The sequence below is a fragment of the Miscanthus floridulus genome, chromosome 7 (genome assembly GCF_019320115.1).
Source record: "Miscanthus floridulus cultivar M001 chromosome 7, ASM1932011v1, whole genome shotgun sequence".
NCBI lineage: Eukaryota > Viridiplantae > Streptophyta > Magnoliopsida > Poales > Poaceae > Miscanthus > Miscanthus floridulus.
In genome coordinates this window covers 25,569,693-25,641,781 of record NC_089586.1, presented here as the reverse complement: position 1 = coordinate 25,641,781, position 72,089 = coordinate 25,569,693, and the positions used below count along the sequence as shown (strand labels likewise).

At 40.3% G+C, this 72,089-nt stretch overlaps 2 protein-coding genes and 1 long non-coding RNA gene across 11 annotated transcripts; 1 reads left to right on the top strand and 2 right to left on the bottom strand.

Moving 5' to 3' along the window:
* Window positions 1-16,883: 16,883 nt before the first annotated feature.
* Window positions 16,884-61,097, bottom strand: LOC136466739 (uncharacterized). 8 transcript variants are annotated; one of them, XR_010761427.1, is made up of 9 exons: window positions 59,794-61,097; window positions 49,564-50,041; window positions 48,862-48,944; window positions 48,602-48,774; window positions 47,512-48,519; window positions 47,235-47,411; window positions 46,951-47,061; window positions 46,784-46,862; window positions 46,521-46,709 (listed from the first exon to the last, which is right to left on the bottom strand). It is a non-coding gene; the product is annotated as an uncharacterized lncRNA (long non-coding RNA). The 8 variants fall into 8 exon arrangements; XR_010761431.1 differs by having other exon boundaries at window positions 49,564-49,702; XR_010761426.1 differs by lacking the exon at window positions 59,794-61,097 and adding an exon at window positions 59,428-59,727.
* A 4,576-nt stretch (window positions 61,098-65,673) lies between these two features.
* Window positions 65,674-67,031, top strand: LOC136466738 (uncharacterized). The gene is made up of 2 exons (XM_066465244.1): window positions 65,674-65,971; window positions 66,110-67,031. Exons 1-2 carry the CDS (start codon window positions 65,674-65,676, stop codon window positions 66,403-66,405), a joined length of 594 nt encoding a protein of 197 aa, XP_066321341.1. The 3' UTR covers window positions 66,406-67,031.
* A 2,572-nt stretch (window positions 67,032-69,603) lies between these two features.
* LOC136462880 (CASP-like protein 2C2) lies at window positions 69,604-71,571 on the bottom strand. Of its 2 annotated transcripts, XM_066461918.1 has the most exons (3): window positions 71,015-71,540; window positions 70,766-70,910; window positions 69,604-70,097 (listed from the first exon to the last, which is right to left on the bottom strand). In XM_066461918.1, exons 1-3 carry the CDS (start codon window positions 71,188-71,190, stop codon window positions 69,879-69,881), a joined length of 540 nt encoding a protein of 179 aa, XP_066318015.1. In that variant the 5' UTR covers window positions 71,191-71,540; the 3' UTR covers window positions 69,604-69,878. The 2 variants fall into 2 exon arrangements, with proteins under 2 accessions (XP_066318015.1, XP_066318014.1); XM_066461917.1 differs by lacking the exon at window positions 69,604-70,097 and having other exon boundaries at window positions 70,380-70,910; window positions 71,015-71,571.
* Window positions 71,572-72,089: the final 518 nt, after the last annotated feature.

Below are 72,089 nucleotides of genomic sequence, written 5' to 3'. Positions count from 1 at the left end.
CATATGATCGACATTAATTATTTAACACTCACTTGAAGTTGTAGGTGAAGAGTATGTCCTTGTTTTGTTGGTTCACTAAGAACCTCATGAGATTTTTCTCGAGTTCAGCTTTCCATTCAGGCGGGGGATTAGGGTGTTTGAATACGACATTTGGATCAACGAAACCAACATCATTATCATTTCTCTTTCTGAGTTCTATCATCTCATATCTGCATATATAAAAATATAGTGTGAGGATATATAATTTATATATATACATGTAGCTTTTTATATATATACTTTAATAGTAGAAAATAATCACACTTACAGACAATATCAGCTAATGAGACTTTTGTCGAGAGTCCGGGTGGCATAGTTGGTGTAATTCTAAAAACTCGACATATATAACATCATCGCCACGAAAGTAATGTTGGTTTCTAACTCTGACAAAAACAAATGGCGTCTCTCCCCGTTCACACGCCGCCATGTACCACTTCTTTAGCAGGTACATTTGCGTACCCAGTTCACCTAAGGCCTCAGGATTGTATAGACTCTTTCCATGTTCAAATTTCTTCCAAGGATCCACTTTCAGAGCAGATGGTCCTTCAGCGAGCACTTGGGCAAGGTCCAAACCAGTATCCTCGTAAAACCGAACGAGGTCCTCAAAATCGACGTCCAGTAAGTCTAAGTTTGAACCATATTCATTACAAATGACGAAAGGGGGGACTGATTGTTGTCTGAGTTGTGCAACACCTTTCCCTGCTCTAGTCTTTTTCTGCGCCGCCTCAAATGACTTGGTGAGAGAGCGGTCGTAGTCCGATTTTGGTAGGGTCTTTTGAGATCCCCGTTTTTTCTGGTCCACCTTCTTTCTTAGAAGATCTGAAGGTAGGTAGAAGTACGGTTTCTCCAAGTTCTCCCTCGCTTCTCGTTGCTTTCTTACTTTTTCGAAGAAACTGTTCACATCTTTTTGTACTGCAGCATTTAATTCCTTTTTAGTTTTCTCGTAAGACAGTTTTTGGGGAATAACTGGATTAGAGGAGGCTTTCTTCTTTGCCGGCTGGTGGGCCAACAGCTTCATTTGCGGGGCGGACCTCTTAGAAGCTGGCTGCTTCTTGGTCATCAAGGGAGGCGGGGCAGCCGTTTGAGACCTCCTTGGAGGCGTTAGAGACCTCCTTGGAGGTGGCGGTGGTGGCGGCGTTGCATAATCATTGCTCGAAGCACTATGATGATCTGGAGATTGAATAATTGGACTTAGGTTGGCGGAGGCCCTGCTGTGTGAGTACAAAAAAGAATAATTAGGTATAAGAAATTGTTATTATTAATCATGCATGTCAATACAAAATTAGTGAAAAAATTATTTCGTTCACTTTTGTTCGCACCTATTGTCTGGCAGTTGAGGAAGCGGCGGTGGACTAGAGACCCTGGAAATAATGATGTAGCGCTTGCGCTATAGTATGAATGTCTTCTCTGCTTCTCCTAGAGTCTTCTTCCCATCACCTCCTGGAATGTCAAGAGCCAGATCACTAAAACCTTTGTTAACTCTATCCACTAAGACGCTGACATATTCAGGTGGTATTATTGCCCCACGGATTCTTGGTGTCTTGGTAGGATCTGGAGAAGAAAAAACACCGAGGGCCACCATGATTGTGGCATTCCCTTTTGAAATGTGTAGCTCACATGATGTAAATGGTGTAGTGATGTCATTCACGGTGAAACGTAGCATTGCGTCATCTTGATTTGGCAACTCCGTAGAAGCGCAGCTACTTTTCAACTGATCAGGGGGCTAATATTAATGTTGATTCCTAGATCTGATGCCTGTCTTTGGGCACTCATTGCTATTTGCACTTGCTTTATGATTTCCTCCCACATTCTAGCTTGCATGTCTTTTTCGCGCTCCTGTGCTTGAAGCAACACCTCCCGTGACTCATGAACATATTCCTCCAACCTACTAATCCGCGCTGCTTCCTCATCCTTCCTTCTCTACCGGCTTCTATAGGTATCTCTATCGTTAGGGAAACCATGCTTCCAAGAAATGTTCCGTCCTAAACCTCTCGTTCGGCCACTGTGTTCAGCAGTCCTTATGGCATACGCCAGTTCATCCTTCTCTCTATTGGACCTAAACGCATCAATAGCTTTAGCTTGTAGAGCATAAGAAAATATTTGTGTTGCTCTTTCGAGTTTTGGGCCATGAACCAGCTTCCCGGTCTCTAGGTCCAGTCTTTCCCCATGAGCAAAAAACCAATTCTTCGCACGTTTAGGCCAATTAAGTGATTCTGGTGTGATACCCATGGCAAGAATGTCCGCTTCCATTTTTCCCACTTGGGAATGGTAGTCGCGTAGCCACCTGATCCCATGCCATGGTGGTATACCTTCTGTTGGGCATTCTCTTGGTTCCTTCTCACCCGTTCCTCACCCTCTTCCGATGTCTTGTACTATACAAAGGGCCTCAACTTCACGAGCGGGCCCCTAGTATTGAAATTGGGCGTTAGGTTCTTCTTGACATATTTCGTATATAGGGATTTCTTCCAAGTCTAGAATTGTGTGGCCATCTTCTTCATAGCCCACTTTTGAACTAGCTCATTCAATTCATCATCGTTGATATCATCATAATCATCCGCTTGCAACGTGAAATGTTGAAGGATATCATTCCAAATTAAATTCTTATCAAGATCAGAGACAAAACTAACATGAGGCTCATTGATCTTTTGCTTCTATTCACGGGCACTGATTGGAAGTCTGTCCCTTACAAGGTACCCACAGTGTTGCACGAATTTCCTTGCATGTGGACCAAGTGGTTCGCCTGTCTCGATATTGAATTCCGATATTATGTAGCGCCCCTCCAATGGCTTTTTCGGGCCTCGAATATTTTTGCTTTTCACCGTTGTGGTCATCGATCCAGAGGGTTACGTATAAAAAATGAATAAATAAATATCATGTGTACACATAATAGATGATAGATATTCAAATATATATATATATATAATATTCAAATATATATATAAATATATATACCTCGCCAGTATTTTCTTGCACAATATTTTCTTGCTTATTTTCAAGAGTCAGGTATTGACTCCCGTCATCTACATCCTGCTAGTCACCATCAGCAAATTGAGTGCCGGTGTTGATAATATCCATCATTTCTTCATCCATGTTGTCTCTCGGGGCAGCCATCTAGCTTTTACACCACTAGATATATCTATAAAAAATAAAAACCATATATCTATAAAATGGATCGAGTCATGTGCTTAAAATTAATTAAATAACTACACTCGAAATTCAAGTCTTCAAAGCATAACTTTGATTTCTTATTTTCTAGAAATATTTATTGATAAGTGATATATATAACAAATTTATATATATAACAATATAAATTTAAAACTCTCTAATATGTATAACAAATATATATATATATATATGTATAACAATACAAATTTATAACTCTCTAATATGTATGTATAACAAATTTATATATATAACAATATAAATTTATAACTCTAATATATATGTATAACAAATTTAGCTATATAACAATATAAATTTATAACTCTCTAATATAGATGTATAACAAATTTATATATATAAAAATATAAATTTATAACTCTCTAATATATATATAAATTTGTCCCCGGAGACGGCGGCGTAGAGGGAGCCGTCCTTAGAAGGAGGCGCAGGGGTTCTGCGGCGGTGGGAGCCGCACGGCATCGAAGAGGTGCACGGAGCCGTCCTCGGAGACGGCGGCGTAGAGGGAGCCATCCTCAGAAGGAGAAGATCGGCGTCGGGTCCGGCGGCAGCGAGGTCAAAGACGATGAGGTGGCCACGGGCGATGGTGACGAGGGCGGCGGTGGCGGTAGTGGCGATGGGCGACGAAGACGAAGAGTGAGGAGGAAGAAGAAACGATCGCCTTATATAGGGGAGGGACCTTTAGTCCCGACTCCTGTAAACGCCCGGGATGAAAAGACCTTTAGTCTTAGCTGGTATTATGAGCCGGGACTAAAGGTGTATTTTGGCGGGCCACAAAAAATGCAGCCCACCTTTAGTCCCGGGTGGTAGATCTACCCAGGACTAAAGTTGGGCTGCAGTTTCACTTCCCGCATGTTTCAAGCTCCATTTATTTTTTATATATTTCTTTCTATAAAATGTTAAAGTCTTATTAATTGTATAGTAAATTAAATACAAGGCATAAAATTGTTTTAAAAGAATATGGATTTAGTTTTTGCTTTATTGCACACAGGAAAATTGTGTGACCTAAAGTTTTTTGTTTTTTCTTATAAATATTGAAACATAATGTCATTAATAATTACTATTTCATTAATGCAAAAATGTAGTGTTTAATTTAAATCATTAAAACTTTTGTTTTCGATTGGAAATTTGTTTTCACATCATTTTAATGTAAATCTTTTCATTTTTTCATCACTCATTGTCCAAAAGCGACATGGAAATCCCACCATCAAACACAAATTTAATCTGAACATAGAAAAAAAGGAAACACCTAATAAACATCTCTGAATTCACAATTATTACATAATACCTCTAATACACACTATTAAACATCAATATATATATTAAGTGGGCACAGTAGTGAACTTCTTCTTAATGTATATCCCTTGGTTATGATCGCGCCATAACCATAGAGTGTCCTCATCATTTAGCTGGATGCTTGGGTCTTTGTTCACTGTGAAGGGTGGAATTTGGTCATCCTTTTCATAATCTTCTGATATGTCTGACTTGTCTTCAATTCCAACGATGTTTCTTTTTCCTAAAAGAACTATGTTGTGCTTTAGCTCATTGATTGGGTCGTTGTTATTTTTCCTTCTCTTCAGTTTTGTAGACATGTCCTTGACATAGAACACCTGATTCACATCTTTGGCAAGGACGAACGGTTCGTCTTTGTACCCAATATTGTTGAGGTCCACGATTGTCATTCCATACTGGTTGTCGACTGCTACCCCGCCTCCAGATGCCTTTACCCATTGGCACTTGAACAAAGGTACCTTAAAAGTAGGTGCATAGTTTAGTTCCCATATCTCCTCTATGCGGCCATAATATGTTTGCTTATTTCCATTAGGGTCGGTGGCATCTATGCGGACACCACTGTTTTGGTTGGTGCTCCTTTTATCTTGGGCTACTGTGTAAAATGTATTCCCATTTATCTCGTACCCTTTGTATGTGAGGATATGCCACGATGGCTGCCTAGCCAACAAATACAGTTGCTCATCAATACTCTCATCACCCTGACATTCTTTTCACAACCAGTCGCATAAAGTTTCCATGTGCTGACACGTAATCCAAGCTTTAGACTTCCCTGGAAACTCGGATCAGAGCAACTCTTTATGTGTCTCGATATACGGATCCACCAAGGAGGAGTTTTGCAGAACTATGTAGTGTGCTTTATTAAAATAATTGTCCTACGCACCAATATATGGTTTCTTCCCTAGTGTCCCCTTTCCACTTAGTCTCCCCTCATGTCGTGATTCAGGAACACCAATCGGGTCAAGGTCGGGAATAAAGTCAACACAAAACTCAATGACCTCCTCTGTTCTATAGCCTTGGCGATGCTTCCTTCTGGCCGAGCATGGTTGTGAACATATTTCTTTAGGACTCCCATGAATCTCTCAAAGGGGAACATGTTGTGCAGGAACACAGGACCGAGAATGCTAATCTCCTTGACCAGGTGAACTAGGAGGTGTGTCATGATATTAAAGAAGGAAGGAGGGAACACCAACTCAAAGCTGATAAGATATAGAACCACATCATTCTGTAGTTTAGCTAGATCCATTGGATCAATTGCCTTATGAGAAATTGCATTGAGGAATGCACATAGCTTCACAGTGGCTAGACGTGCATTGAGAAATATGGACTTCTTCTTCCACATGGGTGTGTGACCGTCGGCGTCGTTCGAAACAGGTTCGCTATCATGTGCCTTTCCAAATACTACTTTCACATCCTTGACCATATTGAGTACATCCTCACCAGATCGGTTGCCCGGCTTGGTCTGGTGGTCACTGGTCTGCCTTACCTTTAAAATGCTTGCCTTTCTTTCTTAGGGGGTGATTCACAGGAAGAAATAGACGATGGCCAAGGTACACGACCTTTTGTCATTTTTCAAGAATATACCTTTAATGTCATCGAAACAGTGCGTGCATGCATTATATCCCTTGTTTGATTGTCCTGAAAGATTACTTAGAGCAGGCCAATCATTGATTGTTACGAACAACAATGCTTGCAGGTCAAAGTGCTCCTGTTTGTGCTCATCCCACACACGTACACCTGGTCTGTTCCACAAAAATAGAAGTTTTTCAACTAGTGGCCTCAGGTATACATGGATGTTGTTGCCAGGTTGCCTTGGGCCTTGGATGAGCACTAGCATCATAATAAACTTACGCTTCATGCATAACCAGGGAGGAAGGTTGTAGATACATAGAGTAACAGGCCAAGTGCTATGACTACTGCTCTACTCTCCAAAAGGATTCATACCATCCGTACTTAAAGCAAACCTTAAGTTTCTTGCGTCATTTACAAACTCCGGGAATTCTCTATCGATTGCTCTCCACTAGGACCCATCAGCAGGGTGTCTCAATATATTATCTACCTTACGGTCTTCTTTGTGCCATCGCAACAACTTTGTATGGTCTTTGTTTCTGAATAGATGTTTCAAGCGTGGTATTATAGGAGCATACCACATAATCTTGGCAGGGATTTTCTTCATGGGACGTTCGCCCTCAACATCACCAGGGTCATCTCGTCTGATCTTATACCGTGATGCATGACATATCAGGCATGCATCTAACTTCTCGTACTCCTCTCCACGGTAGAGGATGCAATCATTAGGACATGCATGTATATTCTGGATTTCTAATCCCAAAGGACAGACTACCTATTTTGCTTCGAATGTAGTGGCGGGCAATTCGTTATCCTTCGGAAGCATCTTCTTTTGGATTTTCAGTAACTCCCCAAATCCCTTATCAGATACACCATTCTTTGCCTTCCATTGCAGCAATTCCAGTGTGGTGCCCAACTTTTTCTGCCCCGCATCACAAGTTGGGTATAGCAATTTCTTGTGGTCCTCTAGCATGCGCTCGAGCTTGATCTTCTCCTTTTCACTTTCGCATTCTCTTTGTGCGTCACGAATAGCCTGACCAAGATCATCAGCGGGCTCATCTTTTGCCCCTACCTCTTCTTTGGCTTCCCCCATTGCAGTATCATTGAAGGCACCATATTCAGCAATAATGTCATCATCGTCCCATTGTTCTTCTTCACCTTCTTCCATTATAACCCCGGTTTCTCCGTGCTTCGTCCAACAAATATAGTTTGGCATGAAACTCGACTTCAACAAGTGTGAATGAAGACTCCTTGAGCTAGCATATTCCTTTAAATTCTTACATATGGCACATGGGCAACACATGAAACCATCGCATTTGTTTGCCTCGGCCACACGTAAGAAAGAATGCACGCCCTCAATGAACTCTTGGGAGCAGCGATCAACATTGTACATCCAATGCAGGCTCATCTGCATTACATGGCATACATACCATATTAAAACCTAGAACATAATTAGTTAATTATACGACATGCATGCCACCACATAAGGTATTAATTTATGAAAGTCTCGCTACAATGTAGACAATCCCAACTACCACTAAAAAAACAAAAGCTAAAATGCACTTCAGCAGCATAAGGATTTCGCGACCAATCCCAACTAAAACAGATAGATCATGCGTTTATTCAACTTCTATGGGCTTCTTCCGCAGGATCACTGCCTCATCAGCCGCCGTAGCTGCCTGTGCAAGAGAGTTTTGCACATGTTCAATATACTCTTTATCCCAGTATCAGCCTGAACATCCAGTGCCATCCCACTGAAATTAAAACAAAAAATTAGAACTTTAATCACAATCATCATAAAAATAAGTATAAATTAACCATAATCATCAAATGCGACAAAATAACTCACATTGCGATCCGGACACTTGTAGAAGATACGGCCCTTGTTGGGACACTCCTTCCTCACCCGGTACTCCATCACAATCTTCTCCTCACACTTGCCGCATGCAATGAGAGGGAGGTCTGGCCTCAGTCGCTTTGGAACCGATGAGAGGTCGAGGACCCGGAAGCAGTTGCCATCTACTCTCTATACTCATTTTTAATATAATATAAATTTCTTATTTTATAAACAAATAAAATTAAAAAAACTCTAAAATTCTCTATATCTCTAAACCATGAAGTGTGCTATGCATGCTAGAAATAAAAGCTGAATACTAGTTTTGAATAACTACTTTAACCTTCCTTCATCCAAATACGTAAACTTTAAAGTGATTTTGAGCTTAAATGGCTTACAAATAAAAAAATTCGCCATAAAAAGCCACATATATCTAGTCCACAAAATGAGATATTCTACTGATGAAACATGAGAGTATAAAGTTGAAACCATTAGAACCGAAGAATCGATGGAGGAATCGAAGAAATCTTGTGATTACCGGCGATGAGGAAGAAGAGAGGCCGGTGATGAAGCAAGAACACTGAGCTCGAAGTGGCTCGGGCTCGGGGAGGAAGAATGGGTATATAGGAGGGGATCTTTAGTCCCGGTTGAAGACAGCAACCGGGATTAAAGGTCCCTTTCTAGTCCCGGACGGAGCCTCCAGCCGGGAGTAGACTTTTACTCCCGGTTGGAGGGACCAACCGGGAGTAAAAGTTAACCTTTAGTCCCAGTTGGTAGCTCCAACCGGGACTAAAGGTCCCCTGCAGTAAAAGCCTGCCCCAGTAGCCGTTGGGCAGGGACCTTTAGTCCCGGTTGAAGCTACCAATCAGGACTAAAGGTTTCTCTAGTCCCGGGTGCGAAAAATACCGGGACTAAAACCAAATGTCGAAGTGGATCAAAAGTCGTTTCTCTACTAGTGCATTCAGGTTACCTGAACGACCCCGAGTCGATAAAGAACACCATCGACAAGGACGGCTAGCTGCACACCGGCGACATCGGCTACATCGTCGACGACGACGAGATCTTCATCGTCGACAGGCTCAAGGAGATCAAGTACAAGGGGTTCTAGGTGCCGCCGGCGGAGCTCGAGGCGCTCCTCATCACGCACCCGGAGATCAAGGACGCCGCCGTCGTGTCGTAAGTTGCTCATCGATGCCTTCACATGGAACCACAGCGCAGCCTGCACTGCCAGTTTCTTGGATTGAATTTTCAAAAACCTCTCCATCTCTTCCCACAGAATGAAGGATGATCTTGCTGGTGAAATCCCTGTCGCCTTCATCGTGCGGACCGAAGGCTCTGAAGTCACCGAGGATGAGATCAAGCAATTTGTCGCCAGGAGGTAAAAACAACACCATGTTTCTTATGCTTCCGTTGAACCAAACCAATACAAGAAATTATCCGCATTTGCTCAGGAACAATTATTTAGTAGTAAGACCAGAACACCGTTGCAGAAGTTTCTGCAAATAAAGAGCTGGGTCTTGAGACTGAAATCTCAAATAAATGTAATGCTGCAGGTGGTTTTCTACAAGAAGGTCCACAAGGTTTTCTTCACCGAATCCATCCCCAAGAACCCGTCCGGCAAGATCTTAAGGAAGGACTTGAGAGCCAGGCTCGCCGCCGGCGTTCACTGAGGCCGTATACAGCTTTTCAGACGGTCACACTACTGCGAAAAAGCAATGTAATAGCGGTAACATTATTCATGGAACGGCAACAGAAGGGGCACGTATTAATCCTGTGGAAATATGTTGCCAAAAGAGATTTTAGTTTGTTTGTTTGTTGGCCCTGTTTGTGTAATGTTCATAAACGATATATATAGATGTATAATCTATATTGTTTTTGACCCAAAGAACAAGGCTGATTACGGCAATACAGTTATGGAGTACCATGTTTCAGTTGACTGGATGTTTGTTTGTCACAAGTTATTGTAGCTCAATCACGCACCTATAGAACAGCTTAAGACGACAGTCAAAAAGAAAAAAACAGCTTAAGACAGCGATACCATGTAAGTTGTTAGATGCTAATCTAGTGCCGGTCTGCAAGTAAAACAACTGGATAATCAGATAAGCCACTGTAGCCATCTTATTATTATTATTATTAGTACTTATTACTAATTGAAGGGACAAGATGCACTACTCCCTCCGTTATAAATTATAAGCCACTTTGACTTTTTGGTACACCGAATTTGCTATGTATACAAAAAAAAAAGTCAAAGCGACTTATAATTTAGAGCACAAGGAGTAGAAAAAATTCCTAAAGTATTTCTCAAAAATCATAAAGATATGGCGACCACTCTGTTTTCTAAAAAATGCCCAAATCTACCATTATGAACAATGGTATAAAATAAATCTTTGCTTTTACTTCTAAATTACCGACCTCACTATTATAAAATATAATAATCTAAGGTAACCTCATGAATTTTATACCCTCAAAATTTTCATTCAAATTACCCTGTCATTGTTTATAAAAACTAAATTGCTAACAATTTGTCTCAAATACTCATCCCATGGTTATTATAACCCTCAAATTTTCATTCAAATCACATCATGCATAATAATTAGAAAAATAACCATAAATTGAGTCTATGTATGCTTGTAAATTACCTAGTTTTATCACTAATGGTGCATATAATACTAAGATAAATAATACATACATACTATGCTATCATGCAGGTATACATACATGCTTACATGAGATGTAAATATAGCACTTCCATATTCATCAATCATGAAAAGTTCCTAACTACAAATATAACAAGATTTCATTTAAAACTATATTAATATCCATAGAAATAATTCATTTAGGTATTTCTTAGAGAAATATATGCATTTTCACAAATCATTCTATCATATCTATATTGATAGTGTAGTTGTAAGCATTCTATTTATTAAGCAGTGAATGACATTAGTGGAGAATAAAGTTAACCATGACCACTAGTTTTTTGAAATTCATTTCATGTAAATAATGATTTTAGGCTTAAAATTAATCTCTCTTGATGTTAGCATGTTGTCCCTCCTAAATCTCACTTCAAGCTGCACCATTAACCTTGAGCAATTTAGATCATGGCACCCTCAGACAAAACGAGCCTATGCTAGTTTCTAAAATAGACCCAGGCTGGTTTTTCCGGAGTCTTTGTGCGAGGCTCAAAACACCAACCCTAGCTAGTTTTGAAACCGGTCTGAGCCGGTTTTGGCAGTACAAGTTCAATTCAAATCTAATTTGATGGGAACTTGTCTAATCCCGTGAGAAATCCTTCGTGTGGAATAGGTTTACTAATGTGATAAGACCACCCCCTCCACACACAATCAGTCAAAAAAAACCAATCTACTACCCTCTTCTTCTACCACAAACTTTCCCAACCCCTTTTGTCTAGCACCTCTCTCAATGAGATGTAGGAAGGTGTTTTGGGCGACAAACGAGTGTCTAAACTACATAACCGACTTCGCTATTTGGGCCTCCTTCTACTGCATGTTTTGGCCTATGTGCGGCCTCGGACGATCTAACCTCCATAGATTATCTATCTTGTTTTATAAAATACCCAGGAGCTATTCCGTAAATCTCGTTTGCCAAAGATAGACGACGCCGCTGGCTCGCCAAATCGCTTGGCATATGCATCATCCTCTCCCACGCCTTCTTTTCGCCTGAGCGCCTGCCCTCAGCGCGTCCTCTCTCGACGTGCAATGCCGCACGACACGACCTGTCGATCCTATCGAGTAGTCGAACAGGAACAGATGGGGCTGCCCGTCCTTGCCTGCCTTGGCCAACGGCCGGCTCCAGGCCCCAAGCTGGTCCAAAGCGCAAACGCTTCGTCCCTGCCAGGTGACCACGGGTGGTCAGGACGTGGCCTCGGTGACCAGCGACGGACTCTAGCTGCCGATGGGCGCCATGCGATGGATTTTGACGAGACTCAGTGCTGTGGGACTAGACGAAACCTGACTGTAGACGGGCAACGCTACCAATCCGATATTGAAGAAAACGAGATGACATGGCAGTTTTAATTATAGAAAACAAAAAAATTACAGCCTGTTCATTTTGGCTGAAACGATCGTGGATATTCCTGTTGGCTAGTTTGGTGTGAGAGAAAAATACTGTTCTGGCTTATAATCCACGATCGTTTACGACCAAGCGAACAGACGATTAGATAGCCTGTTGAGTATTTCACTTTTTAAGTGAGTTTTCTATTTTAGATAATGATTAAATCATATAATTTGGCAATCTTTTTAGATAGGCTCTTGGAGTTGCTCTTTGGTAGCAATTGTTAAATCTTTCATAACTAAAAAGAACAAAGTGTGGATACTTTTTGATGCGATATTCCAACGTGGGTCCATAGTCCTATCCGTGCGATCCCATGAGTCGACGCTCGTACGCCCGTCCCCTCGTGACAAAAGGAAAGAGCTCAAAAGGAACCTCGCTCCCATGATTCGTCCGCCCAGCGTCAGTTTCGCGATACCACCGATATCGCACAGCCATCATCGCCATCGCGCGGGCGCCCTTATCCTCGCTCGTGCCCTCGCTCCACACGCGGCCGGCCACAGTCGTCCGCATCCGCCGCGCCCCCCATCGTCGCCCCCAGCTCGCCGTGTCCGCCATTCCATGGCATGCCCTTCCCCCACCCCATGGATAGGGCGGTGCCCCCAACCACGCGACCTTCCCCCACCCCGACGCGCGGCCATGGTGGCCCTCCCCCACCCCGACGATGGCAGCGGTGGCCTTCCCTCACTATGACAGACGAGGCAGTAGGAGTCGACGGGTCGGCGGCGAGCGTCGTCGAGGCCGGTCGTCGGGGTACAAGAACAAGCCCAAGCCACCGCCGGTGGTCATGTGGGACGTGGATCCTGCGGCGCCCATGCGGCCGCACATGCTCGAGATACACAGCGGCGGAGCGCGCGCCGCCGCAGCATCGGGATCTATGTGCTCGCGGGGACGGCCGTCGTCGCCGACGTCTCACTCCGCCACCCGGGACAAACAGGAGCCCTTCCGCTTCCTCTTTGCCACATTAGAAGGTGAGGCATGGGTGGTTGTATTTTCAATTTGTGCTTAGTGTACGATTAGTCACCGATTTAATATCCTTCGGTCCTCAAGTGAATCTCTCAATATATGAGTGTCGAGTTTCATTCATTTTTAGTGTTTTCAATTTCAGAGATTCAGTTATTGTGAATAGTGTTTTCATTTTGTGCCTTTTCAATTTTAGAAATTACCTCAAACTGAAGCTCTATGCTTTTTTATAAAAAATCATGGTATCCTGATCCTTAATTGTTAGAGTCGGATTACATTTTTGTTCTGCATTTCACGTATTGTAATTCAACAATGCATATGTTTACTTCCACATGCCATTTGTAGTTGGTTGATTTTGTTAGTTATGAAGAACTCATATTCATTTTTAAATTCTTGGGTTAACAAAGACAACTACTTGATACTTTACACATTGCCTTAAGAGTATGACTCGCGGGTCATGGCATTGGAAGTAGCTGAGAAACCTACTGAGGAATACAATGACATTGGAGGACTTGGGAAACATATAATTTGTTTTGTACAATTGATGATGAGGACATGACACCCATGCATATGATCATGTTTGACGCATGGTATGAAGGGGTAGGAGGCCAGCAAGGGTGTCCAAGTCAAGAAGGAGGCCCGAGGCTAATTCGATTCGAGTCCCCGAAGTGGAGGCCCAAAGCAACTTAAGTTCGAGACTCAGTGCTGTGGGACTAGACGAAACCTGACTGTAGACGGCAACGCTATCAATCCGATATTGAAGAAATCAAGATGACATGGCAGTTTTAATTATAGAAAACAAAAAATTTACAGCGTGTTTATTTCGGCTGAAACGATCGTGGATTATTACTGCTGGCTAGTTTGGTGTGAGAGAAATACTGTTCTGACTTATAATCCACGATGGTTTACGACCAAGCAAATAGGCTGTTAGATAGCCTGTTGGAGTATTTCACTTTTTAAGTGAGTTTTCTATTTTAGATAATGACTAAATCATATAATTTGGCAAATCTTTTTAGATAGGCTCTTGGAGTTGCTCTTTGGTAGCAATTGTTAAATCTCCCACAACTAAAAAGAACAAAGAGTGGACATTTTTTGGTGCGATATTCCAACGTGGGCTCATAGTCTTGCCCGTGCGATCCCACGAGTCGACGCTCGTACGCCCGTCTCCTCGGGACAAAAGAAAAGAGCTCAAAAGGAAACCTCGCTCCCGTGATTCGTCCGCCCAGCGGCAGTTTCACAACCGAGAGCACGAATCCGGTACTAAAGGGCCCCTCCTTTAGTCCCAGTTTCTCGCCCGGCACTAAAGGTCCCTTTAGTTCCGATTGGTAGAGGCCTCCTGGTCTGGCCATGTGGGCCGACCCTTTAGTCCCGGTTGGTATTACCAACCGGGACTAAAGGTTTTCTTTTTTTTTCTATTTTTAATTGATGATTCGTTTTGGTTTTCGAATAGGTTTTCGAATACGCATTCTACGCTGCTAATAATATACGTATTCTACACGCTTATAATGTTCGAATATTTTGTACAAACTAAAGTATGAAACTAACGTATATATTACATGCATATACATATATTGTACGTTATTTTATGTAATATAATATGTATATATATATATTACAAATAAAGTTTGCATTGTATATTCTATCATATCCTTGGGATAACAAATTTACTACATCTGGTTTGGCTTCCATGTTTCGTTCATGTCATTGTAGAACTCGCCGACGGGGTTTAAGAGCTGGTCATTAAGAAATCCTGCTATGGTCTCTTGAATTGCTTTCAGTTGGTCACGTCGTATGATTTTTTCCTTCAACCATAGAGTCTTCAATAAAAGTTAAAGGAAAAGTATATATATATATATATATATATATATATATATATATATATATATATATATATATATATATATATATATATATATATATACCGCTAAACCGCTGGAACGGACTCGGATTCGAAATTCAAATTTTAAGTTCACGAGTTACTATTCACAGCACTATTCAAATTCAGCGTTCACTATTCAAATTCAGGGCACTATTCAAATTACTCGCTACTATTCAAATTCGGAATATGAACAGTGCTCGAGCACTCACCAGAGAGTGGCTCAGGCACTAGACTTCTTCACTATTCGAGCACTATGCACGTGACTATTTGGAGCACTTCGTATTTCTTTATGGATGCAGGATGCGTGCGATTAGTGAGTATGAGTGCGATTATTGAATATGCGTGCGATATGCTGACTAATATTTCTCAGGATCTTTTGCAGGCTGGCGAGACCAATATTTCAGCCGGTCGTGCGACTATGCTTGTGACAGTCCTACTCGGTACTCACCGTATGCATCACTAGCTCGCTTCAGAACCAGGCTAACCCGGTCTACTCCCTCGCTATCCCCAGCCACGAACACATAGGAATCAGGCTCTATCGTCTCCCCAGGCAGTTCCACCCGAAGGGAACACTTCTCTGCGCACACAGGGTTCTCTACAAACGCCGCTACCAGGGCTAACACGAGAACAACAAACGCAGAGGCTTCTCCTCTAGGGTCCCTAGCATAGAGACATCGCCCCATATGAACGAGCTTAAAGGAAGGCAGGGATTAAAACAGGAAAGCTTAATTCATTTCCACAGAGCAAGCTTACATACGGCTTTCCCTTTCGGGAAACCCCAAGCACTTAGCACAAACCTGAGGGATTACCTTACAAGCTCAGGAGGAACACGGGGACCTCCCTTATTCTAATTTACAGCTAATGGTGGAGTAATACAACGGTGGTGGAGGATTACTATTCGTGGTGGATGATTCTCAGAGAGCTTCTGAGATCATGTCTTCATGGAGTATGGGTGAGTGGAGAGTGAGTGGAGTGTGTGGTGGATGAGAGTGGGTGTCTGAGGCTTCGGTGTGTGTCTTCTTCGGCTTGAGCATTCGATGATCAATGAATGCGCCCGGTGTCCCTCTTTATAGCGTGAAGGAAGTGTCCTTCATTCTTATCGTCTGAAGGAGCGAGCCTCATCTTGTGAAGGAGCCTTCGAGGCTAAGTCTTCGTCTGAGGTGCCTTCGTCGCGAAGTCTTCAATTATCATCCTTTACTGTTGCCTGGACAGCTGGATGGAGAATGATTGTCCTGGCTACAGTAGTGTGTCACAGTAGTGTGACTGTATCTTTCTGGATATTCTTTAGTATGGTCTTCCACGCCCGAATGATTGATGTTGCAAACATCAAATCAAAGGATAGGCATGCGGTATTATCTCCATGGCATGTAATATTATTCTTATCTTCCCCCGGGCAAATTGTTGATAAACCTTATCAACATAAGGAGTATATTTCTTGTATGAATATATTGATATTGAACTGTGTCTATATTGACTCTTCAATATTTTCTTCGTTGTCCACTTCTTCAGGTTGCCCTATTTCATACCAGGACAACAATTCACGATATTTTTTTCATTATATTGAGATCTAATATTCTGGTCTTTGTCCATGACCACGAATATCCAACATCTCATCATTATTATCATCATCAGATATCTGTATATTCATTTTTGAGTCATAGTCTTTCTTAATATTTTCTTCATAGTCTTTCCATATATTTTCAAATTTTTCATCTATTTCATGTCTTACTTCTTGTAAGACTTCTTCTTTTATATCTTTCTTCAATAAAGAAATTCTTGCTTCAAGTCTTTCTTTTATTTTTTTCTCAAGAACTTCTTCATTCAATGATTCTGTGTCTCTTTTCACAATATCTTTATATGTGGATACCCTTGAGGGTCCTTCTTCTCTTATATTAACACATGGCAAATTTATCTTCACATCTTTTGCCCTTTTATATTTTTGAATATAATCTTTTGCTGCTGGTTCTATGAAATAATTTACTCCCAAAATACTTCTTGCATATGAGAGAGCTTGATCAATATCTGAATATTTTTTCCATGATACACCTCCATCATTTTCTCTTTCTACCTGTTGAGCTATAATTGATTCGAATGTTACATATATTCCTGGTGTCTTTCCCCTATATATAACATATATAGATCTTTTCTCTATATTGACAGATGATTCTTTCGGTTGTATCTTTCCATTGATCATATGAAAATATTCAGCCAAACTATTTAATATTGCTAGCATATATCCTTTATCTTCCCTTTTATTATTATATTGGAACCAAAAATTGTCTAGAATGCATTCTTGTATGTCATCTAGAACAATATGGTCTCTAGGTTTGAATTTATAAGTATTAGGCGGAAATATTCTTAACTTATTTTCAGTTCCGAAATTGAAACATTTACCCCCAATAGGGCTTGTTCCTCTCTTCATTCCTGCAAAATAGAAGATCGTGAAAATATATCAGGCAATGTATTATCTTTGCCTTTTATATGCTCAAATATTACTTTATATCCGTTTCCAGTAATAATATCTTCAAATAAAACCCATCGCCTAGTTGAACTTTTCTTACTAGTAATTTTATTGTAATATCTACATATAGCTTCACAGTCTGTCCTAACTGTGAACTCTTTAAATCCTAGATATAATCTAAAAGCATTTATTGCATTAATAACAGCTAAAATTTCCCTATCAGTATTGTTTATTGCTTTTAACTTATATTTTCCTGAAGCATACCTACATATTTGTTCTTCTAATTTTGGAGAATATTTGTGTGGTTTTTGCTTTAATATTGCACCACATCCTAACTTAGATGCATCAGTCTCTATAATGAAATAATTATCATCTAAGGGTAACTCTAGAGGTTTTAAATCTTTGACCTTTTCTTTAATAGTTCTTACTAACTTTATATCTTCAGAATTAAAATATTTTTGTCCATTTTTTCTTAATTTTGCATACAATGGCCCAGCTAGCTTAGCTAAATTTTCAATATAATTTCTTGCATAATTTACTATTCCTAAGAATTGCTGTAAGGTTTTCTTATCATTCATAACATCTGGAAATTCTAAGATTTTCTTTGTAATATGATCTTGTAAATAAATTTTTCCCTCTCCTATTTCATGACCTAAAAAGTTTATCTTTTCCTTATATATCTCCATTTTCCTTTTAGACAATATTAACCCATGCTGTTCTACCTTTCTAAAGAAGGTTTCCAGATGAGCTATATGTTCTTTATAGGATTTTGAGAATACTAATAAGTCATCAATATAAACCAATATGAATTCTTGATTTTCATTAAAAATATTTTGCATTTTTCTTTGAAATAAAGCAGGGGCATTTTTTAATCCTAAGGGCATTACTAACCATTCAAAATGACCTTGAGGACATGTGAAAGCAGTCCATTCTATTGATTCTTCTGCCATTTTTACTTGCCAAAATCCAGCTTTTAAATCAAATTTTGAGAAATATTTACTACCTTGTATTCTATTTATCCATTCTTGCTTATTTGGAATATTATAAGCATCATCTATGGTATTATCATTTAGTCTTTTATAATTGATAACCATTCTTGACTTTCCTCTGGCTATTTCAGCATGATTTCTAACTATAAATGAAGCTGATCTATGAGGACTTCGGCTATCTCTTATAGCTCCTAATTTTAGTAATTCTTCAATATGCATCTTAAATTCTTCTATATCTTTAGGTGTTGCTTCTATAGGACTTGTCTTAATTATATGGTCAGGATTTATTATGTTAATTTTACATAATATACCATTCTTATCCCAATGCTTCATTGGTATTTCTCCTATTATCTGAATATCTTCTAATCTTGTTATAATTTTATCTATATCCTTTTTAGATTTTATATCTCTATACCAATTTGGTGCTAATGATTGCAAACTGATACATTCTATGCATGAGTTTGCTATATGAAACTCTTCTATACATTCACCTAACTCTTCATCTATATAATTATTAAGGACATTTTTATCAGATCCTTGGAGTTCTAAATTGGTCTTTCCTGAAGTAGAATTTATAGTCTTTCGTACTTCGGTTATATATGGAATATTGTCTTGGTAAAGAATAAATGTTATTCCTTGCTCATGTATGATAGTTGTTTGTAATGAGAACTGTAGAAATCTTAATCCTAATATCATATCATCATGTATCATAGATAGATCTCTTATTGTAATTTCATCCATTATATATTTTGTGTTATTTATTTGTACTTCAACATCATAAGCTAATTGATTATGAACCTTTTTTATTCCTGACATATCAGTAGATATTTCTGTTTTATCTTGATCTATTGTATGAACTATTTCTGGACACTTTACAAAATATTTATCATGTATAATATTTTTTGTACAACCGGTGTCTACTAGTGCTAATATTTTATAAGAGATATTAGGCGTTAATTTTACTTTTACAGGTATTCTTATTCCTATAATTTCTTTAAATGGTAATCTTACTATATATTTGCTACCATAGTTTATTATGGCTTCTTTTAATTGTAATGCTTTATTATTATTTTTGTTTACCATTGCTTCATCTTTTAACTCAGTAAGACCTTTATAATTATCTTCTATCTTATTAGCTTCGTTGAGTTCTATTTTACTCTTTAGCTCTTCTAATTCTGCTTCTAAGCTATTTATTCTATTCTCCAAATTTCTGACTCTACTTGCTAGCAGTTTATCTTCTGGTTCTAGCTCTACTTCTTGTCTCCATTTTTGGTTATTTGTTCTTAGACATGAAGCACATGCTTGCTTTAAACATTTACTACATATAAGTCTATTTTCTTGACTAGGGTAAAATATACAGAAAGTACATTTTATATTATAATCACCTCTTCCTTTTATCCAATCATGCTCACAGTCTTCTTGATTCATTAATTCAATTTTTGTTTCTAATGAAATATTTTCAGATATTATATCTAACCCTTCCATAGCATTATCTAGATTGCGTAACTCTTCATCATCTAAAGAGTCTATAAAATCTTGGTAATTCTCAGCATTATTTTCTTCTTCTTCATAACTTTCTAATAGAAACTTATTATTAATCTCCCATTGCTCATCTTCACTGGTAATGTATTCAATATTATTTGTCTGCACAACTTCTTTAACTTCATGAGTCTCTTTGTCATTAGTTTTTAACTCATCATCCTGTTTCTTTATCACAACGGGTGTTGTAAAATATTTATTCTTTAGTTCTATGTCTTTCTTGATATTATCAAGTCTACATATTTCTCGTCTAAAGAATAATTCTTTTTCTCTTATGGCAGACCATTTGTATGTCATAGAGGTTTTATATTCATCATGAATCATACTTAATTTTTTCTCATAATATTGAATCTGTCTGTCTAAATCTTCCATTATAAGTAAAGTATTTGACTAAGGATGTACTGACAAACTTGATAATATAAGTAAATCCCTTAAATTCAAATTTTAATAACCAGGCTCTGATACCACTGCGTAGGGGGTACCGCTAAACCGCTGGAACGGACTCGGATTCAAAATTCAAATTTTAAGTTCATGAGTTACTATTCACAGCACTATTCAAATTCAGCGTTCACTATTCAAATTCAGGGCACTATTCAAATTACTCGCTACTATTCAAATTCGGAATATGAACAGTGCTCGAGCACTCACCAGAGAGTGGCTCAGGCACTAGACTTCTTCACTATTCGAGCACTATGCGCATGACTATTTGGAGCACTTCGTATTTCTTTATGGATGCAGGATGCGTGCGATTAGTGAGTATGAGTGCGATTATTGAATATGCGTGCGATATGCTGACTAATATTTCTCAGGATCTTTTGCAGGCTGGCGAGACCAATATTTCAGCCGGTCGTGCGACTATGCTTGTGACAGTCCTACTCGGTACTCACCGTATGCATCACTAGCTCGCTTCAGAACCAGGCTAACCCGGTCTACTCCCTCGCTATCCCCAGCCACGAACACATAGGAATCAGGCTCTATCGTCTCCCCAGGCAGTTCCACCCGAAGGGAACACTTCTCTGCGCACACAGGGTTCTCTACAAACGCCGCTACCAGGGCTAACACGAGAACAACAAACGCAGAGGCTTCTCCTCTAGGGTCCCTAGCATAGAGACATCGCCCCATATGAACGAGCTTAAAGGAAGGCAGGGATTAAAACAGGAAAGCTTAATTCATTTCCACAGAGCAAGCTTACATACGGCTTTCCCTTTCGGGAAACCCCAAGCACTTAGCACAAACCTGAGGGATTACCTTACAAGCTCAGGAGGAACACGGGGACCTCCCTTATTCTAATTTACAGCTAATGGTGGAGTAATACAACGGTGGTAGGATACTATTCGTGGTGGATGATTCTCAGAGAGCTTCTGAGATCATGTCTTCATGGAGTATGGGTGAGTGGAGAGTGAGTGGAGTGTGTGGTGGTGATGAGAGTGGGTGTCTGAGGCTTCGGTGTGTGTCTTCTTCGGCTTGAGCATTCGATGATCAATGAATGCGCCCGGCGTCCCTCTTTATAGCGTGAAGGAAGTGTCCTTCATTCTTATCGTCTGAAGGAGCGAGCCTCATCTTGTGAAGGAGCCTTCGAGGCTAAGTCTTCGTCTGAGGTGCCTTCGTCGCGAAGTCTTCAATTATCATCCTTTACTGTTGCCTGGACAGCTGGATGGAGAATGATTGTCCTGGCTACAGGTAGTGTGTCACAGTAGTGTGACTGTATCTTTCTGGATATTCTTTAGTCTGGTCTTCCACGCCCGAATGATTGTGATTGTTGCAAACATCAAATCAAAGGATAGGCATGCGGTATTATCTCCATGGCCATGTAATATTATTCCTTCCATCTTCCCCCGGGCAAAATTGGTTGATAAACCCTTATCAACATAAGGAGTATATATTTCTTGGTATGGAATATATTGATATTGACAAACTGTGTCTATATGTGACTCTTCAATATTTCGTTTCGTTGTCCACTTCTTCAAGGTTTGCCCCTATTTCATACCAGGACAACAATTCACGATATTCTTTTCATTATATTGAGATCTAATATTCTGGTCTTTGTCCATGACCACGAATATCCAACAACTCATCATCATTATATCACATCAGATATCTGTATATTCATTTTGAGTCATAGTCTTTCTTAATATTTTCTTCATAGTCTTTTCCCTATATTTTCAAATTTTTCATCTATTTCATGTCTTACTTCTTGTAAGACTTCTTCTTTTATATCTTTCTTTCAATAAAGAAATTCTTGCTTCAAGTCTTTCTTTATTTTTTTTCTCAAGAACTTCTTCATTCAATGATTCTGTGTCTCTTTTCACAACATCTTTATATGTGGATACCCTTGAGGGTCCTTCTTCTCTTATATTAACACATGGCAAATTTATCTTCATATCTTTTGCCCTTTTATATTTTTGAATATAATCTTTTGCTGCTGGTTCTATGAAATAATTTACTCCCAAAATACTTCTTGCATATGAGAGAGCTTGATCAATATCTGAATATTTTTTCCATGATACACCTCCATCATTTTCTCTTTCTACCTGTTGAGCTATAATTGATTCGAATGTTACATATATTCCTGGTGTCTTTCCCCTATATATAACATATATAGGTCTTTTCTCTATATTGACAGATGATTCTTTCGGTTGTATCTTTCCATTGATCATATGAAAATATTCAGCCAAACTATTTAATATTGCTAGCATATATCCTTTATCTTCCCTTTTATTATTATATTGGAACCAAAAATTGTCTAGAATGCATTCTTGTATTGTCATCTAGAACAATATGGTCTCTAGGTTTGAATTTATAAGTATTAGGCGGAAATATTCTTAACTTATTTTCAGTTCCGAAATTGAAACATTCACCCCCAATAGGGCTTGTTCCTCTCTTCATTCCTGCAAAAATAGAAGATCGTGAAAATATATCAGGCAATGTATTATCTTTGCCTTTTATATGCTCAAATATTACTTTATATCCGTTTCCAGTAATAATATCTTCAAATAAAACCCATCGCCTAGTTGAACTTTTCTTACTATTAATTTTATTGTAATATCTACATATAGCTTCACAGTCTGTCCTAACTGTGAACTCTTTAAATCCTAGATATAATCTAAAAGCATTTATTGCATTAATAACAGCTAAAATTTCCCTATCAGTATTGTTTATTGCTTTTAACTTATATTTTCCTGAAGCATACCTACATATTTGTTCTTCTAATTTTGGAGAATATTTGTGTGGTTTTTGCTTTAATATTGCACCACATCCTAACTTAGATGCATCAGTCTCTATAATGAAATAATTATCATCTAAGGGTAACTCTAGAGGTTTTAAATCTTTGACCTTTTCTTTAATAGTTCTTACTAACTTTATATCTTCAGAATTAAAATATTTTTGTCCATTTTTTCTTAATTTTGCATACAATGGCCCAGCTAGCTTAGCTAAATTTTCAATATAATTTCTTGCATAATTTACTATTCCTAAGAATTGCTGTAAGGTTTTCTTATCATTCATAACATCTGGAAATTCTAAGATTTTCTTTGCAATATGATCTTGTAAATAAATTTTTCCCTCTCCTATTTCATGACCTAAAAAGTTTATCTTTTCCTTACATATCTCCATTTTCCTTTTAGACAATATTAACCCATGCTGTTCTACCTTTCTAAAGAAGGTTTCCAGATGAGCTATATGTTCTTTATAGGATTTTGAGAATACTAATAAGTCATCAATATAAACCAATATGAATTCTTGATTTTCATTAAAAATATTTTGCATTTTTCTTTGAAATAAAGCAGGGGCATTTTTTAATCCTAAGGGCATTACTAACCATTCAAAATGACCTTGAGGACATGTGAAAGCAGTCCATTCTATTGATTCTTCTGCCATTTTTACTTGCCAAAATCCAGCTTTTAAATCAAATTTTGAGAAATATTTACTACCTTGTATTCTATTTATCCATTCTTGCTTATTTGGAATATTATAAGCATCATCTATGGTATTATCATTTAGTCTTTTATAATTGATAACCATTCTTGACTTTCCTCTGGCTATTTCAGCATGATTTCTAACTATAAATGAAGCTGATCTATGAGGACTTCGGCTATCTCTTATAGCTCCTAATTTTAGTAATTCTTCAATATGCATCTTAAATTCTTCTATATCTTTAGGTGTTGCTTCTATAGGACTTGTCTTAATTATATGGTCAGGATTTATTATGTTAATTTTACATAATATACCATTCTTATCCCAATGCTTCATTGGTATTTCTCCTATTATCTGAATATCTTCTAATCTTGTTATAATTTTATCTATATCCTTTTTAGATTTTATATCTCTATACCAATTTGGTGCTAATGATTGCAAACTGATACATTCTATGCATGAGTTTGCTATATGAAACTCTTCTATACATTCACCTAACTCTATCTATATAATTATTAAGGATATTTTTATCAGATCCTTGGAGTTCTAAATTGGTCTTTCCTGAAGTAGAATTTATAGTCTTTCGTACTTCGGTTATATATGGAATATTGTCTTGGTAAGGAATAAATGTTATTCCTTGCTCATGTATGATAGTTGTTTGTAATGAGAACTGTAGAAATCTTAATCCTAATATCATATCATCATGTATCATAGATAGATCTCTTATTGTAATTTCATCCATTATATATTTTGTGTTATTTATTTGTACTTCAACATCATAAGCTAATTGATTATGAACCTTTTTTATTCCTGACATATCAGTAGATATTTCTGCTTTATCTTGATCTATTGTATGAACTATTTCTGGACACTTTACAAAATATTTATCATGTATAATATTTTTTGTACAACCGGTGTCTACTAGTACTAATATTTTATAAGAGATATTAGGCGTTAATTTTACTTTTACAGGTATTCTTATTCCTATAATTTCTTTAAATGGTAATCTTACTATATATTTGCTACCATAGTTTATTATGGCTTCTTTTAATTGTAATGCTTTATTATTATTTTTGTTTACCATTGCTTCATCTTTTAACTCAGTAAGACCTTTATAATTATCTTCTATCTTATTAGCTTCGTTGAGTTCTATTTTACTCTTTAGCTCTTCTAATTCTGCTTCTAAGCTATTTATTCTATTCTCCAAATTTCTGACTCTACTTGCTAGCAGTTTATCTTCTGGTTCTAGCTCTACTTCTTGTCTCCATTTTTGGTTATTTGTTCTTAGACATGAAGCACATGCTTGCTTTAAACATTTACTACATGTAAGTCTATTTTCTTGACTAGGGTAAAATATACAGAAAGTACATTTTATATTATAATCACCTCTTCCTTTTATCCAATCATGCTCACAGTCTTCTTGATTCATTAATTCAATTTTTGTTTCTAATGAAATATTTTCAGATATTATATCTAACCCTTCCATAGCATTATCTAGATTGCGTAACTCTTCATCATCTAAAGAGTCTATAAAATCTTGGTAATTCTCAGCATTATTTTCTTCTTCTTCATAACTTTCTAATAGAAACTTATTATTAATCTCCCATTGCTCATCTTCACTGGTAATGTATTCAATATTATTTGTCTGCACAACTTCTTTAACTTCATGAGTCTCTTTGTCATTAGTTTTTAACTCATCATCCTGTTTCTTTATCACAACGGGTGTTGTAAAATATTTATTCTTTAGTTCTATGTCTTTCTTGATATTATCAAGTCTACATATTTCTCGTCTAAAGAATAATTCTTTTTCTCTTATGGCAGACCATTTGTATGTCATAGAGGTTTTATATTCATCATGAATCATACTTAATTTTTCTCATAATATTGAATCTGTCTGTCTAAATCTTCCATTATAAGTAAAGTATTTGACTAAGGATGTACTGACAAACTTGATAATATAAGTAAATCCCTTAAATTCAAATTTTAATAACCAGGCTCTGATACCACTGCGTAGGGGGGTACCGCTAAACCGCTGGAACGGACTCGGATTCAAAATTCAAATTTTAAGTTCATGAGTTACTATTCACAGCACTATTCAAATTCAGCGTTCACTATTCAAATTCAGGGCACTATTCAAATTACTCGCTACTATTCAAATTCGGAATATGAACAGTGCTCGAGCACTCACCAGAGAGTGGCTCAGGCACTAGACTTCTTCACTATTCGAGCACTATGCGCATGACTATTTGGAGCACTTCGTATTTCTTTATGGATGCAGGATGCGTGCGATTAGTGAGTATGAGTGCGATTATTGAATATGCGTGCGATATGCTGACTAATATTTCTCAGGATCTTTTGCAGGCTGGCGAGACCAATATTTCAGCCGGTCGTGCGACTATGCTTGTGACAGTCCTACTCGGTACTCACCGTATGCATCACTAGCTCGCTTCAGAACCAGGCTAACCCGGTCTACTCCCTCGCTATCCCCAGCCACGAACACATAGGAATCAGGCTCTATCGTCTCCCCAGGCAGTTCCACCCGAAGGGAACACTTCTCTGCGCACACAGGGTTCTCTACAAACGCCGCTACCAGGGCTAACACGAGAACAACAAACGCAGAGGCTTCTCCTCTAGGGTCCCTAGCATAGAGACATCGCCCCATATGAACGAGCTTAAAGGAAGGCAGGGATTAAAACAGGAAAGCTTAATTCATTTCCACAGAGCAAGCTTACATACGGCTTTCCCTTTCGGGAAACCCCAAGCACTTAGCACAAACCTGAGGGATTACCTTACAAGCTCAGGAGGAACACGGGGACCTCCCTTATTCTAATTTACAGCTAATGGTGGAGTAATACAACGGTGGTGGAGGATTACTATTCGTGGTGGATGATTCTCAGAGAGCTTCTGAGATCATGTCTTCATGGAGTATGGGTGAGTGGAGAGTGAGTGGAGTGTGTGGTGGATGAGAGTGGGTGTCTGAGGCTTCGGTGTGTGTCTTCTTCGGCTTGAGCATTCGATGATCAATGAATGCGCCCGGCGTCCCTCTTTATAGCGTGAAGGAAGTGTCCTTCATTCTTATCGTCTGAAGGAGCGAGCCTCATCTTGTGAAGGAGCCTTCGAGGCTAAGTCTTCGTCTGAGGTGCCTTCGTCGCGAAGTCTTCAATTATCATCCTTTACTGTTGCCTGGACAGCTGGATGGAGAATGATTGTCCTGGCTACAGTAGTGTGTCACAGTAGTGTGACTGTATCTTTCTGGATATTCTTTAGTATGGTCTTCCACGCCCGAATGATTGATGTTGCAAACATCAAATCAAAGGATAGGCATGCGGTATTATCTCCATGGCATGTAATATTATTCTTATCTTCCCCCGGGTAAATTGTTGATAAACCTTATCAACATAAGGAGTATATTTCTTGTATGAATATATTGATATTGAACTGTGTCTATATTGACTCTTCAATATTTTCTTCGTTGTCCACTTCTTCAGGTTGCCCTATTTCATACCAGGACAACAATTCACGATATTCTTTTCATTATATTGAGATCTAATATTCTGGTCTTTGTCCATGACCACGAATATCCAACATCTCATCATCATTATGATCATCAGATATCTGTATATTCATTTTTGAGTCATAGTCTTTCTTAATATTTTCTTCATAGTCTTTCCTTATATTTTCAAATTTTTCATCTATTTCATGTCTTACTTCTTGTAAGACTTCTTCTTTTATATCTTTCTTCAATAAAGAAATTCTTGCTTCAAGTCTTTCTTTTATTTTTTTCTCAAGAACTTCTTCATTCAATGATTCTGTGTCTCTTTTCACAACATCTTTATATGTGGATACCCTTGAGGGTCCTTCTTCTCTTATATTAACACATGGCAAATTTATCTTCACATCTTTTGCCCTTTTATATTTTTGAATATAATCTTTTGCTGCTGGTTCTATGAAATAATTTACTCCCAAAATACTTCTTGCATATGAGAGAGCTTGATCAATATCTGAATATTTTTTCCATGATACACCTCCATCATTTTCTCTTTCTACCTGTTGAGCTATAATTGATTCGAATGTTACATATATTCCTGGTGTCTTTCCCCTATATATAACATATATAGGTCTTTTCTCTATATTGACAGATGATTCTTTCGGTTGTATCTTTCCATTGATCATATGAAAATATTCAGCCAAACTATTTAATATTGCTAGCATATATCCTTTATCTTCCCTTTTATTATTATATTGGAACCAAAAATTGTCTAGAATGCATTCTTGTTTGTCATCTAGAACAATATGGTCTCTAGGTTTGAATTTATAAGTATTAGGCGGAAATATTCTTAACTTATTTTTAGTTCCGAAATTGAAACATTCACCCCCAATAGGGCTTGTTCCTCTCTTCATTCCTGCAAAATAGAAGATCGTGAAAATATATCAGGCAATGTATTATCTTTGCCTTTTATATGCTCAAATATTACTTTATATCCGTTTCCAGTAATAATATCTTCAAATAAAACCCATCGCCTAGTTGAACTTTTCTTACTATTAATTTTATTGTAATATCTACATATAGCTTCACAGTCTGTCCTAACTGTGAACTCTTTAAATCCTAGATATAATCTAAAAGCATTTATTGCATTAATAACAGCTAAAATTTCCCTATCAGTATTGTTTATTGCTTTTAACTTATATTTTCCTGAAGCATACCTACATATTTGTTCTTCTAATTTTGGAGAATATTTGTGTGGTTTTTGCTTTAATATTGCACCCCATCCTAACTTAGATGCATCAGTCTCTATAATGAAATAATTATCATCTAAGGGTAACTCTAGAGGTTTTAAATCTTTGACCTTTTCTTTAATAGTTCTTACTAACTTTATATCTTCAGAATTAAAATATTTTTGTCCATTTTTTCTTAATTTTGCATACAATGGCCCAGCTAGCTTAGCTAAATTTTCAATATAATTTCTTGCATAATTTACTATTCCTAAGAATTGCTGTAAGGTTTTCTTATCATTCATAACATCTGGAAATTCTAAGATTTTCTTTGCAATATGATCTTGTAAATAAATTTTTCCCTCTCCTATTTCATGACCTAAAAAATTTATCTTTTCCTTACATATCTCCATTTTCCTTTTAGACAATATTAACCCATGCTGTTCTACCTTTCTAAAGAAGGTTTCCAGATGAGCTATATGTTCTTTATAGGATTTTGAGAATACTAATAAGTCATCAATATAAACCAATATGAATTCTTGATTTTCATTAAAAATATTTTGCATTTTTCTTTGAAATAAAGCAGGGGCATTTTTTAATCCTAAGGGCATTACTAACCATTCAAAATGACCTTGAGGACATGTGAAAGCAGTCCATTCTATTGATTCTTCTGCCATTTTTACTTGCCAAAATCCAGCTTTTAAATCAAATTTTGAGAAATATTTACTACCTTGTATTCTATTTATCCATTCTTGCTTATTTGGAATATTATAAGCATCATCTATGGTATTATCATTTAGTCTTTTATAATTGATAACCATTCTTGACTTTCCTCTGGCTATTTCAGCATGATTTCTAACTATAAATGAAGCTGATCTATGAGGACTTCGGCTATCTCTTATAGCTCCTAATTTTAGTAATTCTTCAATATGCATCTTAAATTCTTCTATATCTTTAGGTGTTGCTTCTATAGGACTTGTCTTAATTATATGGTCAGGATTTATTATGTTAATTTTACATAATATACCATTCTTGTCCCAATGCTTCATTGGTATTTCTCCTATTATCTGAATATCTTCTAATCTTGTTATAATTTTATCTATATCCTTTTTAGATTTTATATCTCTATACCAATTTGGTGCTAATGATTGCAAACTGATACATTCTATGCATGAGTTTGCTATATGAAACTCTTCTATACATTCACCTAACTCTATATCTATATAATTATTAAGGATATTTTTATCAGATCCTTGGAGTTCTAAATTGGTCTTTCCTGAAGTAGAATTTATAGTCTTTCGTACTTCGGTTATATATGGAATATTGTCTTGGTAAGGAATAAATGTTATTCCTTGCTCATGTATGATAGTTGTTTGTAATGAGAACTGTAGAAATCTTAATCCTAATATCATATCATCATGTATCATAGATAGATCTCTTATTGTAATTTCATCCATTATATATTTTGTGTTATTTATTTGTACTTCAACATCATAAGCTAATTGATTATGAACCTTTTTTATTCCTGACATATCAGTAGATATTTCTGCTTTATCTTGATCTATTGTATGAACTATTTCTGGACACTTTACAAAATATTTATCATGTATAATATTTTTTGTACAACCGGTGTCTACTAGTACTAATATTTTATAAGAGATATTAGGCGTTAATTTTACTTTTACAGGTATTCTTATTCCTATAATTTCTTTAAATGGTAATCTTACTATATATTTGCTACCATAGTTTATTATGGCTTCTTTTAATTGTAATGCTTTATTATTATTTTTGTTTACCATTGCTTCATCTTTTAACTCAGTAAGACCTTTATAATTATCTTCTATCTTATTAGCTTCGTTGAGTTCTATTTTACTCTTTAGCTCTTCTAATTCTGCTTCTAAGCTATTTATTCTATTCTCCAAATTTCTGACTCTACTTGCTAGCAGTTTATCTTCTGGTTCTAGCTCTACTTCTTGTCTCCATTTTTGGTTATTTGTTCTTAGACATGAAGCACATGCTTGCTTTAAACATTTACTACATGTAAGTCTATTTTCTTGACTAGGGTAAAATATACAGAAAGTACATTTTATATTATAATCACATCTTCCTTTTATCCAATCATGCTCACAGTCTTCTTGATTCATTAATTCAATTTTTGTTTCTAATGAAATATTTTCAGATATTATATCTAACCCTTCCATAGCATTATCTAGATTGCGTAACTCTTCATCATCTAAAGAGTCTATAAAATCTTGGTAATTCTCAGCATTATTTTCTTCTTCTTCATAACTTTCTAATAGAAACTTATTATTAATCTCCCATTGCTCATCTTCACTGGTAATGTATTCAATATTATTTGTCTGCACAACTTCTTTAACTTCATGAGTCTCTTTGTCATTAGTTTTTAACTCATCATCCTGTTTCTTTATCACAACGGGTGTTGTAAAATATTTATTCTTTAGTTCTATGTCTTTCTTGATATTATCAAGTCTACATATTTCTCGTCTAAAGAATAATTCTTTTTCTCTTATGGCAGACCATTTGTATGTCATAGAGGTTTTATATTCATCATGAATCATACTTAATTTTTTCTCATAATATTGAATCTGTCTGTCTAAATCTTCCATTATAAGTAAAGTATTTGACTAAGGATGTACTGACAAACTTGATAATATAAGTAAATCCCTTAAATTCAAATTTTAATAACCAGGCTCTGATACCACTGCGTAGGGGGTACCGCTAAACCGCTGGAACGGACTCGGATTCAAAATTCAAATTTTAAGTTCATGAGTTACTATTCACAGCACTATTCAAATTCAGCGTTCACTATTCAAATTTAGGGCACTATTCAAATTACTCGCTACTATTCAAATTCGGAATATGAACAGTGCTCGAGCACTCACCAGAGAGTGGCTCAGGCACTAGACTTCTTCACTATTCGAGCACTATGCGCATGACTATTTGGAGCACTTCGTATTTCTTTATGGATGCAGGATGAATGCGATTAGTGAGTATGAGTGCGATTATTGAATATGCGTGCGATATGCTGACTAATATTTCTCAGGATCTTTTGCAGGCTGGCGAGACCAATATTTCAGCCGGTCGTGCGACTATGCTTGTGACAGTCCTACTCGGTACTCACCGTATGCATCACTAGCTCGCTTCAGAACCAGGCTAACCCGGTCTACTCCCTCGCTATCCCCAGCCACGAACACATAGGAATCAGGCTCTATCGTCTCCCCAGGCAGTTCCACCCGAAGGGAACACTTCTCTGCGCACACAGGGTTCTCTACAAACGCCGCTACCAGGGCTAACACGAGAACAACAAACGCAGAGGCTTCTCCTCTAGGGTCCCTAGCATAGAGACATCGCCCCATATGAACGAGCTTAAAGGAAGGCAGGGATTAAAACAGGAAAGCTTAATTCATTTCCACAGAGCAAGCTTACATACGGCTTTCCCTTTCGGGAAACCCCAAGCACTTAGCACAAACCTGAGGGATTACCTTACAAGCTCAGGAGGAACACGGGGACCTCCCTTATTCTAATTTACAGCTAATGGTGGAGTAATACAACGGTGGTGGAGGATTACTATTCGTGGTGGATGATTCTCAGAGAGCTTCTGAGATCATGTCTTCATGGAGTATGGGTGAGTGGAGAGTGAGTGGAGTGTGTGGTGGATGAGAGTGGGTGTCTGAGGCTTCGGTGTGTGTCTTCTTCGGCTTGAGCATTCGATGATCAATGAATGCGCCCGGCGTCCCTCTTTATAGCGTGAAGGAAGTGTCCTTCATTCTTATCGTCTGAAGGAGCGAGCCTCATCTTGTGAAGGAGCCTTCGAGCTAAGTCTTCGTCTGAGGTGCCTTCGTCGCGAAGTCTTCAATTATCATCCTTTACTGTTGCCTGGACAGCTGGATGGAGAATGATTGTCCTGGCTACAGTAGTGTGTCACAGTAGTGTGACTGTATCTTTCTGGATATTCTTTAGTATGGTCTTCCACGCCCGAATGATTGATGTTGCAAACATCAAATCAAAGGATAGGCATGCGGTATTATCTCCATGGCATGTAATATTATTCTTATCTTCCCCCGGGCAAATTGTTGATAAACCTTATCAACATAAGGAGTATATTTCTTGTATGAATATATTGATATTGAACTGTAGTCTATATTGACTCTTCAATATTTTCTTCGTTGTCCACTTCTTCAGGTTGCCCTATTTCATACCAGGACAACAATTCACGATATTCTTTTCATTATATTGAGATCTAATATTCTGGTCTTTGTCCATGACCACGAATATCCAACATCTCATCATCATTATCGATCATCAGATATCTGTATATTCATTTTTGAGTCATAGTCTTTCTTAATATTTTCTTCATAGTCTTTCCTTATATTTTCAAATTTTTCATCTATTTCATGTCTTACTTCTTGTAAGACTTCTTCTTTTATATCTTTCTTCAATAAAGAAATTCTTGCTTCAAGTCTTTCTTTTATTTTTTTCTCAAGAACTTCTTCATTCAATGATTCTGTGTCTCTTTTCACAACATCTTTATATGTGGATACCCTTGAGGGTCCTTCTTCTCTTATATTAACACATGGCAAATTTATCTTCACATCTTTTGCCCTTTTATATTTTTGAATATAATCTTTTGCTGCTGGTTCTATGAAATAATTTACTCCCAAAATACTTCTTGCATATGAGAGAGCTTGATCAATATCTGAATATTTTTTCCATGATACACCTCCATCATTTTCTCTTTCTACCTGTTGAGCTATAATTGATTCGAATGTTACATATATTCCTGGTGTCTTTCCCCTATATATAACATATATAGGTCTTTTCTCTATATTGACAGATGATTCTTTCGGTTGTATCTTTCCATTGATCATATGAAAATATTCAGCCAAACTATTTAATATTGCTAGCATATATCCTTTATCTTCCCTTTTATTATTATATTGGAACCAAAAATTGTCTAGAATGCATTCTTGTATGTCATCTAGAACAATATGGTCTCTAGGTTTGAATTTATAAGTATTAGGCGGAAATATTCTTAACTTATTTTCAGTTCCGAAATTGAAACATTCACCCCCAATAGGGCTTGTTCCTCTCTTCATTCCTGCAAAATAGAAGATCGTGAAAATATATCAGGCAATGTATTATCTTTGCCTTTTATATGCTCAAATATTACTTTATATCCGTTTCCAGTAATAATATCTTCAAATAAAACCCATCTCCTAGTTGAACTTTTCTTACTATTAATTTATTGTAAGTATCTACATATAGCTTCACAGTCTGTCCTAACTGTGAACTCTTTAAATCCTAGATATAGTCTAAAAGCATTTATTGCATTATAACAGCTAAAATTTCCTCTATCAGTATTGTTTATTGCTTTTAACTTATATTTTCCTGAAGCATACCTACATATTTGTTCTTCTAACTTTGGAGAATATTTGTGTGGTTTTTGCTTTAATATTGCACCCCATCCTAACTTAGATGCATCAGTCTCTATAATGAAATAATTATCATCTAAGGTAACTCTAGAGGTTTTAAATCTTTGACCTTTTCTTTAATAGTTCTTACTAACTTTATATCTTCAGAATTAAAATATTTTTGTCCATTTTTTCTTAATTTTGCATACAATGGCCCAGCTAGCTTAGCTAAATTTTCAATATAATTTCTAGCATAATTTACTATTCCTAAGAATTGCTGTAAGGTTTTCTTATCATTCATGACATCTGGAAATTCTAAGATTTTCTTTGCAATATGATCTTGTAAATAAATTTTTCCCTCTCCTATTTCATGACCTAAAAAAGTTTATCTTTTCCTTACATATCTCCATTTTCCTTTTAGACAATATTAACCCATGCTGTTCTACCTTTCTAAAGAAGGTTTCCAGATGAGCTATATGTTCTTTATAGGATTTTGAGAATACTAATAAGTCATCAATATAAACCAATATGAATTCTTGATTTTCATTAAAAATATTTTGCATTTTTCTTTGAAATAAAGCAGGGGCATTTTTTAATCCTAAGGGCATTACTAGCCATTCAAAATGACCTTGAGGACATGTGAAAGCAGTCCATTCTATTGATTCTTCTGCCATTTTTACTTGCCAAAATCCAGCTTTTAAATCAAATTTTGAGAAATATTTACTACCTTGTATTCTATTTATCCATTCTTGCTTATTTGGAATATTATAAGCATCATCTATGGTATTATCATTTAGTCTTTTATAATTGATAACCATTCTTGACTTTCCTCTGGCTATTTCAGCATGATTTCTAACTATAAATGAAGCTGATCTATGAGGACTTCGGCTATCTCTTATAGCTCCTAATTTTAGTAATTCTTCAATATGCATCTTAAATTCTTCTATATCTTTAGGTGTTGCTTCTATAGGACTTGTCTTAATTATATGGTCAGGATTTATTATGTTAATTTTACATAATATACCATTCTTGTCCCAATGCTTCATTGGTATTTCTCCTATTATCTGAATATCTTCTAATCTTGTTATAATTTTATCTATATCCTTTTTAGATTTTATATCTCTATACCAATTTGGTGCTAATGATTGCAAACTGATACATTCTATGCATGAGTTTGCTATATGAAACTCTTCTATACATTCACCTAACTCTTCATCTATATAATTATCAGGACATTTTTATCAGATCCTTGGAGTTCTAAATTGGTCTTTCCTGAAGTAGAATTTATAGTCTTTCGTACTTCTGTTATATATGGAATATTGTCTTGGTAAGGAATAAATGTTATTCCTTGCTCATGTATGATAGTTGTTTGTAATGAGAACTGTAGAAATCTTAATCCTAATATCATATCATCATGTATCATAGATAGATCTCTTATTGTAATTTCATCCATTATATATTTTGTGTTATTTATTTGTACTTCAACATCATAAGCTAGTTGATTATGAACCTTTTTTATTCCTAGACATATCAGTAGATATTTCTGCTTTATCTTGATCTATTGTATGAACTATTTCTGGACACTTTACAAAATATTTATCATGTATAATATTTTTTGTACAACCGGTGTCTACTAGTAGCTAATATTTTATAAGAGATATTAGGCGTTAATTTTACTTTTACAGGTATTCTTATTCCTATAATTTCTTTAAATGGTAATCTTACTATATATTTGCTACCATAGTTTATTATGGCTTCTTTTAATTGTAATGCTTTATTATTATTTTTGTTTACCATTGCTTCATCTTTTAACTCAGTAAGACCTTTATAATTATCTTCTATCTTATTAGCTTCGTTGAGTTCTATTTTACTCTTTAGCTCTTCTAATTCTGCTTCTAAGCTATTTATTCTATTCTCCAAATTTCTGACTCTACTTGCTAGCAGTTTATCTTCTGGTTCTAGCTCTACTTCTTGTCTCCATTTTTGGTTATTTGTTCTTAGACATGAAGCACATGCTTGCTTTAAACATTTACTACATGTAAGTCTATTTTCTTGACTAGGGGTAAAATATACAGAAAGTACATTTTATATTATAATCACCTCTTCCTTTTATCCAATCATGCTCACAGTCTTCTTGATTCATTAATTTAATTTTTGTTTCTAATGAAATATTTTCAGATATTATATCTAACCCTTCCATAGCATTATCTAGATTGCGTAACTCTTCATCATCTAAAGAGTCTATAAAATCTTGGTAATTCTCAGCATTATTTTCTTCTTCTTCATAACTTTCTAATAGAAAACTTATTATTAATCTCCCATTGCTCATCTTCACTGGTAATGTATTCAATATTATTTGTCTGCACAACTTCTTTAACTTCATGAGTCTCTTTGTCATTAGTTTTTAACTCATCATTCCTGTTTCTTTATCACAACAGGTGTTGTAAAATATTTATTCTTTAGTTCTATGTCTTTCTTGATATTATCAAGTCTACATATTTCTCGTCTAAAGAATAATTCTTTTTCTCTTATGGCAGACCATTTGTATGTCATAGAGGTTTTATATTCATCATGAATCATACTTAATTTTTTCTCATAATATTGAATCTATCTGTCTAAATCTTCCATTATAAGTAAAGTATTTGACTAAGGATGTACTGACAAACTTGACAATATAAGTAAATCCCTTAAATTCAAATTTTAATAACCATGGCTCTGATACCACTGCGTAGGGGGTACCGCTAAACCGCTGGAACGGACTCGGATTCAAAATTCAAATTTTAAGTTTACGAGTTACTATTCACAGCACTATTCAAATTCAGCGTTCGCTATTCAAATTCAGGGCACTTTTCAAATTACTCGCTACTATTCAAATTTGGAATATGAACAGTGCTCGAGCACTCACCAGAGAGTGGCTCAGGCACTAGACTTCTTCACTATTCGAGCACTATGCGCGTGACTATTTGGAGCACTTCGTATTTCTTTATGGATGCAGGATGCGTGCGATTAGTGAGTATGAGTGCGATTATTGAATATGCGTGCGATATGCTGACTAATATTTCTCAGGATCTTTTGCAGGCTGACGAGACCAATATTTCAGCCGGTCGTGCGACTATGCTTGTTACAGTCCTACTCGGTACTCACCGTATGCATCACTAGCTCGCTTTAGAACCAGGCTAACCCGGTCTACTCCCTCGCTATCCCCAGCCACGAACACATAGGAATCAGGCTCTATCGTCTCCCCAGGCAGTTCCACCCGAAGGGAACACTTCTCTGCGCACACAGGGTTCTCTACAAACGCCGCTACCAGGGCTAACACGAGAACAACAAACGCAGAGGCTTCTCCTCTAGGGTCCCTAGCATAGAGACATCGCCCCATATGAACGAGCTTAAAGGAAGGCAGGGATTAAAACAGGAAAGCTTAATTCATTTCCACAGAGCAAGCTTACATACGGCTTTCCCTTTCGGGAAACCCCAAGCACTTAGCACAAACCTGAGGGATTACCTTACAAGCTCAGGAGGAACACGGGGACCTCCCTTATTCTAATTTACAGCTAATGGTGGAGTAATACAACGATGGTGGAGTATTACTATTCGTGGTGGATGATTCTCAGAGAGCTTCTGAGATCATGTCTTCATGGAGTATGTGTGAGTGGAGAGTGAGTGGAGTGTGTGGTGGATGAGAGTGGGTGTCTGAGGCTTCGGTGTGTGTCTTCTTCGGCTTGAGCATTCGATGATCAATGAATGTGCCCGGCGTCCCTCTTTATAGCGTGAAGGAAGTGTCCTTCATTCTTATCGTCTGAAGGAGCGAGCCTCATCTTGTGAAGGAGCCTTCGAGGCTAAGTCTTCGTCTGAGGTGCCTTCGTCGCGAAGTCTTCAATTATCATCCTTTACTGTTGCCTGGACAGCTGGATGGAGAATGATTGTCCTGGCTACAGTAGTGTGTCACAGTAGTATGACTGTATCTTTCTGGATATTCTTTAGTATGGTCTTCCACGCCCGAATGATTGATGTTGCAAACATCAAATCAAAGGATAGGCATGCGGTATACCACTGCGTAGGGGGATACCGCTAAACCGCTGGAACGGACTCGGATTCGAAATTCAGGTTTTAAGTTCACGAGTTACTATTCACAGCACTATTCAAATTCAGCGTTCACTATTCAAATTTAGGGCACTATTCAAATTACTCGCTACTATGCAAATTCGGAATATGAACAGTGCTCGAGCACTCACCAGAGAGTGGCTCAGGCACTAGACTTCTTCACTATTCGAGCACTATGCGCGTGACTATTTGGAGCACTTCGTATTTCTTTATGGATGCAGGATACGTGCGATTAGTGAGTATGAGTGCGATTATTGAATATGCGTGCGATTAGTGAGTATGCTGACTTAATATTTCTCAGGATCTTTTGTAGGCTGGCGAGACCAATATTTCAGCCGGTCGTGCGACTATGCTTGTGACAGTCCTACTCGGTACTCACCGTATGCATCACTAGCTCGCTTCAGAACCAGGCTAACCCGATCTACTCCCTCGCTATCCCCAGCCACGAACACATAGGAATCAGGCTCTATCGTCTCCCCAGGCAGTTCCACCCGAAGGGAACACTTCTCTGCGCACACAGGGTTCTCTACAAACGCCGCTTACTAGGGCTAACACGAGAACAACAAACGCAGAGGCTTCTCCTCTAGGGTCCCTAGCATAGAGACATCGCCCCATATGAACGAGCTTAAAGGAAGGCAGGGATTAAAACAGGAAAGCTTAATTCATTTCCACAGAGCAAGCTTACATACGGCTTTCCCTTTCGGGAAATCCCTAAGCACTTAGCACAAACCTGAGGGATTACCTTACAAGCTCAGGAGGAACACGGGGACCTCCCTTATTCTAATTTACAGCTAATGGTGGAGTAATACAACGGTGGTGGAGTATTACTATTCGTGGTGGATGATTCTCAGAGAGCTTCTGAGATCATGTCTTCATGGAGTATGGGTAAGTGGAGAGTGAGTGGAGTGGAGTGGAGAGTGGAGTGTCTAGTGTTATGATGTCTTCTGGTGTGGTGGTGGTGGTCTTGTGATCCGTGTCTTCGTCGATGCTGAATGAGTGCGCCCGGCGTCCTGCTTTATAGCACGGAGGGAGCGTCCTTCATTCTTATCGTCTGAAGGAGCGAGCCTTATCTTCTGAAGAAGCCTTCGAGGCTAAGTCTTCAATTTCTAATTGAGGAGCCTTCGTGCTTAAGGAAGCGGCCGACGTCTTCAATTATCATCCTTTACTGTTGCCTGGACAGCTGGACTGAGAATAATTGTCCTGGCTACAGTAGTGTGTCACAGTAGTGTGACTGTATCATTCTGGATATTCTTTGGTATTTTTCTTCCACGCCCGAATGATTGATGTTGCAAACATCAAATCAAGGATAGGCATGCGGTATTATCTCCATGGCGTATTATCTCCATGGCATGTATTATTATCTCTTCCCCCGGACAAATTGTTGATAAACCTTATCAACATAAGGGGTATATTTCCTGTATAAATATATTGATATTGAACTGAGTCTATATTGACTCTTCAATATTTTCTTCGTTGTCCACTTCTTCAGGTTGCCATATTTCAAACCAGGACAACAATTCACGATATTCTTTTCGTAATTGACATTCTTTGCCATAACTTGGCTTTATTAGTCTGCCAACTTCTCTTTGTATTAAGCTATATCTTCCATAGTATTCTCTCAGGAATACTTTTATTATTTTATTTTGGTACATCATATAATATTCAGGAGCAAATTTGGTATTCCCTTCTAATTCTTTTGCTTCACTGAAAATTCTCCAATTATCATGGTTCGTGTCTTTTATGAACAACTCTTCATAATTTTGCCATGAGTCTGAATTCCATGTAGTAGGAAATTTGTATGATCCCTTTGTAATATATATATCATGGCATGCTGGTCTTATTGGTTGTGTAAACTTTTGGTGGATTAGAACAAAACTTAATTTTGTATCTACCTTGAATGCATGCTAATTTCTTACAAGCTTCTTTGATAGCTATTCCAAGGTCTGATTGGAGTATCTCTTCAAGTGTACCATATATATCATGAACTAATCCATGATCAATAATAGTCTGTAAAGATATATCATCTCCAATATTTCTTTGTATACTTCTGAAATATTTTAAATTTATATCAGCCTTCAATATTAAGAATCTTTGATGAGGCTTAACAATTAACTTATCATCAAGATGAAGTAAAGGAAAAGTATTTGCATTCACAATTATTCCTAGATGTCTTTCTTTACCTTGGTATAATTTCATAAAGTATTTTTGTATATCATGAAAGGTTTTGTACTGCCTTTCAGCATATTTCTTCCAAATTAGATCTTATAATATCACTAGTAAAGTATGACAAAGTTTGTTCAGTCTTAAAACTTAATCTAGGAATGAGAAACTTCTTGTGGAATATTGTTTAAATATTTGTTTCCTTTTTTCCTCTAGAATTACTTCTTTTTCTGATTGCACTTTATTTTCTCATCATAAGTATTTTAGCTTCTAGAGTCTTTTTTCATATCTCTTTGCTGTTTTAACATGACATGCATGCTTGTCTTAAGCATAGCCTACATGTTGCTCTTTCTGCTGGATCTTGATAATATATGCAAAATACACATTTTATATTAGAATCACCTTTATTATGATCCCACTTGTGTTCAAAGTTTATTTGATCCATCATTTCTATCTTTAATCCTGCTAACTCATCAATTAAGTCTAACTCTTCATCACTTGATTCTTTTTCTTCATCATATTCTATTTCATCTGTCTCTATAATTGAATATATTGATTCATCATCCATTATATCATCATCACAGACTAAGATATTTTCATTCACACTATCTATTATTTGAACCTTTTCTTGTTCTTCTTGCTTATTGGAATACCTTTTCTTATCTTTGTTAGGACATGTTTTGCTTAAGTGATCTGGCGAAGTTGCAGATAAAGCATCTACATGAACTATCATAATTTTTTCTAGGATTATATCTTCTTACATTCTCTTATGGAGGAATGGAGCTCTATTATCTGACCTTCTAAGAAAATAACGTCTCTTTGTCTTTACATTTCCTTTCTTATAATTCTTAGGATATTTCTTATTTCTAGATCTCTCTTCTCCATATGTCAAGGGTATTTGAACTATTTTATTGCAAAAATTATAATCTGATTGCTTCATTGATCTTTGGGCTTGTATGTTGGTGCATATTTTTCTCAACTGTTTGAAAACGAATGTTATAGCCTGAGAGATATTATATTCTTTACCAATAGTTTCCTTTTTATATTCTTCTAATATCATAGAACCTAAAGGCTCTGGTAATTTATTAAAATATTTTTCTACTATACCTTGGTTATAGCCTTGCTTGGCAGTCGTAGCATTATACAAATAGTGTTGAGAAAATTCTTTTATTCCTTTCCAACTTGTCAGTGACAATTTTTCTATTTCTTTTAATCTTTCATTTTGTAATACAGTAAAACCTAATTCAGGATCTTCACCTATTACAATGCTTGATATAATATTTGCAAAATTATATGGATTACTACCAGCCATTTTTAATTGGGCATAATGGTTAGGGAAAGCTTCTACCCATTGTTCCCATAATACTTTGACTGATTCTACCTAAAAATGTTTCTAAATATGTAATCATATCTTCTACTCTATTTCCAATATTATGCTGATTTTGTATATACTTTTGGACTATCAATCCTTTCCATATGCTAATTATATTTGACCAATCTATAGGATCATGTGCTGCTAAATTTAGTATAGCACCATCACTTTTATAATTCTGGAATTGCACCTTCTTTTCAAATTCTCTTCTTTTTGAACCCATATGCTTATATTGTCCAGGTATATATCTATATGCAGGTTCTTCTTTTTCTGGTGGCCAAGTTCCTGGTTTTCTAGTTGGTCTCTCACTTTCACCTTCTATCTTTATTTCAGGACCTCGTCTTCTTTTTGATGAACTTGGATCTATTTCCATTGCTTCTATGGCATTATTTTTAGGCAACTCTTTATTTTCTAAGGGGTTTATGAGAGTTATTGAGTTATTACTGCATATCTCAATTGTATCTTCATCCTCTTCTTCATAGCTTTCTAGTAAGAGCTTATTATTAATTTCCCATTGCTCATCTTCGCTTATATCATTATCTTCTATGTCATTTATCTTATCCTTGCTATGTTCTAATTCTTTTTGGACTTCCCTTACCCTGTTATCTATTTGTTTTGACACAAAGTCATTTTTCTTTATTGGAATGCTGAATTTCTTAGCATTTAATTCTCTATCTTTCTTGATATTTTAAGTCTACATATTTCTCGTCTAAAGTAGAGTTCCCTTTCTCTTATAGCAGCCCATTTGCATATCATGGAGGTTTTATATTCATCATGAATTTTGCTTAGCTTTTGCTTATAATGTTCTATTTCATTATCTATATCTAATTTTTCCATAAATTCACATATGCTATGCCTTCTATTTTCTTCTACTTTTGACTCTGAACTGGATGCTTCTAAATCATCTAAACTTTGTTCTTTATAATCTACAAACCTAATACTAGTCAACCCTCTATTATTTTCATAGGTTATGTAGTCTTTAGGTTGTTTTAAAATTTTTGGCTCTATTAACGAGCTTATATTCCATTTTTCTCCTGCTCTTTCTTCAGAACTTATTTTCAGAGGACTCATAAATTTTATTCCTTTAGATTGCATACTTTCTACAACATTGTTCACATTTACCTTATATCTAGTTCCACTTCTGTTGGTTAACCTTCCTATAAATTCTATGCTTACTAATAGATTCGTTCCTTTAAATTCTTCATATCCTTTAGGTTTGAAATCCGAATGCCATCTTATCTATAAATTCTTTAACATGGCATTATTAAGTCTGGAGCTATATATGTTATCAACATATTTTCATTCATATCACCTTCTAAAAATCCTAATGCTGCTTTATTTATTGAGTCCCATCTTTTATCTAATAATGTTATTAGAACCTTGGTTCCTAATTTCTTCCTTGTCATTCCTTTAATTCCAATGATATACATTCCCTGATGTATATATTTATACCCTGAATATTTTAAAGCATTCTCAAATTGTTTACTAACAATTCTTAGTAGAACTGGTTCTGTCACTACACTTAATTCTACTTCTCTAGATATTCTATATAATCCATTTTTATTTTCAAACCAACCCATTTGATATATTTGTTGAGGCCTTATTTTCCTCAAAGTATCTTTCTGATATCTTTCAAGATCTCTTTCTAAGTCTATTACTTCTTCTAAGGTTTCAATATCCTCACATCCTCCTTTTAGTTTATCTTTAAAACTTAGAGGTCTTATGTCTTTATTTACTAGCTGGAGTGACTTGTCTCTTCTAGAGAGGACTCTCAGATACTTCCATCTTTCTGAATTTAAAGATCTAGTGGACTCAACTATTCCTGCTGATGATAACACAATTTCTTTGTTATGCTCAACAATATTAATATTATCAGACTTCTTATATAGGAAGTTATATCTTTTAATATAATCACTATTCTGACTATTCTTCCTAGAGAAACTTTACTTTCTTCTAACCTTTGTAAAGCTAATTCTAATTTATTATTAGTAGCTGAATATTGCTCTTCAAGGTGCTTATGTTCTTTTTGCAGTCTATCAAATTTTAGTTCTAGATCGTCTTGCCTCTTTCCCCAAGATATGTAAAAGTTATGTATCAAATCAACTATTAAATTTATCTGTCCGTGCGAGGTATGCCAAGTATGTTCTTCAGAACTATTTAGTCTGCACCTTATATTTATATTCTCTTTAGTGTTTACAGTCTTTCATGTATTCACTTCTAAATTTAAGTAATGCAACTTTTCAATCTTCAACAGATTATAGTAAATCCCTTAAGTTCAAAATATAATAACCAGGCTCTGATACCACTGCGTAGGGGGATACCGCTAAACCGCTGGAACGGACTCGGATTCGAAATTCAGATTTTAAGTTCACGAGTTACTATTCATAGCACTATTCAAATTCAGCGTTCACTATTCAAATTCAGGGCACTATTCAAATTACTCGCTACTATTTAAATTCGGAATATGAACAGTGCTCGAGCACTCACCAGAGAGTGGCTCAGGCACTAGACTTCTTCACTATTCGAGCACTATGCGCGTGACTATTTGGAGCACTTCGTATTTCTTTATGGATGCAGGATGCGTGCGATTAGTGAGTATGAGTGCGATTATTGAATATGCGTGCGATTAGTGAGTATGCTGACTAATATTTCTCAGGATCTTTTGCAGGCTGGCGAGACCAATATTTCAGCCGGTCGTGCGACTATGCTTGTGACAGTCCTACTCGGTACTCACCGTATGCATCACTAGCTCGCTTCAGAACCAGGCTAACCCGATCTACTCCCTCGCTATCCCCAGCCACGAACACATAGGAATCAGGCTCTATCGTCTCCCCAGGCAGTTCCACCCGAAGGGAACACTTCTCTGCGCACACAGGGTTCTCTACAAACGCCGCTACCAGGGCTAACACGAGAACAACAAACGCAGAGGCTTCTCCTCTAGGGTCCCTAGCATAGAGACATCGCCCCATATGAATGAGCTTAAAGGAAGGCAGGGATTAAAACAGAAAAGCTTAATTCATTTCCACAGAGCAAACTTACATACGGCTTTCCCTTTCGGGAAACCCCAAGCACTTAGCACAAACCTGAGGGATTACCTTACAAGCTCAGGAGGAACACGGGGACCTCCCTTATTCTAATTTACAGCTAATGGTGGAGTAATACAACGGTGGTGGAGTATTACTATTCGTGGTGGATGATTCTCAGAGAGCTTCTGAGATCATGTCTTCATGGAGTATGGGTAAGTGGAGAGTGAGTGGAGTGGAGTGGAGAGTGGAGTGTCTAGTGTTCTGATGTCTTCTGGTGTGGTGGTGGTGGTCTTGTTGATCCGTGTCTTCGTCGATGCTGAATGAGTGCGCCCGGCGTCCTGCTTTATAGCATGGAGGGAGCGTCCTTCATTCTTATCGTCTGAAGGAGCGAGCCTTATCTTCTGAAGAAGCCTTCGAGGCTAAGTCTTCAATTTTTTAATTGAGGAGCCTTCGTGCTTAAGGAAGCGGCCGACGTCTTCAATTATCATCCTTTACTGTTGCCTGGACAGCTGGACTGAGAATAATTGTCCTGGCTACAGTAGTGTGTCACAGTAGTGTGACTGTATCCTTCTGGATATTCTTTGGTATGGTCACTGCGTAGGGGATACCGCTAAACCGCTGGAACGGACTCGGATTCGAAATTCAAATTTTAAGTTCGCGAGTTACTATTCACAGCACTATTCAAATTCAGCGTTCACTATTCAAATTCAGGGCACTATTCAAATTACTCGCTACTATTCAAATTCGAAATATGAACAGTGCTCGAGCACTCACCAGAGAGTGACTCAGGCACTAGACTTCTTCACTATTCGAGCACTATGCGCGTGACTATTTGGAGCACTTCGTATTTCTTTATGGATGCAGGATGCGTGCGATTAGTGAGTATGAGTGCGATTATTGAATATGCGTGCGATATGCTGACTAATATTTCTCAGGATCTTTTGCAGGCTGGCGAGACCAATATTTCAGCCGGTCGTGCGACTATGCTTGTGACAGTTCTACTCGGTACTCACCGTATGCATCACTAGCTCGCTTCAGAACCAGGCTAACCCGGTCTACTCCCTCGCTATCCCCAGCCACGAACACATAGGAATCAGGCTCTATCGTCTCCCCAGACAGTTCCACCCGAAGGGAACACTTCTCTGCGCACACAGGGTTCTCTACAAACGCCGCTACCAGGGCTAACACGAGAACAACAAACGCAGAGGCTTCTCCTCTAGGGTCCCTAGCATAGAGACATCGCCCCATATGAACGAGCTTAAAGGAAGGCAGGGATTAAAACAGGAAAGCTTAATTCATTTCCACAGAGCAAGCTTACATACGGCTTTCCCTTTCGGGAAACCCCAAGCACTTAGCACAAACCTGAGGGATTACCTTACAAGCTCAGGAGGAACACGGGGACCTCCCTTATTCTAATTTATAGCTAATGGTGGAGTAATACAACGGTGGTGGAGGATTACTATTCGTGGTGGATGATTCTCAGAGAGCTTCTGAGATCATGTCTTCATGGAGTATGGGTGAGTGGAGAGTGAGTGGAGTGTGTGGTGGATGAGAGTGGGTGTCTGAGGCTTCGGTGTGTGTCTTCTTCGACTTGAGCATTCGATGATCAATGAATGCGCCCGGCGTCCCTCTTTATAGCGTGAAGGAAGTGTCCTTCATTCTTATCGTCTGAAGGAGCGAGCCTCATCTTGTGAAGGAGCCTTCGAGGCTAAGTCTTCGTCTGAGGTGCCTTCGTCGCGAAGTCTTCAATTATCATCCTTTACTGTTGCCTGGACAGCTGGATGGAGAATGATTGTCCTGGCTACAGTAGTGTGTCACAGTAGTGTGACTGTATCTTTCTGGATATTCTTTAGTATGGTCTTCCACGCCCGAATGATTGATGTTGCAAACATCAAATCAAAGGATAGGCATGCGGTATTATCTCCATGGCTTATTATCTCCATGGCATGTATTTTATATATATATATATATATATATATATATATATATATATATATATATATATATATATATATATGTGTGTGTGTGTGTGTGTGTGTGTTGGTCACATGATTACTTATATATATGAGCAATAAAAAAATTATGAATATATGAAAGCATGATGAACTTGCAAACATAGTATCCACAGTAATTGATCCCCTGTTCTTGCCTCTGAACCCACTTTTACGAGAAAAAAGATCTGGTGAATTGAAAGCATGCATGGTGTTAATTGAATTATATATATATATATATATAAATGTAGCTAGTACTTACTTTATGTACGATTACATCCAGTGGCGCTTTGTAATATTTCATGTGGTGTTCCTCAATGAAACTTTTCCAAACACCGCGTCTAATAAAATAAAAAATTAATTTGACCTTTAATAATTGTTGCATTTAAGAGATCGGGGTATATATAGTTGCTAGAGAAACCAAATTACCCTTAGATAATATCTATCATGTCTTGGTACTCCATTTGCTCTTTTCTTAACGAGTCTAAGATGCTCAACCGACTATTGGCCATATCGATGACCATCAATATCCAGTGATTGCTGCATATATTTTTATACACAAATATGATCGACATTAACTAGAGTCAACATATATATATATATATATATATATATATATATATATATATATATATATATGGGAGATAGCTTAGCTAGTAAACAAATAATTGAACAAATGTCCATATAATCGACATTAATTATTTAACACTCACTTGAAGTTGTAGGTGAAGAGTATGTCCTTGTTTTGTTGGTTCACTAAGAACCTCATGAGATTTTTCTCGAGTTCAGCTTTCCATTCAGGTGGGGGATTAGGGTGTTTGAATACGACATTTGAATCAACGAAACCAACATCACTATCCTTTCTCTTTCTGAGTTCTATCATCTCATATCTGCATATATAAAAATATAGTGTGAGGATATATAATTTATATATATATACATGTAGCTTTATATATATATACTTTAATAGTAGAAAATAATCACACTTACAGACAATAGCAGCTAATGAGACTTTTGTCGAGAGAGTCCAGATGGCATAGTTGGTGTAATTCTAAAAACTCGACATATATAACATCATCGCCACGGAAGTAATGTTGGTTTCTAACTCTGACAGAAACAAATGTCATCTCTCCCCGTTCATATGCCGCCATGTACCATTTCTTTAGCAGGTACATTTGCGTACTCAGTTCACCTAAGGCCTCAGGATTGTATAGACTCTTTCCATATTCAAATTTCTTCTAAGGATCCACTTTCAAAGCAGATGGTCCTTCAGTGAGCACTTGGGCAAGGTCCAAACCAGTATCCTCGTAAAACCGAACCAGATCATCAAAATCGACGTCCAGTAAGTCTAAGTTTGAACCAATTCATTACAAATGACAAAAGGGGAGACTGATTGTTGCGATTGTTGTCCGAGTTGTGCAACACCTTTCCCTGCTCTGGTCTTTTTCTGCGCCGCCTCAAATGACTTGATGAGAGAGCGGTCGTAGTCCGATTTTGGCAGGGTCTTTTGAGATCCCCGTTTTTTCTGGTCCACCTTCTTTCTTAGAAGATCTGGAGGTAGGTAGAAGTACGGTTTGTCCGGGTTCTCCCTCGCTTCTCGTTGCTTTCTTACTTTTTCGAAGAAACTGTTCACATCTTTTTGTACTGCAGCATTTAATTCATGAAGATAGCCCTGGACCTCATCTTCAACTTTGTTGCCACCATTTATCCAATTTTCAATCTTTACAATTTGCATTCGCTTAGAGCTAGAACTGAGAAGCTAAGACTTACTCAACTTTGCAGAACTAATACTGACGCCACCATAGCCTGCTGCAGCCATCTAATTTAAGAAATGACAGAGATTGTTTCTCTGAAACAAACCTAATAGGTCATCCTATAGAATAATCAATTGCATCGACAGCGACCACGTACCCCACCGAGATGGCGCCAAGGTGGAATATACTGCTTCTGTCATTTTAACATCTGTGCAACCGGATATAGGTTCTACATCACATGGTTCTGGGTGTATAAAAATTAAGCGTGTTACTCATTTCGATGCATAAACAAAGAAGAATAGTATACATGATCAGATTGCGGATACCATGATCAGGAGTCGACGAGTCGTTAGTATTGCCGGTGTTTTTTTCCTTGCACAGTATTCACGTTGCTTTCTATTCCGCTCTTCTCTTTGTTCGGTGGTTTCCTCGGCCCTTTTCCGTGTGCGGTATTCACGTTGTTTTCTATTCCTTTCTTCCCTCTTTTCTCTCTCTTCATCTGCAGGTTCACCATCACGTATATAATGTGTCACAGTTTCGCAAAAAAATCTGAGAAACTGACCAGAAACCATGGCAGCTAACATACCCCGTCCAATGATGTTTGATATGTCGCTAAATGCAGGGCGGGTTGGTCGTCTATCCCCCATGACAGACCACCTAATAATTTGACTTTAATAAACAAATAATAATGTAAGGATCAGAATTGTTACAAATCATATATTAGAAGGAATAATGAACAAATATTGTCTTGGTTGCATAATAATCTAAGGATCGGAATTGCTACAAAATACTGTGTATCTCAGATATAACATGCTGTCACCCATACAGAACATTATTTGGGTCATACATTGCTGATGGTATAACTAATTAGCTAGATAACAGAGCATCAATCCTTAATTAATTCAGCACACTCAATGCTGATTTCTGTTGGAAGGTAGAACATTGGCGATCTGGAAATTGTAATGACAGTGGAAGTTGGAAAGTGTAACAAAAAAATACGTTGGCAGTGCAGCTCTCTCCATCATAGCGGCAATGTTGGACAACAGGTTCAGCTAGAAAGCCCTCAAACATAAGTGTTCAAAGCAAAGCATAGCTATAGAAGATGCCATCAGATTTTGGACGTTCATACTTCAGAAAAAATACTGAAACTTAAGCCGCAGAAGACAAGTCTCAGAATGGACTATGCCTACTCCCAGCCTTGGGCAGTCGGCTGGGTTGCTTGGTCCCAACCAATAGGAGCAAGCAAGAAGATGAGGAAATTCTAAAATGAGCAGGTAACAGTATATACCAGGAGCAACACCCCAATCAGCACCAGTAGGAGCAACAGGCGGCACAGCAACATCAGAGGTCCACTGGTCACCACCCCACTGATCAGCTCCTTGGTAATCAGTGATTGCGGCAAACTCAGGGGCCGCGGCAGCTTCCTCCTGCAAACAACATTATCATATAAGAATGCAAAGGTTACAAAAAAATCTGGACTCATGACATCTCCAATGTCATTTTGAGCAGAAGTGGGAGGTCATGGCCGTAGCAAATAATAAGAAACAATGTGCTCCAAATCGATAACATAACAACAACATTAAATCAGCCAGTAGCAGTAGTACAGACCAGATATTCAGATTATCAGAAGTGTAGAAAAGCACTGAAGCACCCCAAAAGAAACAAGCCTTGTCCTTTGCCTACAACGTGAGATAACATTGCATCCATATATTTGCTACCAGTAAAGCAGATAATCATCCTCTGATCTGAGACTATACCTCTAATTCCTGTTAAAAATAGGATAGAAAATTAAAAATCAAATGATTTAAACTGTCAGAAAACAACATGTTGCCCAGCTACGAGCAAAGGACAACGCCCCTTTTGTGATATGATTTTCTTACTGTATTTTGTTGATCAAGTGGTGTGATTGCACACACTTGACACTTGTTAATTTTTTTTTAGGCCACCGTGCGTACTAAGGGCCGTAGAAAAGTAAGATAGGCCTATAAACCAAGATACAAGGCTCACTTGTTTATTTGTTTATTAGGTGAGACATTTCATCAAACGACATGTGGGCGAGTAAACACAAATGGTGCCCACCACATCTCAGAACCTACTAAAACCTAAAGCAACCCATCCGTTCTCAACACCAGTGAATTAGATTGCAAACCAGGAGAGATTACCAAGCTAATAAGAAGAAATAGCAAGAAAATGATACGATGGTCATACGGCAGTTGAGCAGGCTTCCGTCCCAGGAAAGGAAGAGGGCAAATAGCGTGGATAACCTCAGTTGAGTAGCAGCATCTTGAGCTTGCTGCCGTCGTCGGAGGCGAGGCCGGTGTGCCTGGCCGTGCCCCAACCTAGCCTGGAGGCCCCCACCCCGCCTGGAGGCCTCGGGCCTGGCCGCGCGCCCCTGCCTGGAGGCCGCGAGCCTGGCCGCGCCCCTGGCAGCTTCGGAACATGGTCGCAAAGGGCTCGAACCCTAACCTGCTTGGGTTGCTCCTGTTTGAGCTCGTGGGCGGTGGAGGCAGGGACGACGGGGGTGGTGACGACAATTATGGTGGCTCGGGGTTACATCGATCCCGACGAACGCGCAGCGGGGACAGCGTCCCGGACAGCCACGCAGCAGGGATGGGGGCTCGGGGGTACGGCGACCCTGACGAGCGCGCAGCAGGGATGGGGCCGCGACGGCGGGGATGGCGAGGATGGCGGCCGCGGCGGCGGGGATGGCGAGGATGGCGGCCGCGGCGGCGGGGATGGCGACCACCGCGCTCCGATCCCCCACACTGCGCTGCCTGTCCCGGCGTCGAGCGCGAGCGGGGCGAGGCCCTGGATCTGCCCCCCACACCGCGCTCCCCGTCCCAGCTTCGAGCGCGAGCGGGGCGAGCCCCTGGATCTGGCTAGAGCCCCTCGACGGGGGCGCGGAAGGGGTGACATAGCTGCTTCCGACGGCGGAGGCGTTGGTGGTCGTCGCCACTCGTCCTAGCGGATCTTTCCGTCGCCGGGGATGGGGCGGGAGAGGAGGAGTCGCGCATGGGGGTTTTGAGTCGCCGACCGCCGCGCTCTCGGTCGTGCCGAGCGCCGGGAGGGTCGTCGCCCCTTCCGTGCCCTACTCCTGCGTCGTCTGCAGCCCACTCACAACCATGTGTGTTATGCAGAACGCATCAATTTTTTTACTATAGGCCAACAGTCTCTATCCTTCTTCTACCTCCAGCCTCCACAGATTACATATCATAATTTTTTTTTATGGAAGGATAAATCACAGATCCGCCGTCGCCGCCGCCGCGGGCGCCGAGGCGAGCTCGCCGGTCGCCGTCGCTGGTGCCGGTGGTCACCGGTGAGAAAGAGAGAGGGAGAGAGATAAAAAAAATCAATGTGTTTTTTTGCTAAAACACATGTGTGTTGTATAGCATTTCTGTTTGTTTTTTCCAGGAGAAGAAAATGGGGAGAAGGTGCGCGGGGATGCAATCGAACCCTGGCCAAGCGTTGCGCGCTGCGGGGGTGGGTGCGGGATGAGGGTGGGACGGGATGAGGGTGAGGTTTGGTTCTAGCAATCTCGTCCGTTGAATGTGAGTGAGCAAGAGAAAGAAGAGTCCAGAATAAATCTTGTCCTTTTATTTGAAAGGTTAGTTGGTGTAATTATTTTGGTGTACTTAGCTGAGTTCATAACTGTGATGTTGGGGTGGCTTAAGTTCACAAGCGGTGCATTAAATAGTGGTAGAGATTACCAAGGCGACAATATAATGGATTTATTATCCTTCTGCTACTTATATTAGGGGGTGTTTGGTTCCATGGACTAAATTTTAGTCCATGTCACATCGGACGTTCGGATGCTATTTAGGAGAATTAAATATGAGTTAATTATAAAACTAATTATATAGATGGAGACTAATTTATGAGACGAATTTATTAAGCCTAATTAATCCACCATTAGCATATATTTACTGTAGCACCACATTGTCAAATCATGGACTAATTAGGCTTAAAAAATTCGTCTCGCAAATTAGCCACAATCTGTGCAATTAGTTATTTTTTTCGTCTATATTTAATACTTCATGCATGTGTCAAACATCCGATGGGACAGGGACTAAAATTTTCCTGTAGGAACCAAACACCCCCTATTATGTTACTGAGTTCCCTTTAAATCTATTAGGAATTGCACATGGCACTGGGTTTATGACTATTCTTGTATGGGCAGACTTGACCGCCTCCTTCTACTGCATGTTTTGGCCTATGTGCGGCCTCGGACGATCTAACCTCCATAGATTATCTATCTTGTTTTATAAAAATACCCAGGAGCTATTCCGTAAATCTCGTTTGCCAAAGATAGACGACGCCGCTGGCTCGCCAAATCGCTTGGCATATGCATCATCCTCTCCCACGCCTTCTTTTCGCCTGAGCGCCTGCCCTCAGCGCGTCCTCTCTCGACGTGCAACGCCACACGACACGACCTGTCGATACAGGAACAGATGGGGCTGCCCGTCCTTGCCTGCCTTGGCCAACGGCCGGCTCCAGGCCCCAAGCTGGTCCAAAGCGCAAACGCTTCGTCCCTGCCAGGTGACCACGGGTGGTCAGGACGTGGCCTCGGTGACCAGCGACGGACTCTAGCTGCCGATGGGCGCCATGCGATGGATTTTGACGAGACTCAGTGCTGTGGAACTAGACGAAACCTGACTGTAGACGGCAACGCTACCAATCCGATATTGAAGAAAACGAGATGACATGGCAGTTTTAATTATAGAAAACAAAAAATTCACAGCCTGTTCGTTTCGGCTGAAACGATCGTGGATTATTTCTGTTGGCTAGTTTGGTGTGAGAGAAAAATACTGTTCTGGCTTATAATCCACGATCGTTTACGACCAAGCGAATAGGCGGTTAGATAGCTGTTGAGTATTTCACTTTTTCAGTGAGTTTTCTATTTTAGATCATGACTAAATCATATAATTTGGCAAATCTTTTTAGATAGGCTCTTGGAGTTGCTCTTTGGTAGCAATTGTTAAATCTTTCATAACTAAAAAGAACAAAGTGTGGATACTTTTTGATGCGATATTCCAACGTGGGTCCATAGTCCTGTCCGTGCGATCCCACGAGTCGACGCTCGTACGCCCGTCCCCTCGTGACAAAAGGAAAGAGCTCAAAAGGAAACCTCGCTCCCGTGATTCGTCCGCCCAGCGGCAGTTTCGCGATACCACCGATATCGCACGGCCATCATCGCCATCGCGCGGGCGCCCTTATCCTCGCTCGCGCCCTCGCTCCACGCGCGGCCGGCCACAGTCGTCCGCATCCGCCTCGCCCCCATCGTCGCCCTCAGCTCGCCGTGTCGCCATTCCATGGCATGCCCTTCCCCCACCCCATGGATAGGGCAGCGCCCCCAACCACGCGACCTTCCCCCACCCCGACGCGCGGCCATGGTGGTCCTCCCCCACCCCGACGATGGCAGCGGTGGCCTTCCCTCACTGTGACAGACGAGGCAGTAGGAGTCGACGGGCCGGCGGCGAGCGTCGTCAAGGCCGGTCGTCGGGGTACAAGAACAAGCCCAAGCCACCGCCGGTGGTCATGCGGGACATGGATCCTGCGGCGCCCATGCGGCCGCACATGCTCGAGATACACAGCGGCGGAGCGCGCGCCGCCGCAGCATCAGGATCTATGTGCTCACGGGGACGGCCGTCGTCGCCGACGTCTCACTCCGCCACCCGGGACAAACAGGAGCGCTTCTGCTTCCTCTTTGACACATTAGAAGGTGAGGCATGGGTGGTTGTATTTTCAATTTGTGCTTAGTGTACGATTAGTCACCGATTTAATATCCTTCGGTCCTCAAGTGAATCTCTCAATATATGAGTGTCGAGCTTCATTCATTTTTAGTGTTTTCAATTTCAGAGATTCAGTTATTGTGAATAGTGTTTTCATTTTGTGCCTTTTCAATTTCAGAAATTACCTAAACTGAAGCTCTATGCTTTTTTTATAAAAAATCATGGTATCCTGATCCCTAATTGTTAGAGTCGGAATACATTTTTGTTCTACATTTCACGTATTGTAATTCAACAATGCATATGTTTACTTCCACATGCCATTTGTAGTTGGTTGATTTTGTTAGTTATGAAGAACTCATATTCATTTTTAAATTCTTGGGTTAACAAAGACAACTACTTGATACTTTACACATTGCCTTAAGAGTATGACTCACGGGTCATGGCATTGGAAGTAGCTGAGAAACCTACTGAGGAATACAATGACAGTGGAGGACTTGGGAAACATATAATTTGTTTTGTACAATTGATGATGAGGACATGACACCCATGCATATGATCATGTTTGACGCATGGTATGGAGGGGTAGGAGGCCAGCAAGGGTGTCCAAGTCAAGAAGGAGGCCCGAGGCTAATTCGGTTCGAGTCCCCGAGGTGGAGGCCCAAAGCAACTTAAGTTCGAGTCTGCCTCGGCGTCCAGGACCAGTCTGCCTTAAACTGGTCACCCAGGACACATCCGGACTCCGTTTTCAACGATCCACATATGGTTGGAAAGCTAATTTGATAAGGAAGCTAATCCAAGTGGTCTCACGTCAAAAGGCCTTCAGAATCAATAGGAATCGTCGAAACAAGTCAGCGTCTAGAATCTGTCAGGTGCTACGACACCGTCTTTTGACCCGTTGGACCGTGTATCGTGTTTGGGCCCATTAGGGGGCGTGTCCAGGGCAGGCGATGACCCTAAGACCTTTATAATCATGCACCGCCGCCATCATTAGGTTTTGGGGTTTTGCTTAGATTAATCTGGCAAGAACAGTTTCGCCGTTCATCGGTTTGTGAGACCCCAACTTCGTGAGATTAATCAATTATCTGTAATTTGGTTGCTTTCTTTCTTGTTCTTGCTTGTGTTCTTCGTTGCGCAGGCAGGGATTAGCCTTCTTGGTGAGGTCAACCAGATCCGTGTCTCAGTTGATAACCAGAGGAGTTATGGTGCTAAGATTGCAGGGTTCGATCTTTCGATCTGAAGCGGATCGGTGTGTCATTCTCCGCCACAACGATAGTTATCACTACCTGACGGAAGATCGGGATCCCCGTTCCCATTAATTGATGCATAGACTGTTAAAGCGACACTATGGTTGAGTTTATATATTGCAAGCAGTAAAATGATGTTCTGTTGTGACACGGATTCAAGAGCTTATGGAAGCAATAGTGTTGCCAATGACACACAAAGATTGATTTCTGAAATTGGGTATTCATCCCCCAAAGGCGTTCTTTTGTATGGACCACCACAAACTAATGCCACAGTTATGAAAACTGGCTGTCCACAACTTGTCCCGATAGGTAATTAAATTTATGAAATCAATATTTGTATCATCCCATTATTTTAATTTGAAATATACTAAAATATCATACAAATGCTAGGGCTCCTAAAACTAATCATTTTAGCATTTCACTTTTTTCAGTTGGCCTGATAAACAACTTGCAATTTACAAAATTCATGCAGTGTGATTCTACACTGCAAACTCACTCTTTTATTTTTGGTGATGTATTCCTTTAGACATATTTAGTATCTCCATGCTGGGTGGTAATTGATATTATATAGGATGATTATTAGCATCAGATTAGGATATATATTATTTGTCTGCAGTTAATTAATTTGTATTTTTTCATTCTACAGTGAAGTTAGCGGCGATAGAGAAGTGCAAAGGACAATGTTGGAATTGCTGATCCAGCTTGATGTATTTAGCAGCGATGAGAGGATAAAAGTCAGCATTGAACCTTCAACTTAATAGTTATTAATGTCTTGATGCTTTGGCTCAGGTTCTGTTCAATTGTGGTCAAAATACCTCTATTGATCGTGATATGAATGAAAGGTCTGAGCTCTGATCAGAAAGTAGGTCGGTTAATATGAATTGATGCGAATTTCCATGTCATATGACTGCATAAAAAACACAGCAAAACTGATTACTCAACCTTTGCAAAAATAAATGTATTTTGTAGCTGTAATTGTTTTTTGTTTCATACAATATTTAGTACTACAAGTCAAGTTATTAACTAATCACTATAATATATTTTTTAATTTAGGTTGTACACAATATTTTTTAATCTTATTCAATTTAGGTTGTGACTTCAGTGGGCAAATGTCTTCATATAATGTTCAAAACAATTGTTCTTGATTGGAGCAACAGAGCTACAAGCTACGGTGAGAAAGTCAGTCATGAAATGCCAAAGGGCAAAATCCTTAGTACCGCCTACGGGAGAAATCAAATATTTGATTTGTTGTATATGTGTTGTGCAGCGTTTGGTCTTGTAAATCAAGATATCAATCCAATTTGGTTTGACGTAGCGTGAGGAAGATTTAGGTATTGGCAGATCCATGTTATGCAAGATCATTTAGACAGATCGTGTGGCAAGTTATGTTCACCTTTGCATACTGTACCGGTGGCTTAGGTAATATATTCAGCAGTAGTGGTCCATAATTACTGTAGTCAACCCTAACTCCGTTTCTGTTGTACCAGGCCTTTTGGTTGTGGTGTTATTGTTGGAGATTATGATAGAACCCTCAGGAGTTTCCTATGTAAGTTACTGTATTTCATAGTTGTAACAATGAGTGCATAGGCTCTTTGTGTTAGTTTTTATATGAATTTGGTTTTCTATCAGTTGCGCGCTCATTTTCAGTATGGATGGCATTGTTTTTAAGTAGCATTGCACTTTAGGAGTCTTGTGAATTTGAAATACATAATGTTTATTGACTTTACAAACTTGAACAGAAATATTTCGGTGCTGCATTGGGGAAGGGAAGACAGGCTGCAAAGACGCTTACAATTTTTTTATTTTGTTCTTAATGCTCTCTTTGTTTCTTGTTCTTCTATTGCGAATGCATAAAACACAATCAAATAAACATTTATTGCTTATTGTAACACAGCTATTTGCTCAGCAACATTGGCTAGAGCGGGGGCGCGTCGTGAGGAGCCACGTAGCGCTAGAGCGGGAGGAATCCATGAGGTGGTCATAGATGCTTATATTAAATAGCTGAAGGCCCATGAGGGTTTAAAAAAGAGGCCATGAGGTACAGTCTATCCTGAAACTACGTGCTTAGTTGCAATCATGAAGCGGGATGGAGAAAAGGATGATCCCATTGAAGCTAATTACCCTAATCGTGGCACTTCACAACGTCTTGTTTTAGTTCAAAGGATGCTAGCTTACTTGAACCATGACATGGTAGCAATTTTTTAAAACGGCCTATTGGTCTTTCATTATCAATTTTTTATGTCTGGCAAAATGTTTATTGTTTGATTTGATAGGTGTTCCTTTCAATAAATGTTACAAATACATATTGGTACCTTGCTGCTATAAACGCTGAAAAACGTGAGGTCCAGGTGCTAGACTCTTTGGGCGAGATGTTTAGATGTGCTGACCTCAATAAAATTGTGGGTATTTCCTAACACAACTATTTGTAAACATTTTATATTTTAGAAATGCTGATTGATTCATTCTTCAATGAACAAATAGCGAGGTGGATTGCGGAAACAAATAGATTTCATATTGGAGGAGACAGGCCCGAAAGAGCACTAATAGCCCGAAAAGACACACCAGCGTTGATGTATGCCAGGTACACTCTTGGATTTACCTTGCAGTACACGGACGCAGTGAATGTACATATTTCTGGATAGAATGAGGATGTCTTCAAATAAAAATTCAGATGGGAAGAAAACATTACCGATGACATAGATGGGTAACTAACTCATAGTCACTATGGCTTGCAATAATAATACCTACGATTTAATTATTTCTATATATCGCTGATCGTGAATCTTGCCACAGACACTTAATTGGATATCTTATTCTACAGTATATGTCTACGTGAAATAGACCAAAAGCCACACATATTTATACGGTGAGTATAACACTTTATTTTAAGTTTTTGTGGAAGATTTTTCAAGAGACGTAGTATTACCCATACGACATACACTAATATTGACATATATAGTAGAGCATGTATACAGGATGGTATGGAGATGCGACAGAACTTATTCGTGGATTTATTGGCGCACGAAAGAAATGGATATCAGATATTTCTTTCTGCCGACATAAAACATTATCTTAGGCGTATCACGGAAATGTCTATAAAGTATAGTTTGTAAGCCAGTGATGTCGCGCTCTCCGTGACTGTTAATTTCACAAACTTTGCTTTTTGGATTAACTGTCACTTTAATGTTGATATTTAATTTTTACAGTATTGTTATCTTATCGTGCGATCCGTGTGTTTTTAGTACAAATTGTTAGTTATTCCGTAGCAACGCACGGGCACGCTACCTAGTGTAAAATCTAAGTGAGGAAAACTTAGGTGTGAGTAGAAGAAGACAAGTTATATTTATTCAATTACTTCACTCCTTTATATTTTAGATTAAATTTCATTAGAATGAGGCTTAAGAGTATATGCCCCCATTTTGTAGCGTAATGGTGATTTTACCCCCTTTTTAACTTTTGGATTTTACCCCTGTGTTTTCAAAGTGAAGAAAGAGTTTGTCCCTATTATGTGAAGTCCTCTTCACAGTGTTAAGTTTTGGGCAAAAGTACAAGTTTGCCAATGTGATTTTGTCCCTGTTTTATTTCGGTCTTTGTGTGTACTTTTAGATCAACGGTTTGAAAATTTGGGTATGGATTAGACAATCCAATCATGGCAAAATCAATCATATTTTAGAAAGAAAAAACATCGATAACATTTCAGCTAAAAATCTATATAAATCCAAAATTAATAACATCACACATATATCATTAAGGTTCTGGCTCTATGAATGGTTGAACACCCACCAACTTCACTAGTATTTACAGTAACCATTAAAAATGCAAATATGAACCGCACATTCAGAAATGGCAGCGCTATCGTGTGTCCCTCCAAGCACAAATTCAGAACTAGAAAGTTGCGGGATGTATTGTGTGATGTATCTGACAACGGTTAGTGTATCCTCCTCGTAGCAGGTATCACAATTTATCCTTGTCCTCTCTAGAAGAGCTAACGACGCACACTGTAATTGAACAGTTGAGTTTACTGGTGTGGAACAATGACACTGGCAAGATTGGCACGATTGCTGCAGCAAAAATCGGAAATCAGTGGCGCTCCAGCCCGCTGCAACAGCAGGAGCACCGCAAAGCAACCGTAGGGCGACATTGGGCTTGAGACAGGATCAGGCCATCAGGGGGACTTACCCGCACCGGGCACTGCAGGAGCACAAGGGGCGTGAGGGAAGCGGCCTGCAGAGACGGAGGAGAGGAGTGGCGTCGTGGACCGTGACGAGTTGAGCACGCGGATGGCGGGGGCGACGAGGAAGCGGGCCATGAGGGAGCGGAAGGGAGGCCAGGGGGCCGCCGGGGCCTCCCGCACTGCCTTTCGTTTTGGTCATGCGGTCAGTCCATTTAGGTGGCGTTTGGATATCAGGAAATATGGGGTGGGATAGGGAAACGAGGGGTGCTGGATATCTTATTCAACGTTTGGTTTTAGGGATAGGGAAATAGAGAAGGATAGGGTAAGGGATATGCTATCCAATCAATCAGGAGGGGTGGGTTACGACTTACGAGTGGGTTACCAGCTCCGCAGGCACCCTCGCCTCGCTACCGGCCGGCGTCTTCGTCGCAGCGCTCGTCCCCCCACGCGCGCGGGAGACCGGATCCACCCTCCCAGCGCTTGTCTCCCATGCGTGGGCGGTCTGAGCCACGCTCGCCTCGCTCGCATGCGGGCCTTGGAGGTCGTCGCCTTGCTTGCGCGCCGGCGGCCGGCCACCGAAGCCTCGCTGTCGCTCGATCGGGACGCTGGAGGCGCAATGGTCGCCGGAGACACAGCCGCCGAAGTGCGCCTTGGCTGTGGGAGAGCTGCTCAATTTGGCGGTGGCGCAAGCCAGGCGGAGCAGGCAGGTGGATTGCGCAAGCCACTGCTGCTACGCGGACTGGCGGCTTGGAGAGGGGCTTGGACGGCGACGGCAGATGGCAGATGGGTCCTAGGACGAGGAGCTCGCGGGCGGCAGTGGGCTCGTAGCCTGGAGCACGAGCGGCAGCGGCAGCTCTTGCGAGCGTGAATGGCGGCGGCGGGTGGGAGCCTGGGGAGATTTAGGGTGCGTTTGCGAGGGTGGCCCAGGCCGGCCTTGCGCTCGTGGGCTGCAGGCTCCCGTGTTTGCGGCCTTGGCCGCGAGTGAGCCCGGCTCCCAGGAGTCAAATACGCCGCCGCCGCCTGGCCCTAGAGAAACGCCGTTAGGGTTCGTTTCTGGCGAGCTCGGCTGCGCGCGGCGCTCGCGGGCGATTTCGGACGGCGGTGGTTGGTGGCGGTTAGCCTCTCAGCCCGGCTGCCTCTTCGATGACAAACACAGCTTCGCCTGAGCCGGGCTCACTGGGTACATAGACGCAAATAAGAGCTATTGCACCACTTAAGGCAGGCCTGCCCAGGCCTGGGCCAGTTGAGCTGGCCAGGCCGGCCAGGTACAAACGCGCCCTTAGGAGTCGGGATGGGATCACGGCCTCACAGGTGACAGGCCATGGTTTGCAATTTTTTAATTGAAAAAAGACATGGGTCCCACTTCTAAACCCAAACCCATACCCAATCTCATCCAAACAATGGATTTTCCTTCCGACCTTTATTTCCTGGTCTTATATTTCCCAGTCCATAACCTTTCCCCCGTTCCTCCAATCATCCAAACGCCGCCTTAGGTTTTGTTTGGATGGGTATGTATTCGTCCCAATCCACGTGAGTTGAAGTTGATTGAAGTGGAATTAAACTAAGTTTTATTTCATTCTACTCTAACCCACGTAGATTGAGGTGAATACATATGCATGCAAAAAGACCTTAACGGGGTATGTTTTGTTTTCTTTCGTTTTGGTCATTCAGTCCATTTAACGGTGTCATAAAATAGAGGTGGATACACGCTTTGTTTCATAGGACAAAATCACTATAACATTTGCAGTAACACCAAATTTCTGATTGGAGACACGAGAGATAGAGAGCGCCCGCGTGGCGGCGAGCGCCCACGCCGGCCGCCGCCTCGGCCGCCTCTATGGGCGTGTTTGGGACCGCGGTTACCCACCGCGCGGTGCGGTACATGTATCGCGACGCGAGGGCCGCGGTGCCGAAAACGCAGATGCTAGTTCATTTGTACAGTTCCGATGCCATGTGCGGGGAAATGAATCATCGCACCGTGGGAGTTGTTTTCACCGCCGCCGCAAGAAACGCGATCCCAAACACGCCCTATATAACCTCGCTCACCCCCACCTCCCAATCCCAAACAATTCGAAATTCATTATCTCCCTCCGGAATACTTCCTCCCACGCCTCCTTCCTCCCCTCCTCGCCCATGGTGTCCTCCCTCCCCTCCTCCCCTATGGCGTCCGACCTCCCCTCCTCCCCCTCCTCCCACGCTCCTCCCCTATGGCGTCTGACCTCCCCTCCTCCCACGCCTCCGACGCCTCCTCCACCTCCACCACGTCCCTCCCCTCCTTCCACATCACGGTGGCTTCGGTGGACGAGGTGCGGCTCGCCTTGAGGTTCGCGACACCCGAGGTGCAGCTGAAGTTCCGACTCGCACCGGACTCCTCCTTGGCGGAGGCTCATAAGCTGTGGGAGTTGCTGAACGCTCAGGGCGGCGGCGAAGCCGTGCTCATCAATCCTGACCGCCTTAGCAACAAGGAGGAGGCCCTTAGGTGCGTCAAGAGCAGGCTGGAGAGGCTACGGCGCTGGAAGCGTCATCTGGACTGCAAGCACAACAAGGTGCTGGTCCAGGTGTCAAAGCTGGACGAGGTGGTCGACGCAGGTGGACCAGGCATTCCGCCGGGATATCATCCGCACTGATACGACGGGCTCCCTGCCTACATCGACCTCGAGCAGGTGCGGTTGGTCGGTTCAATTCGGTGGTACGGTTTTGGGTTGCGGTGGGGGAGAACCATTTGGGGCTGGGGCTGATTTGTTGTTGTGAATGGATCCATTGAATTTGGGTACGATTTTGGTTTGCAGTGGGGGAGGTGCCATTTGGGGATGCGAATGGATGAATTCAGGTACGATTCTGGTGCAATTTGGTGATGATTTGGGGATGCGAATGGTTCGGTGAGTCTAGGTTTAATACGGATACGGTTTTGATTGGCAGCGGGATGAGGTGTCATTTGGGTCCTATTGGGTCGAATTTGGTGCTACTGGCGACTGCCATTTAATCAGTTAGTCAGGTTGAACCTATTACCATCCATAAGTGGGCATGTGAATTACAGTAGTTTCTTGTGTTGGATTTGACCATTGTAAACAGTTTCTCATGTTGGATGCAAACAGTTTTGTACTTTTGTTGAGTTGTTCTTTTTATCTGTAGTACTTGCTGGGTAATTCTAAAGAACTGGATTAAAAGTGCTTAAGAAGTTGCAGCCCATTGACCCACCCTGTGTGTAGGTCACCATTTCTTTTTGTTAATCTTTTGCCCAATAGGCTATTGCTTGCCCCATTTTTTTTTTTTTTTTGCCTAGTTATGTCAGGCCTAGTTCAATTGATATGGCACACTTAACTGATTTGTTTAGTCCCTAGGGGCGAAGGCCCATGCATTTGGTGCTTGCTTTTGGATCATTGTGCAATTAGTGATTATATGCTAAGATACTGTTCAATTGGTGGTTAACTTGTGCCAATATAATAAGTTGCCTTTAAAAGACCGTAAGAAACAGGGCTAGTGGGATAATGTTCAGAGTTATACACAACATGCTCGATTACAGTGTGTGTTGATGAACGAAAAATGAGCTGTGCTGTTTCGCTTGTATGCTGGTTCAGAGTTCAGACATCCAGTGATGGTATATTCTTGCAATTTTCGAATATAACGTGCTATGCTAGTTACTGTCAGTACTGTTGGGGAGTTACCTGTAGGCTGTAGGTAAAGGCATTTAGGACAGATCATCACGCTATAGGTGTTGGTGATTACCATGTCACTGGATAATTGATCTGTCAATAATTTTAGTTCACCTGCTTTTTGCTGAAATCTGTTGTGGAGCTGGCCGATTCACGTCCCAGCTGTAATTTTGGTTGACTGACTTGTATTTAGTACTATCTCATCTGGATATTTTTATACTTATCATCAACATAAGTTTTGCTCCTAGCTAAGAGCGGATGACTTCCATGTAGGGATGAAAACGGATCGGATACGGACGGATATCACCGATATTACATTTGTTTTCATATTTCTGTCCGGATTCGGATTCGAATATGGATAGTGTCAACTATATCGGATAGGATACGATTGGATATCGACATCATAAATATGAGATTTGAGTATTCGGATACGGATACGGTATCGGATGTTGGATATCCGGACTCGGATACGGACAGATCTCAACCCCTCTAAACGGATTCGGTTTCGAATACGGTCGGAAAATATCCGTACCGTTTTCATCCCTGCTTCCATGGGAAACAAAATAGAACAAAAACATATTGGTGATGTGTTGCATGTGGTTTGGACTGCTATATCAGTTATGTTAGATGCAAAAAATGCACCTGAGTTGTTACCAGCCTGAATGAGGTGGCATCTTCCTCTTTTTCTACCTTAAGTCTTCAGTCTTCATTTTTTTGTTCTATGACCCGTGCTTGATACATAGAGTTGATTGAGGAAAACATTAGTAACATCCTTGCTCACATACTGCCGAAGCGTTGTCTGCCTCTTGTATGACATTTGTTTGCTCCCTTCACTTATTTTTTCGAACACGGTTCAAAAGTGCACAAAGAAAAATAACCAAACACAACACCTGAACATGATGCACCCAGAAAAGTGCACAAGCCACACTAGAAGCCTGCACCCACTAAGCACTTATAACAAAAGCACCAATCAATAGAAAAGGACAACCAAACAGGCCCGTGGTTAAGTTCCTGAGCTCCCTGACCCTGGAAGCGCCACAGTACATTCCTACTTCGATCACTGTCCCTGTATGTATTTCTTCTATCTGTATTAGTTGTTTCTTTATGAGGGTTTCTAGTGGCCTGCCTCCAGTAATTATAGGAAATACATTGGAATGCCTGTCTTGAAGTAGTCTGGGACGTTTGGTTTCTAATGGTATAAATACTGGGCCACAAAATGTGTGGTTAACCTGACATTTCTGACTGTGTGGCTAACCTGCGAAATTTGACATCCAACCCGACTTGCCTTCTTTTCCATATTTCATTGTTGGTTTTGCAACATCGTGTTACAAAATTGTGGGCAAGCACGAATTTCAAGTCACTACCTGCTTCTTCTTTTTTCTCGAAAAACACTACCTGCTTCTTTACTGTTTATTAGCCTGTCAGGCTGCATAAATAACACGTTCCGTGTTATAAAGTGCTTGTAGCCTAGTACACTTGCGGTTCTACAAATATTCTACCATCAGTCAGTTGGGAGCACAAAAATATATTGTTTGCTAGTGGTGCCGAATTCTGTCTTGATTTTTTGTGAACTATGCAGTAATGGAAAACCACAAGCTGAAACATGGTAAAACAAGTATAACTAAGCACAATAATTAAGCAAAACAATTCAGCACTAACTAAAAATTCACTAACATTTTCTCTCTTTTCAGTCAGTTGACCTCTGCTGCTCATACACTTTTTCAGTCTTTTTCAGCTTCTCTTATAATCCGTCTTTTTCAGCTTATTTTTTCACTAAAAAAGACCCTGTTCGCTTCTCTTATAATCCGTCTTTTTCAGTCGGAACAGTGTTTTTCTCTCACGACAAATCAGTCGGAACAGTGTTTCGGCTTGTTTTTTTAGCGAAGCGGACGAGGCCTTTGTTGCAATGTGCATGATGTTTTTTCAGTCCATGTTGTTTTGGGACTGATAGGGGATGATTTTGGTTTGCGCTGGGAGGAGATGCGATTTGGGGGCGAATTTGGGTGCGATTAGGGAGTGTGTGGGTTCAATTCTTCTACTGGCTTGAATTCACAACGAATTCATTCGGGCACGATTCGATTTTGGGGAGTGTGTGTGGTCTAATTCTTCGCCGATTTTGGGGAGTGTTTGGCTTGCTGAATTTTGGCTGAAACTGGCTGAAAACACTGTTCTTGCTGAATTGTTGTGAGAGAAAAACACTGTTCCAGCTGAAAAAAGAAGCCGAACAAGCCGGCTTCTGGGTAAGCCGAACGGGGCCTAATTCGAGCACGATTTGATTTGGTATTTGGAAGTGTTGAAATGGTGTATGTACTTCCTAATCTCTCTGATTTATATGCTTTGTATGGCTTTAATCACTTCCCTTCACTGAGCATAGATGTTGTATGACTAACAAAGTTTCTTTGTGTGTGGGAGCTGGGATTGTAGTTAGAAAACACTTTGCTTGTGCAATGACAGAAATTGTGAGCATATTTTTTTCTGCCTAATCAGAACCATGTATTTTTTTCCAATTATTTATACAATAACCCTACATAGTTTCTTTGCATCTATACTGTCTTTTCCATAAATTATCACTAATCAGGTACTCATCTTAATTTATTTATGGTTGATTTTGGTTTGCGGTGGCACGATGTTGACAAGAAGGAGATGATGGAGCACATCAAGGCCATCCGGGCCCTCCTCCTGCAGGGCTCCCCAGGTAGCCCGGCGACAGATTGTCAGGGACTACCTATGGTTGGGCCACCATATGGGCCCTGGGCCTTGGCCGGGGAGTATTGCCTGGACCACTGGAAGACATCTACAAGAGCGCAGGAACAGCAAGGGGAAGGCATCGAATATTCAGAAGAAACATATCTCCATCTCCGAGTTACTGTACTTCTTCCTCCCCGAGCCTCCATCTGTAGGTCTCGAACTCTCATCCTTCCCATGTTCTAGTTCTCCACTCCTCCGTCTAGATTGTTTTGCTTGCTCCAGACCTCCCTTCCCCTGAGGTCGTGTACTCCGATTTGTATCTGAATCGAGCTATTCTGTGAACCAGTTGAGAGGTGTGCTAACACAGGAGGCGACGGGTCCGTGGACGACTGCAAGAATCGCGAGGCTAAAGAGCAACTCGACATTGCCCGCTTCAACCTCGCCTACCTGGAGCTGAAAGCCAGAGGACTGGAACTCCTGAGAGGTCACCTGGTGGACGGGATCGCAGACCTGGAGAAGCGATTCGTCGACGAGCCTACCCACCTCGGGGCTGGCGACGCTGAGTTTGTCCGTTTTATTGAGGTCCCGATGTATGCAGATGAGGCGCCACCTCCCCAAGCCAGCCATGACTTCTGCTGCTGATAGCTCAGGGCCCTCTGAACGCCTACAGACCAGAGCCGGGTAGCGCGTGGTTACGCAAATTTTCACTGCTACAGTGTTCGTTTGTGTCGAGTCGGTAGGTCCTCTGAATTCTGTCATGAAACTGTAGTAAAGTCGGTCGGGTTTCTGTCAGTAAGGGAGGAAAGTCAAGGAGAAGACTGAACACGCCTGTGTTGGGCCGCACTGATTCCTGAACTCGTTTGATAGCTGAACTCTGCCTCATTCTGTATCTAGTGTTCGTCGGTCGTCAGTCATGTGTGAATTCTGATGAAACCGTGCTGTCCACGATCAGGCTCTGTGCGAAGCCAACTCGACATGTGTGCTGCCTCAGGTTTGGTTGTTGCTCCGTGGAGTTCCGCGTCTTGCCATTATTGAACCTGGGAGATGTTCACATGCAGTTTAATCTCCCATACCGTAGAAAAGATTAAAGTATTGTGCCAAAAATATTGGAATCTATAATGATACTCGACCAATTATCGAGCTGACAGTGTCCAACAGCAAATTATGGAATGAGTTCTTCAGCCGTCGCGCACATCGGCTCCTCACTACCACAATCTGCCCAAGACTGCCAAGGAAAGGGCCTAAACCGTCAAGAAAATAACCGTCAAGAAAATAACCATCAAGAAAATAATTCTTGGTCACAAACCGTCAAGCAAACTCCGTTATAAATAGAAGACAAGGGAAATTAGTTTTCTTGATGGTTTTGATATTCAAGGATGATTTTCTTGAAGGCTAGGGTCATACTTAATTTGTCACAGGGACAAGAAATAAATAAAATAATTCCTAACCCTCAAGGCCATCAAGCTCTAAGTTAAAGATAAGAGACAAGGTTCCTTGGCGGTTTTGGCACTCAAGGATGATTTCTTTAGAGGCTAGGATCATACTTAATTTGTCATAGGGACAAGAAATCAAGAAAATACTCCTAATCGTTATCCATGTGATGAGTACCTTGGGTACATATCTCCTACACTTATGTTATTTTTATATTATGCTTGTAATTTTGTGTTATCGTTATTTCTTATGGGTTTTGTTCTTTTAGTTTTTTATTTTTTATCTTATTTTATTCTTTTCCTGTAATCAATTGTTTTATTTACTTTATCTTTTTTTATATTCATATTTTATTCGTTTTCATTTATCTTCTTTTCTCTCTCTTTTCCTTCATGTTTTCTATAGATCTTCTTATTTTAATTTATTTTATATCTTTTATTTTACTCTATTTTCCCCGTTCTAAATTATAAGTCACTTTGATTTTTTTAGTTCACTCATTTTGCTATGTATCTAGACATATTATTTATCTAGATGCATAGCAAAATGAAAGTACTGAAAAAGTCAAAGCGACTTATAATTTGAAACGGATGGAGTAATTATGTAGTTTCATGTTTTACTATTTATTTTTAATATTTTGTGAGATATACTATGATGTTCACAGTATTGTACATATGATTTAGAGGAATATTCTAAGAGGTTAGACCTTGTGCTCATTTCCGCTAACCAAATACTATAAAAAACGGAATGGTCCTGTGTTATCCCCTTTTTCCCTTAATTGGTAAACAATATCCTTGCCAATAAAGCGCTCTCTCTCTCTTATATATATATATAATGCGGGACGGGTACGCTATATTCACAGAGGACTCGGATGGATTCGAAATTCAAATTTTAAAACTTCGAGTTACTATTTACAGCACTATTTAAATTTAGCGTTTACTATTTAAATTCACGGTTACTACCGCACTCACCCGGGCCACTTTACTATTCAAAACACAGGGCCTCTGCAAATATGGCGTGATGTCGCTTTCACGCGCAATTATTTTATAGATAAGTGAGTGATTAGTTACAGAGTGCTTAGTGAATATGAGTATGCGGATAAATATTTCTGAGGATCTTTTGCAGGCTGGCGAGACCAACAGTTCAGCCGGTCGTGCGACTATGCTTGTGATAGTCCTACTCGGTACTCACCGTATGCATCGCTAGCTCGCTTCAGAACCAGGCTAACCCGGTCTCCTCCCTCGCTATCCACAGCCACGCACACACAGGACTCAGGCTCTATCGTCTCCCTAGGCAGTTCCACCCGAAGAGAACACTTCTCTGCGCACACAGGGTTCTCTACAAACGCCGCTACCAGGGCTAACACGGGGACAACACACGCAGATGTTTCTCCTCTAGGGTCCCTAGCATAGAGACATCGCCCCATATGAACGAGCTTAAAGGAAGATAGGGATTAAAATAGGAAAGCTTAATTCATTTCCACAGAGCAAGCTTACATACGGCTTTCCCTTTCGAAAAACCCCAAGCACTTAGCACAAACCTTAGGGATTACCTTACAAGCGCAGGAAGATCACAGAGACCTCCTTTATTCTCTAATTTACAAAGGTGGAGTGATACAATGGTAATAGATGATTACTACTAATGGTGGATGATTCTCAGAGTCCTTTTGAGATCATGTCTTCATGGTGTATGTGTGAGTGGAGAGTTGGTGGAGTGGGTGGTGGATGAGAGTGAGGTGTCTGAGGCTGGTGATACTTGGCTTCGATCGATCTCTTGATACCTTCACAAATGCGCCCGGCGTCTCGCTTTATAGCACGAAGGGAGTGTCCTTCATGCTTATCATCTGAAGGAGCCTTCGAGGCGAAGTCTTCAATTATTCCTTCTTACTGTTGCCTGGACAGCTGAACGTGTCTCTATACTAGGGACCCTAGAGGAGAAACCTCCGCGTGTGTTGTTCTCGTGTTAGCCCTGGTAGTGGCGTTTGTAGAGAACCCTATGTGCGCAGAGAAGTGTTCCCTTCAGGTGGAACTGCCTGGGGAGACGATAGAGCCTAAGTCCTGTGTGTGCGTGGCTGTGGATAGCGAGAGAGGAGACCGGATTAGTCTGGTTCTAAAGCGAGCTAGTGATACATACGGTGAGTACCGAGTAGGACTGTTACAAGCATAGTCGCACGACCGGCTGAACTGTTGGTCTCGCGCAGCCTGTAAAAGATCCTCAGAAATATTTATCCGCATAAGAATATTCAGTAAGCACTCTTGCAACTAATCGCGAAATAGACATCACGCCATATTTGCAGAGGCCCCGTGCCTTGAATAGTAAAGTGGTTGAGCAACTTCTGGGTGAGTGCTCGTGCACCGTTCATATCCCGAATTTAAATAGTATCCGCGAATTTAAATAGTGAATGCCAAATTTGAATAGTGTCCTGAATAGTACTCGAAATTTTAGAATTCAAATTTGGAATCCGTCCGAGTCTTATGTGAATACAGCCCCCCGTACGCAGTCACACACACACTCCAAAACGAAAGGCGCCGGCAACATGTTTACACTATCTAGCTTAGCTGCTTCTCGTGCCGTCCCAAATCAGCCTCTGTGCTGCCGTGCACGCTGCACACAAGCTCGGTCGATGGAGGCTCCATGTGGGGAAAACCAGTTTCTCCAAGAGCTGCTGCACCTGCACGCACTGCAACTGCCTAGCGGCGGCGGAAGAGGTCTCGTGCCGAGAAGGCGGAGAGGACGGCCATGCCCGCGGCGGCCAGCAGGCTGCAGACCATGCCGGCGGCGGCTTGCTCGCAGAAGCGGGTGTAGATGTTACAGAGCTTGCTCCACTGCAGGGCCTCCACGCCGAGCAGCCCCACGAAGCACGCCTGCAGCGCCGCCACCGTCGTCGCGAACACCATGTACGCGCATCCCTGCAACCAACGAGCAAATTTCCCAACCAACAGAAGAGAAAAATTGTACGGTCACAGTAACTGTCAGCGTAAGAAGGTACGGTACGGAATACAGCTACAAGTGGAGTACAGACGTACAGTAGGAGTTAGGCCCTGTTTGAATTGCAGTTGCTAAATTTATTCCCTCCTAAATGGTTTAGCGTCATTTAGTCACTCCAGAGTTGTTAGAGAAGACTAAAGCCTTTTTAGTCCTATTTAATTATAATGTTTGAGTAAAAAGTGACTAAATGGTACTAAATGAGACTAGATTTAGAAGCTCCTAGCTGAACCAAACACGGTAGTTGGGGTTGCTATCTTTGTCCGGGCAGCTCAAAGACGCTGTACTACACCAGATGCAGTTGCAACTGCACGAGTGAGTGTCTGAGTGATGAGTAAACACGGCTCCTGTACGTCTGGTCCCGTCTCCTACTGGAAGTAGAACACACGACGGGTACGTGCAGCGCGGCAGGCACGCACGCGAACTTACCCTGTTTTCCCAAGCTGCCAAGAATCTGAACATCTGATCGGGCAAGCAGCTGGCCACTATGTGAGGGCGAGAGCGACGGGTTTAAATGGAAACGGTTGGGGCACAGCGCAGGGATCGAGAGCCATGAGCAAAAGCGTGCGTCGCGTCGACACATGCTCCGTACCTTGTCGAGGAGGAAGGAGGCGAACGCGGCCGCTCTCCCGAGACGCCGGCAGCCGGCGCTGCTGGCGAGGCGGTCCATGCAGAGGCACCGGGCGAGCTGGGCGGCGTGGTACGCCGCCGCGGCCGCGGCCGCCACGATCAGCACCCTGGCAGGCAGGCACACGCAAGGACATCAATCTACGCGCTTCCAGCGATCGTGCGAGCGGCGTGGTAAGAAGGTGAGCAAAGGACATCAATCGTGCGTACGTACCAGAGGGCCTGCACGTCCTTGGGGACGGCCTTCTTCTGGACGAAGAGCACGGTCTTGGTCTGCGCGCTGAACCCCAGCAGCAGCGCCCCCGCCGCCGCCATCGCCGCGCACGCCGCCCGCAGGAGGCGCTCCATCCTCACCGACGACGGCGGCGGGCGCGGCTGCCCCGCTGCCATGTCACTCCTCGCTCGACGCCTCGATCGATCGGCGCACCTCGATCTAATCCTCCTCCTCTGCTCTTGTCCGCTAGGCAGGCCGCTAGCTTCGGCTTCCTCTCGTTTTCCTCGGCGCAAGTGCAACACAAGAGGGCCTCTGTTCTTATAGACGTGGGCACGCACAGGCACAGGCACAGGCACAGACACAGCACCGTCCGCGCCGCGCCACGCACCGGTGTGTAACGTGTGTCCAGCTTCCCCCGGCGTTGGATCAGCTTACTACCGGACGGACCCAACACAATCGGATCCAACTAGTAGTGTAGGTGTATACACGAGCACGAGCAAGTCACAAGCTACTAGAGTGGTGCGGAGTAGTATTTGTCTCGCCAACTGGTGATGGTTCATGCTACTGGTTTGAGTTTGACCTCACTAATGGGTCGTCATAACTGGAGAACCTCGCGACCTAACAACTATGGTTCATGCTACTGGTTTGAGTTTGACATCACTAATGGGTCGTCATAACTGGAGAACCTCGCGACCTAACAACTACGCTACGCTACCCAGTTGCTCCAAAATAGAGTACCACAATGGCGTGCATCCAAGCAACATTATTCTTTCTTTGGAATGGGGCAGAGTATTTATTTATCTTATCTTATACTATACGTGTTAGACTTTGAACAGGATCTCTAGACATAGAACTAGCACGTCTGTTTGCTATTGAATAGAATCATGAGCCCTAAAACATCTACTAGTGTAACGAGAGAGATAGAGAGGGGTGGAGTAGAAGAACGTGTCGAACCTGACACCGCGGAGGAGGATCCACTCGCGTCCGCCATGGAATCGGTGTCTGCGCTAGGGCAGCGACGGTCGGTGAAGACGGCGTTGGTGATGCGCGGTGGCGACCGGCGGTGAAGGCAGTG

Coding starts and splice junctions, on each gene's coding strand:
- LOC136466738 (XM_066465244.1), top strand. CDS start 65,674: ATGGTTGATTTTGGTTTGCGGTGGCACGATGTTGACAAGAAGGAGATG. Junction 65,972..66,109: donor TCCTCCCCGAGCCTCCATCT/GTAGGTCTCGAA, acceptor TCTGTGAACCAG/TTGAGAGGTGTGCTAACACA.
- LOC136462880 (XM_066461917.1), bottom strand. CDS start 71,190: ATGGCAGCGGGGCAGCCGCGCCCGCCGCCGTCGTCGGTGAGGATGGAG. Junction 70,911..71,014: donor AAGGACGTGCAGGCCCTCTG/GTACGTACGCAC, acceptor CCTGCCTGCCAG/GGTGCTGATCGTGGCGGCCG.